This window comes from Triticum urartu, chromosome 2, assembly GCF_003073215.2.
Source record: "Triticum urartu cultivar G1812 chromosome 2, Tu2.1, whole genome shotgun sequence".
NCBI lineage: Eukaryota > Viridiplantae > Streptophyta > Magnoliopsida > Poales > Poaceae > Triticum > Triticum urartu.
This window is the reverse complement of record NC_053023.1, coordinates 111,490,935-111,562,812: the sequence shown is the minus strand read 5'-3', so window position 1 is coordinate 111,562,812 and position 71,878 is coordinate 111,490,935. Positions and strand designations below refer to the sequence as shown.

Below are 71,878 nucleotides of genomic sequence, written 5' to 3'. Positions count from 1 at the left end.
TTTAATGTTTCTAACAATACATGTGTTTTGGCGAATTGAGTGTAGTTCAGATGGTTAGGTTCGTTGTGGTAGAACCATCCTGCCAAGGTTCAAGTCCTAGACTTGGCACAGATGCTCGCATTTTTCTGAATTTATTTCAGACTTCTCAGCGATATTCGTTCAGTGCGAGGAGACATTCCTGTCGACTATAAAGACGTCTGTGATGACTTCATCATTCCCAAGATGTTGTCAATGCGCATTTATAGAGATTAATGTATGTGCATGTTTGTGGGCATTAGCGTTTGCGCCGTGTTAGAAAAATAATACATGAGTTCTACTGGTGGATACATTAGTTTTAGCGATGACACGTATAACAATTGTTGAGACTAAAGAGAAATAAGGTTAAAAAATAGTTTGTGCCTTGCATTTAAAATGAGTTTTTGTCTTCTCAATTTCGGAAAATATTCTCTCTTAGTCACATGTTCATGAAATTCAATTGTAATTGCCACATAATTCTAGTAGACAAATATTGGTTGTTAAAGATAATGTGCAAAGCATATTTTCTCTTAGTCACGTGTTTATAAAATTTGGTTTTAACTACCAGATTATTTTAGTAGCCGAATATTAGATGCTAAAGATAAATGTGAAGAGCATTTTTTTTTCTCTTAGTCACATGTTTATAAAATTTAATTTTAACCACCACATAGTTTTAGTAGCCAAATATTAGTTGCTAAAGATAATGTGAAGAGCATATTTTCTCTTAGTCGCGTGTTTATAAAATTTAACTTTAATTACCACACAATTTTAGTAGCCAAATATTAGTTGTTTTTCGTAGCCGAATATTAGTTGCCAAGATAATGCGAAGAGCATATTTTCTCTCAGTCACGTGTTTATAAAATTTAACTTTAATTACCACATAATTTTAGTAGCCAAATATTAGTTGTTTTTCATAGCCGGATATTAGTTGCCAAATATAACGTGAAGAGCATCTTTTCTCTTAGTCAAGTGTTTATAAAATTTAATTTTAAATAGCACATAATTTAGTAGCCAAATATTCCCTCTGTACCACAATATTTGTCGCTGGGGAACTTTGTACTGGTTTCCCCAACGACAAGTATTTCGGTACAGAGGGAGTTTTAGTTGCTAAAAATAATGTCGTCTTTTCTCTTAGTCCTTTTTTTGCGGCAAAGAGGAGTTTTATTCCAAAATTATAGGATTACAATCTACTGGCAAGAGATCCTCGATACATGGAGGGCCTCTCTGAAGCCAAACAGCAGTACACGATTCTGTACGGCTGTAATTAGCCAGACAATCTGCTATCCTATTTTGATCCCTACAAATCTTCTGGGGAATAAACTCCCTCTCCTTCATCAGGGCCTTGATCTCAGCTACCAAGTGCCCATAAGCTGAACGTGAGAGATTCTCATTTGATAAGATGGACAAAGCCTCAATTGAATCTGACTGGACGATCACTTACAGTTTTGTGTGTTGGAGAGCTAAAGCCATGCCTTGCATAAGCGCATGGATCTCTGCTTCAAGAGCATTATTGCATCTGAATAAAACCCTATAAGCAGCAAAGATGACCGAACCGTCACGACGTCGTAGCACCATACCAGTCGCAGCCGAGCCATCATGAACAGAAAAGGAACCATCCACCGAGAGCGCCGCCTGGCCCACTGGAGGAGGAGGCCATGGCACACACTGGCCGCTACCCATAGGTTCCGAAGTCCGGACCTCCAATAGGGTCATTTTACCTTTGATAATCTCTTCAGTGCTATATCTCTGAGCAAGGTCTAAAGACTTTAGATAACTGACCAAGAAATCAACACTTATTTCCAACGGAGGAACTACCTTGCCATGTGCTATATCTGACTTGAAACTCCAAATACGCCAAATAAGCAAAATAACCATGTCACGAACTTGATCAGAACATCCAGATAAAACATGTAACAGCCACTCCTCGCCATTGTCTATCAGTTGGTCTGTCGTCGGTAGCGGCCAGAACTCATGCATAGCCTCCCAAAGGGCCCTTGCATGGCCGCATGTAATTAAAGCATGGAAGGAACTCTCCACCTCAAGGCCACACACAGGACATGTTCCACGATTTGAGAGATGTCTAGTCACTTTGCATTTATTTGTTGCTAAGGCCCCAGCCGTAACCTTCCAGGCAGTGACCCGCATCTTGAGCGGAACTTTCGCTCGCCAGATACATGACCATAGAGAACGCTCACCATCCGGGCAGGTACTGGAAGCACCACCTGCAAAATTATCCTCGTGTCCATGTGTAGCCAGCCGGTAAGCACTCTTCACACTAAATCTCCCATTCTTTTCAGGGGCCCAGGCAAGGAAATCATGACGATTCCTAGGTGAAGTCCGAATTTTCAAAATATGATGTATGTCCATAGGCCAAAAATGCTCCTCAAGTCGCTCCATATTCCATGCACCATTATTATCAAGAAAATCAGAAACACGATTAAACCTATAGTTTCTCTTAGGCGTAACCGGCCGGTAATCATGGACACGCGAAATCCATGGATCACGCCATGCTTTAACCGCAGCACCGTCACCCACTCTCCATACAATACCCTTCTTAACCAGATCCAGGCCATAAACAATACCTTTCCATACTGCCGATGAGTTCGCCGGAAACACAGTATCAAGAATATTACCGTTTGGATAATACTTGGCCTTTAGAAGGCAGGCACACAAACTATCAGGGGAATCAATTAAACGCCAAGCCTGTTTAGCCAACATAGCTTGGTTAAATGCTCTCATGTCTCTGAACCCCATGCCGCCTTTTGATTTCGGCAGAGTCATTTTGTCCCACTTTAACCACGACATCTTCTTCTTGCCATTCTCAACACCCCACCAATATTGACGCATCAGTCGGGTTAGCTCATCACATACTGACGCCGGTAATCGAAAAACACTCATGACATAACTGGGTATAGCTTGCGCCACTGACTTAATCAAAATCTCCTTATTACCAGAAGACATATATTGTTCACTCCAATCCACCAACCTCTTCCTCATATTAGACTGAAGTGTCTCAAATCTCCCTTTATGCATTCTTCCTTCTGGAACCGGCAAGCCTAGATATTTTGGCTCAAGTACTTCTGTCGTTATTTCCAACAACCTCTTTACTTCCTCCGTGACCGTCGGTGCACAATTATCAGAAAATAGGATGGAACACTTCGATGGATTAATAAGTTGTCTAGTAGAAGCTGCATAAGTGCTCAACAAACCTTTGACAATCGCTGCATGTTTGTAACGCCCTTGATGCGGCTATATCTCCCACGTGTCGAGGCACGACTTAGAGGCATAACCGCATTGAAAGCAATGTCGCAAGTTAGGCAATCATCACAACATCCATGTAGTACATAATAAGGGAATAAGTAACATAGTTGGCTTACACTCGCCACGTCACACAAAATGCATAAATAACATTACATCATTCAAACACTCATGGCCCGACTACGGCACCAAAATAAAAGATAACCCAACATGCGACACGGTCCCGATCACCCCGACTGGGCACCACTACTGATCATCAGGAAAAGAAACATAGTATCGTTGAGAGTCCTCGTCGAACTCCCACTTGAGCTCGAACGCGTCACCTGGAGCGGAATCATCAGGCCCTGCAAGCTGGTTTTGGAAGTATCTATGAGCCACGGGGACTCAGCAATCTCGCACCCTCGCGATCAAGACTATTTAAGCTTATGGATAGGGTAAAGGTATGAGGTGGAGTTGCAGCAAGCGACTAGCATATATGGTGGCTAACATACGCAAATGAGAGCGAGAAGAGAAGGCAAAGCACGAACGAGAAACTATGATCAAGAAGTGATCCTAGAACAACCTACGTCAAGCATAACTCCAACACCGTGTTCACTTCCCGGACTCCGCCGGAAAGAGACCATCACGGTTACACACGCGGTTGATGCATTTTAATTAAGGTCAACTTCAGGTTTTCTACAACCGGACATTAACAAATTCCCAACTGCCCATAACCGCGGGCACGGCTTTCGAAAGTTCAATCCCTGCAGGGGGGTCCCAACTTAGCCCATGACAAGCTCTCACGGTCAACGAAGGAATAGGCCTCCTCCCGAGACGTTCCGATCAGACTCGGTACCTCGGTTCTTCAAGACACTTCGACAGGTTAAAACAAGACCAGCAACACCGCCCGAATGTGCCGACAAATCCCGATAGGAGCTGCACATATCTCGTTCTCAGGGCACACTCAGATGAGACATCCTACGAGTAAAACCAAACCTCAAGTTGCCCCGAGGTGGCCCCGCAGTCTACTCGGTCGGACCAACACTCAGAGGAGCACTGGCCCGGGGGGTTTAAATAAGATGACCCTCGGGCTCCGGAAACCCAAGGGAAAAAGAGGCTAGGTGGCAAATGGTAAAACCAAGGTTGGGCATTGCTGGAGAAGCTTTATTCAAGGCGAACTATCAAGGGGTTCCCATTATAACCCAACCGCGTAAGGAACGCAAAATCCGGGAACATAACACCGATATGACGGAAACTAGGGCGGCAAGAGTGCAACAAAACACTAGGAGAGAGGCCGAGCCTTCCACCCTTTACCAAGTATATAGATGCATTAAGATATCATGGCAATAAAATGATATCCCAACAAGTAAATAATGTTCCAACAAGGAACGCCTCCAATCTTCACCTGCAACTAGCAACGCTATAAGAGGGGCTGAGCAAAGCGGTAACATAGCCAATCAACGGTTTGCTAGGACATGGTGGGCTAGAGGTTTGACATGGCAATTTGGGAGGCTTGAAAGCAAGTGGTAGGCATCGTAGCATTGGCATAGCAAAAGAGCGAGCAAACTAGCATAGCAAAGATAGTAGTGATTTCGAGGGTATGATCATCTTGCCTTCACAGTTGTCAGAGTTGACTGGATCCTCGAAAGCAAACTCAACGGGCTCTTCGTTAGCGAACTCGTCTCCCGGCTCTACCCAAACAAGACAAACAAACAACAAGGACACAATCAACCACGTGCACAACTCAAACAATATGATGCAAAGATGGTATGCTATGCGGGATGCGATGCGGGATGCATATGCAAGATGTGACAAGTAATGCATGAACCTGGCCTCAACTTGTAAATCCAAGTGTGCCACTGGAAAGATGAGATGAAATCGCTTGAAAACGATATAAAGAACGCCGGGATCGGAGTTACGGTTTGGAAATGGCAAGCAATTCAAATATGGACACGGTCTGTGATTTACAGCAAGTGACCATCTAAATGCAATGAGATGAACATGCTACAGCACTCAAACATGGCAACAAAATACATGGCAGGGATCCATTCATGATGCTTAACAAAAGACTAACACTGAGCTACGGCCAATTCATCCATTAATAGGTTCAAACAAGCATGGCAAAAATGCATATGGTAAACAGATTTCAGACTTAGTGAATTTAACACTTGTCTGGAATTTCAGATCAGATAGCACTCTTTGGAGCATCAAAACTATATGCTACAGGACCTGAACATGGCAAAGTAAAGCATGGCATGGAGCTACTCAAAGAGCTTAACAAAAGTCCCTTAGTGACCTTGAGCCAAAAGGGATCAGAAAATACATTTGCAAGCATGTGAACATAGCAAAAGCATAATCAGTTCTTAGACTTAGTGAAAACTGGGACATACTGAAAATAGATATCAAGTAGGCATGTTTACGAGCTCGTTGCACTCACCACAGAGCAAGTCATGAAAAGCTAAGCATACATCTATCAAGAACACACAAAATGCAAGCTAGACATGGCAAGAACAATAGCATAGCATGCACGGATCAACTACAACATCGTCGGCAAAATTGCAAACAAGTTGACAATCTGTCCAGATTCACAAAGTAGCAAAAGTAGAGCTCGATTGACTCAAGCTAGGGTGCTCCATAATTGCAAACAAAGACATGGATGGATAGAGCACAACAATATTAACAAAACATCCTTATTGATCATCCTCAAAAGAGGCACGGATCACTAGGAAACAACATGAACATATGGAGGTGTCCAACTCCTGATACTCTCCACGAAGACGTGTCAGAGCAGCATAAGCAGCATCGTGGACCGCCATATCGATAGTCACTCCAACACCATGAGCAGTGTGCAGCACAGTAGTGGAGTTATACTCCGGAGAGTAGAGGTGGACGATGGCACGGTATTGCTCTTGGTTGAAGTCCTGATACTCCTCATAGACGGTGTACTCAGGGTGCCAGCGATAACCCAGATAGGTCATCATCTCAACCAACACAGCAGGTGATCCTGAGGCACCAATGGCCGTCGTGTGGCGTACGACCTGCCTCGTGCGTTCCATCTGAAAACAAAGATGTTTTCACAGGAGTCAAACGACAATGTGGATAATGTTCAAATACTACTCTAAAGAATAACTAGGGCTTATCCAACTTTGGGGTGAACGTGGTCATGGGATCCTAGTGTTAGAGTTAGTAAAATCGTTTAACCCGAGTAGGAAGAGAGTTCAGTGTCCCAGAGTAAGGATCGAGGAGTAAAAGAGTCTAATACCACCCAGATGGCGATGTGGGCCCGTAAGGCACACAGCCATGTTAGTAAAAGTTTTTGTAATGTCTAGACTCAACTTCGGCCAAGGAGTGTGGAAGGGGGATTCCTACAGGCAGTCGGCTCTGATACCAACTTGTGACGCCCCCGATTTGACCGTACACTAATCATGCACGCAAATGTGTACGATCAAGATCAAGGACTCACGGGAAGATATCACAACACAACTCTACAAATAAAATAAGTCATACAAGCATCATATTACAAGCCAGGGGCCTCAAAGGGCTCGAATACCAGAGCTCGATCAAAGACGAGTCAGCGGAAGCAACAATATCTGAGTACAGACATAAGTTAAACAAGTTTGCCTTAAGAAGGCTAGCACAAACTGGGATACAGGATCAAAAGAGGCGCAGGCCTCCTGCCTGGGATCCTCCTAAACTACTCCTGGTCGCCGTCAGCGGGCAGCACGTAGTAGTAGGCACCTCCGGTGTAGTAGTCGAGTCATCGTCGAAGGTGGCGTCTGGCTCCTGGGCTCTAACATCTGGTTGCAACAACCAGGTAGAAGGGATAGGGGGAAAAGAGGGAGAAAGCAACCGTGAGTACTCATCCAAAGTACTCGCAAGTAAGGAGCTACACTACATATGTATGCATTGGTATCAATGGAATAAGGCTATCATATGTGGACTGAACTGCAGAATGCCGGAATAAGAGGGGGATAGCTAGTCCTTTCGAAGACTACGCTTCTGGCAGCCTCCGTCTTGCAGCATGTAGAAGAGAGTAGACTGAAGTCCTCTAAGTAGCATCGCATAGCATAATCCTAAACCGATGATCCTCCTCGTCGCCCTGTGAGAGAGCGATCACCGGTTGTATCTGGCACTTGGAAGGGTGTGTTTTATTAAGTATCCGGTTCTAGTTGTCATAAGGTTAAGGTACAACTCCAAGTCGTCCTGTTACCGAAGATCACGGCTATTCGAATAGATTACCTTCCCTGCAGGGGTGCACCACATATCCCAACACGCTCGATCCCATTTGGCCGGACACACTTTCCTGGGTCATGCCCGGCCTCGGAAGATCAACACGTCGCAGCCCTACCTAGGCACAACAGAGAGGTCAGCACGCCGGTCTAAATCCTATGGCGCAGGGGTCTGGGCCCATCGCCCATTGCACACCTGCACGTTGCGTACGCGGCCGGAAGCAGAACTAGCCCCCTTAATACAAGAGCAGGCTTACGGTCCAATCCGGCGCGCGCCACTCAGTCGCTGACGTCACGAAGGCTTCGACTGATACCACGACGTCGAGTGCCCATAACTGTCCCCGCGTAGATGGTTAGTGCGTATAGGCCAGTAGCCAGACTCAGATCAAATACCAAGATCTCGTTAAACGTGTTAAGATCCACGAACACCGACCAGGGCCAGGCCCACCTCTCTCCTAGGTGGTCACAACCTGCCCTGTCGCTTCGCCACAAAGATCCACACAGAGGGCCGTTGGGACAAAGGTCCTTTCAGCCCAATCCGTGAATCACTCGCGGGTGCTCCACAAGCTGCCCCGACTTTAGTCACCACATGTATCATGTATAAAGTATATAGTATATACCCGTGATCACCTCCCGAGTGATCACGGCCCGATAATATAGCATGGCAGACGGACAAGAATGTATGGCCACTTGATGATAATCTAGCAACCTATACTAAGCATTAGGATTGCAGGTAAAGGTAACAATAGTAGTAGCAAGGACAGGCTATGCATCAGAATAGGATTAACGGAAAGCAGTAACATGCTACACTACTCTAATGCAAGCAGTAGAGAAAAAGAGTAGGCGATATCTGGTGATCAAAGGGGGGGCTTGCCTGGTTGCTCTGGCAAGAGAGAGGGGTCGTCAACTCCGTAGCCGTACTGGGTAGCAGCGGCGTCGGTCTCGATGTCTTAGCGAGAGAAGAGGGGAAGAAACAATTAAATATAATGCAAACAAAATGCATGACGATGCATGACATGACAAAAGCGGAAGCGTGATGCTAGGTGTACCCTAACGCGGTACGAGGTGGTACCGGTGAAGGGGGGAAACATCCGGGAAAGTATTCCCGGTGTTTCACATATTCGGACAGATGGGTCGGAGGGGGAGAGTTGCATGTTCGCTATGCTAGGGATGCGTGACGGACGAACGGGCTGCGTATCCGGATTCGTCTCGTCGTTCTGAGCAACTTTCATGTACAAAGTTTTTCCATCCGAGCTACGGTTCATTTTATATTAATTTTAAAAGATTGAAATCGTTTTTAGAATTTATTTAATTATTTAAATCAACATTATCCAGAATAGTAAATGATGACGTCAGCATGACATCATGCTGACGTCAGCAGTCAATTGTGCAGTTGACTAGGTCAACTATGGTTGGGGCCCACATGTCATTGGTTGTTTAGTTAATGGTTAGGTTAATCTAATCAGGTTTAATTAGTTTAAGTAGTTATTAGGGTAATCAAACTTAATTAGATTAATTAAACATGATTAATTGACTTAATTAACTTATTAATTAATTACTAATTTTATTTATTTTAACACATTTTTTTATATACATTCTGGGCTGGGCCCCGACTGTCAATGGGCCAAAGGCCATAGCGGGTTCGGGCGTTGCGGCCGAACAAGTGCCACGGGCGCTAGGACCCGGTTGGGCGAGGGAGGACGCTCGAGGGAGCGAGCAGGGGCAACACGCCCGAGCGCGCACGGCGGCGTGCCGGGCGGGGCGAGGCGGACCATGCGAGGCCATGGTGAGGCGCCAGGGCGCGGTTGCGGGCGCACCCGTGCGGGGCCAAGCCCGTGCACATGCGGCGCGGGTGCGGGACGATGCGTGCAGCGGCAAGGCGACGGGCGAGCCGGCGCGGTGGTGCCCGTGCGGGGATAGAGGGGAGAGGGAGCCGGAGCAGGACGAGGAGATGCGACGCGACGGGCGTGCAGCGCGTGAAGTGAGCACGGTGAGAGCGAGGCTCGGACGGGCATGGCGGTGGATCTGCCAGGGAGGAAGAGGGGAAGGGAAGGGGGCTCACAAGGCCCTGTAGTTGAGCGAGGCGTGCTCGATGAGGAGGACGAGGAGGCGACGACGACGGTGGGCGGCTCCAGCGAAGCAATGGCGGGACGAGGCGGCGATGGTGTACGGCGGCGGCGTCCGGCGAGGAGGGGGACGAGGACGAGCGACGGAGACGGACGGGAAGGCAACACCGACGACGGCGGGTGGCTGGCCGGCCCCGGCTGGGGTTCCGGGCGGCGGCGACGGCGAATGCCCCTGATCCCGATCTGGATCGGGGAGGGGCAGAAGGGGAGTGAAACGAGTGGGGGGGAAGTGGGGCGACAGCTAGGGTTTCGGTCGGGTGGGGGGTTAAGGGAGTGTGTGGGGGGGCCGGCTGGGCCGTGGGGTGGGCCGACCCGTTCGGGCGGCTGAGGCCAGCTGGGCCACTTGGCCCAGTGAGAGGGGGGGTGCTTTGCCTTTTTTCTGTTTTGTTTTTATCTATTTGCATTTCTATTTTAAAACATTTTAAATTATTTAGACATTTTATAAAATGTGTTTGCTGCACCATAATTACCTTTGTAATATTTGGCAACCACCGAACATTTTTGTTTCAATTTTTGAAAACTTTTATTGTCGACATTATTTTTAAATTTGAATTTGACGTGGTTTGAACTAACGGAGTTTAGCAACAGTAATTGGGATGACGTGGCATGATTAGCGTGGGATTACTGTAGCAGGATTATCCGGGCGTTACAAATCTCCTCCACTACAAGAAATCTTGTCCCGAGATTTAGGAGGTAGAAGGAAACAGTGCGGGGTATTCATCATGAAGACGATCCTCGCGTTCCCAGGTGGCTTCGTCTTCAGAGTGATTCGACCACTGGACCTTGAGGAACTTGATCGTCTTCTGACGTGTGCGGCGTTCAGCTTGGTCGAGAATGCGGACCGGATGCTCTTTATAGGAGAGGTCTTGTTGCAATTCAAGTACTTCATGATCCACTGCTCGGATTGGGTCCTTGAAGCAGCGTCGGAGTTGTGACACGTGGAACACATCGTGAACCTGAGAAAGGTTCGGCGGAAGCTCCAGTTGATATGCCACCTTTCCACGCCTTTCGAGAATAGTGAAAGGACCAATATAGCGGGGAGCTAGCTTTCCTTTGATCCCGAAGCGGTGTGCACCCTTCATTGGTGTAACTCGAAGATAAGCCTTTTCGCCAGGTTGATAGACCATGTCTTGGTGATGACGGTCATACTGACTTTTCTGACGTGACTGAGCAGTCTTGAGATTCTCGCGAATAATGCGAACTTGTTCTTCGGCTTGTTGGATAATATCCGGACCGAAGAGTGGACGTTCCCCAATTTCTGACCAGTTCAGAGGGGTTCGACACTTTCGTCCATATAGCACTTCGAAGGGGGACATCTTTAGACTAGCTTGATAGCTATTATTATAAGAGAACTCGACATATGGAAGAGATTCCTCCCATTTCTTGCCGAATGAGATTAAACAAGCTCGAAGCATGTCTTCGAGAACTTGGTTGTCACGTTCAACCTGTCCTTGCGACTGAGGATGAAACGCAGTACTGAACGACAGATGAGTTCCCATAGCTTCTTGGAAACTCGCCCAAAACCTTGAAGTGAATAAGCTGCCACGGTCTGAACTGATAACCAGTGGGATACCGTGAAGTGAAACAATTCTGGCCATGTAGAGAGTAGCAAGCTGACTAGCAGTGATTGTCTCTTTGACCGCCAGAAAATGGGCAACTTTGGAAAGCCGGTCAATGACGACAAGAATAACATCATTACCTTTTTGCGATTTGGGAAATCCAGTGACGAAGTCCATTTCAACATGGTCCCATTTCCATTCAGGAATAGAGATAGGTTGCAGAGTTCCAACAGGCCTTTGATGCTCAGCTTTGATACGACGGCAAACGTCACACTCCGCAACATAACGAGCAATGTCCTGCTTCATATTAGACCACCAGAATCTTTGGCGAATATCCTGATACATCTTCGTACTACCAGGATGGATGGACAGAGGCGTATCATGAGCTTCTTGCATAACCCTTTTAGTCTTATCCAGGTTTTTCTTCGAACATGGTACCACTAGGCGGCCTTTGAAATACAAGGCGCCATCGTCGGCGATAGTGAAGAATGAGGGCTTTCCTTCTGCTAGATGGCGTTTAATCTTATGGACTTCAGAGTCATAACCTTGAATAGTCTTTATACCAGCTACGAGATCTGGTACAACAGCTAGGGTATTTAGAGAACCCTTAGTAACAACAAGAAGATTCATCTTGCGGAACTCCGGGGGAGGGGGAGCGAGTGCTCCAGGAGGAACAATATGGAGGTTCAGCTTTCTAAATTCTTCGACAAGCGAGGGCTGAACTTTGTGAACCTGGAGGTGGTTGCAGTAAGACTTGCGGCTCAGGGCATCAGCCATTACATTAGCCTTGCCGGGGGTATATGATATATCCACGTCAAAGTCTGCAACAGTCTCCATCCATCTTTGCTGACGGAGGTTCAGGTCTGGCTGAGTAAACAGATACTTCAGACTTTGGTGATTGGTGAAGATCTCGCAACGATTACCGAGAAGGTAGTGTCGCCACTGCTTCAGTGCATGAATGATAGCAGCAAGCTCGAGGTCGTGAACTAGGTAGTTTTCTTCGTGAGGGCGCAGTTGACGAGAGGCATAAGCAATCACTCTGCGCTCTTGCATTAGGACACAACCTAATCCTTGACGGGAAGCGTCGCAGTAAATGACGAAGTCCTTCTTAGTATCAGGTGGAGCAAGCACGGGGGCAGAAGTCAACTTGTCTTTGAGCACCTGGAAACTTTCCTGACACTTGTCTGCCCATTCGAACTTGACACCCTTATGCAACAGATTAGTCAGAGGCCTGGCAATCTTGGAGAAGTTCTCGACGAATCGACGGCAATAGCTGGCGAGGCCGAGAAAATTTTTGGACTTGCTTCACATTCTTCGGAGGAGTCCAATCGAGAATAGCCTGAACTCGTTCAGGGTTGACGGCAATACCATTCTTGGAGATGACAGGCCCAAGATAGGTTACTTCGGGGAGCCAGAATTCACACTTGGAATACTTAGCATACAGTTGATGCTCTCGAAGTTTTTCCAGCACAAGACGAAGATGTGCAGCATGTTCTTCTTCGTTCTTGGAAAATACAAGGATATCGTCCAAATAAACCATGACGAACTTGTCGAGGTAATCCATGAATATATAGTTCATCAGACGAGAGAAGGTGGCTGGAGCATTCGTTAAGCCGAATGACATGACGGTGTACTCGTATGATCCATACCGAGTCACGAAGGCGGTTTTTGGGATGTCCTCTTCACGAACACGGATCTGGTGGTAACCCAATCTCAAGTCGAGTTTGGAGAACACTGATGAGCCAGCCAGTTGATCATAAAGATCATTGATCCGAGGAAGAGGGTATTTATTCTGAATGGTAGCTTGGTTTATAGGACGGTAGTCTTGGACTAATCGGTTTGTCCCATCCTTCTTCTTAACAAAGAGAGAAGGTGCTCCCCAAGGAGAGCAACTTGGGCGAATGAAACCTTTGACAAGAGATTTGTCGATTTCCTCCTTAAGCTCAATGAGTTCATGCGGCGGCATCTTATAGGGTCGTTTAGCTATAGGGGTGGTGCCAGGTTTCAAGTCGATGATGAACTCGACAGCTCTAGCAGGGGGAATCCCTGGAAGTTCTTCTGGGAAGACGTCTTGGAATTCATGAATGACGGGAATGTTTTCAATGCCCTCGAGTGGTGCAGCGTTCAACGCATTCAAGGCATAAAGTCGTGCCTCGGCGTTCTGAACTAGATGAGCTTGGTAAGCTATTATTTCGTCAGAAGGGTGTAGCAGATGGACGACCTTAGTGGCGCAAACTATAGAAGCAGTATGCGCTTTCAACCAATCCATTCCCAGAATGAGGTAGATGTTAGACGATTTCAGGATAATGGGAGAGGCATAGAATTCCAGCCCTTCGATTTCCACGGGGACATCGATGCCAACCAGTGAGGTTTGACATTGTCCCACGGGGGTTTTTACCAATACCGAAGTGTTCATCTCCTCACATCTAACGTCATGCTTGTATGCAAAATCTTCTGACATGAATGAATGCGATGCTCCTGAATCGAATAAAACAGATGCAGGTACTGAGTTTACGAGGAGTGTACCCATCACGGTAGCAGGCTGGTCTAGAACTTCATTGAGATCAATGTGGTTGGCATGAACACGACCATAAGACTTGGCATTGTTGTTGCGAGGCTGGTTGCTTCCACGGCCAGCTGTGGGGAGGGCCAGTTGATTCTGGTTCTGATTGCAATCCCTAGCACGGTGACCTGGCTGACCACACTTGTAGCAGAGACCATTATTGGGAGTGGGAACAGGAGCTTGTGGTGGTGGAGCTGGAAGTATTGGCTGCCTAGTCGGAGGAGCAGGCAGACGAGGTGCAACATAGGTCTGCCTTGGGACAGGTGCATTCGGCTGGTACATGCTGTTGGGAATCCATATCTTGCGCTTCTGCGAAGACGGGCCCGAAGATGAGCCCGTGTCACGGTTGCGCCTGTGAGAGCTCTGGTATTCCTGCAGACCAGTTTCGACATTGATGGCTTTGTTCACCAGAGTGGCGAAATCAGCAAAGTCATGCACTAGAAGTGCGAGCTTGATGTCAGCTTGAAGGCCATCATGGAACTTCTCCTGTCTGCGTGCATCAGTTGCAATGTCCTCTTCAGCATAGCGGGACAAGTCCAGAAACTCCCGCTGGTAAGCTTCCACAGTTTTGTTGCCTTGGGTGAGGTTGCGGAACTCACGTTTCTTCCGGTCCATGACTCCCTGAGGAATGAAGCGAGCACGGAAGGCAGCTTGGAAGTCTGGCCAGGTGATGATTGTTCCAGCTGGCAGAGTACGCCTGTGGCTGTCCCACCATTGAGCTGCGGGTCCTTTCAGGAAGAAGGAAGCAAAGGTGACATAGCTGGCAGGGGCTACATCAGCAGACTCCATCTCATAGGTGATGTCACGGAGCCAGTCATCAGCATCCAGAGGCTGAGTCGAGCTGCGGTACACGGTTGGGTTGAGGCGCATGAAATCCTGTAGAGTCACTTGGGTTGGCTGCTGGTTCATATTGGGGCGAGGAAACTGAGCCATTATATTCTCCATGAACTGACGATTCAGCTCAAACTGTTGCATCATCCCAGCCATGTACTCAGGCGGTGGTGGGGCGTTGCCACCACGACCACGACCACCTGGTCTAACCATCCTGCTAATATTTAACAGGGGTAGTTCAGCATTGAGTAATTTGCAAAAACAAGAATCATTCATGATGAAACATGCACAACGAAAGCAACACGATAGATACTACATAGTAGTCGGCATATCTTACAAAAGAGATCATGCATAGAGTTCGTTACACAGTGTTCAGTACATAGGCTAAGACATCATAGGCGGCACACAGGCTCGCGCGAATGCATCTAACACTAATAAGCAAGTCTACGTCAGTCCCATGCGGTACTGCGGAGGTAGGTGTAGCCCGACAACTGGTAGTGACGCGAAGGGAAGACCTCCACGTGAGTAGCCTGGGGTCCGCGGATACTCTGGTGCAGAACCCGATGCGCAGGTGGCAGGAGAGGGCCCAATGTAGGAGAGTAGCCTCCCACATCTGGCCAGCCGACGCCCTGGGGCATCACGGTCCGGGCAGGGTAGATCGCAGAACGCGACAGATCACCAGAGCGGACAGAGGGGTGCAACAGCGTCAGAGCACGATACAGGTGCTGACGGGTGGTGTAACACTCGTGGCGAAGAGCTCGGTTAGCTCTATCCAGCCCATCAGCATGCAGAACCAGGTTCTGATGGTAGAAGGGCTCTCGGGTGACAGTGGAGTAGGCAGCAGTGTAGTATCGCTCCGCACCAACATCGGATGCGATAGCAATGTGCCTGAAGGGGGAGGTGTCCAACTCCTGATACTCTCCACGAAGACGTGTCAGAGCAGCATAAGCAGCATAGTGGACCGCCATATCGATAGTCACTCCAACACCATGAGCAGTGTGCAGCACAGTAGTGGAGTTATACTCCCGAGAGTAGAGGTGGACGATGGCACGGTACTGCTCTTGGTTGAAGTCCTGATACTCCTCATAGACGGTGTACTCAGGGTGCCAGCGATAACCCAGATAGGTCATCATCTCAACCAACACAGCAGGTGATCCTGAGGCACCAATGGCCGTCGTGTGGCGCACGACCTGCCTCGTGGGTTCCATCTGAAAACAAAGATGTTTTCACAGGAGTCAAACGACAATGTGGATAATGTTCAAATACTACTCTAAAGAATAACTAGGGCTTATCCAACTTTGGGGTGAACGTGGTCACGGGATCCTAGTGTTAGAGTTAGTAAAATCGTTTAACCCGAGTAGAAGAGAGTTCAGTGTCCCAGAGTAAGGATCGAGGAGTAAAAGAGTCTAATACCACCCAGATGGCGATGTGGGCCCGTAAGGCACACAGCCATGTTAGTAAAAGTTTTTGTAATGTCTAGACTCAACTTCGGCCAAGGAGTGTGGAAGGGGGATTCCTACAGGCAGTCGGCTCTGATACCAACTTGTGACGCCCCCGATTTGACCGTACACTAATCATGCACGCAAATGTGTACGATCAAGATCAAGGACTCACGGGAAGATATCACAACACAACTCTACAAATAAAATAAGTCATACAAGCATCATATTACAAGCCAGGGGCCTCAAAGGCTCGAATACCAGAGCTCGATCAAAGACGAGTCAGCGGAAGCAACAATATCTGAGTACAGACATAAGTTAAACAAGTTTGCCTTAAGAAGGCTAGCACAAACTGGGATACAGATCAAAAGAGGCGCAGGCCTCCTGCCTGGGATCCTCCTAAACTACTCCTGGTCGCCGTCAGCGGGCAGCACGTAGTAGTAGGCACCTCCGGTGTAGTAGGAGTCATCGTCGAAGGTGGCGTCTGGCTCCTGGGCTCCAACATCTGGTTGCAACAACCAGGTAGAAGGGATAGGGGGAAAAGAGGGAGAAAGCAACCGTGAGTACTCATCCAAAGTACTCGCAAGTAAGGAGCTACACTACATATGTATGCATTGGTATCAATTGGAATAAGGCTATCATATGTGGACTGAACTGCAGAATGCCGGAATAAGAGGGGGATAGCTAGTCCTTTCGAAGACTATGCTTCTGGCAGCCTCCGTCTTGCAGCATGTAGAAGAGAGTAGACTGAAGTCCTCTAAGTAGCATCGCATAGCATAATCCTAACCGATGATCCTCCCCTCGTCGCCCTGTGAGAGAGCGATCACCGGTTGTATCTGGCACTTGGAAGGGTGTGTTTTATTAAGTATCCGGTTCTAGTTGTCATAAGGTTAAGGTACAACTCCAAGTCGTCCTGTTACCGAAGATCACGGCTATTCGAATAGATTAACTTCCCTGCAGGGGTGCACCACATATCCCAACACGCTCGATCCCATTTGGCCGGACACACTTTCCTGGGTCATGCCCGGCCTCGGAAGATCAACACGTCGCAGCCCTACCTAGGCACAACAGAGAGGTCAGCACGCCGGTCTAAATCCTATGGCGCAGGGGTCTGGGCCCATCGCCCATTGCACACCTGCACGTTGCGTACGCGGCCGGAAGCAGAACTAGCCCCCTTAATACAAGAGCAGGCTTACGGTCCAATCCGGCGCGCGCCACTCAGTCGCTGACGTCACGAAGGCTTCGACTGATACCACGATGTCGAGTGCCCATAACTGTCCCCGCGTAGATGGTTAGTGCGTATAGGCCAGTAGCCAGACTCAGATCAAATACCAAGATCTCGTTAAACGTGTTAAGATCCACGAACACCGACCAGGGCCAGGCCCACCTCTCTCCTAGGTGGTCACAACCTGCCCTGTCGCTTCGCCACAAAGATCCACACAGAGGGCCGTTGGGACAAAGGTCCTTTCAGCCCCCAATCCGTGAATCACTCGCGGGTGCTCCACAAGCTGCCCCGACTTTAGTCACCACATGTATCATGTATAAAGTATATAGTATATACCCGTGATCACCTCCCGAGTGATCACGGCCCGATAATATAGCATGGCAGACGGACAAGAATGTATGGCCATTGATGATAATCTAGCAACCTATACTAAGCATTAGGATTGCAGGTAAAGGTAACAATAGTAGTAGCAAGGACAGGCTATGCATCAGAATAGAATTAACGGAAAGCAGTAACATGCTACACTACTCTAATGCAAGCAGTAGAGAAAAGAGTAGGCTATATCTGGTGATCAAAGGGGGGGCTTGCCTGGTTGCTCTGGCAAGAGAGAGGGGTCGTCAACTCCGTAGTCGTACTGGGTAGCAGCGGCGTCGGTCTCGATGTCTAGCGAGAGAAGAGGGGGAAGAAACAATAAATATAATGCAAACAAATGCATGACGATGCATGACATGACAAAGCGTGATGCTAGGTGTACCCTAACGCGGTACGAGGTGGTACCGGTGAAGGGGGGAAACATCCGGGAAAGTATTCCCGGTGTTTCACATATTCGGACAGATGGGTCGGAGGGGGAGAGTTGCATGTTCGCTATGCTAGGGATGCGTGACGGACGAACGGGCTGCGTATCCGGATTCGTCTCGTCGTTCTGAGCAACTTTCATGTACAAAGTTTTTCCATCCGAGCTACGGTTCATTTTATATTAATTTTAAAAGATTGAAATCGTTTTTAGGATTTATTTAATTATTTAAATCAAAATTATCCAGAATAGTAAATCGTATCAGCTAAGTTTTTCCATGCTGACGTCAGCAGTCAATTGTGCAGTTCACTGGGTCAACTGCGGTTGGGGCCCACATGTCATTGGCTGTTTAGTTAATGGTTAGGTTAATCTAATCAGGTTTAATTAGTTTAAGTAGTTATTAGGGTAATCAAACTTAATTAGATTAATTAAACATGATTAATTGACTTAATTAACTTATTAATTAATTACTAATTTTATGTATTTTAACACATTTTTTTTATATACATTCTGGGCTGGGCCTCGACTGTCAATGGGCCAAAGGCCATAGCGGGTTCGGGCGTTGTGGCCGAACAAGCGCCACGGGCGCTAGGACCCGGTTGGGCGAGGGAGGACGCTCGAGGGAGCGAGCAGGGGCGACGCGCCCGAGCGCGCACGGCGGCGTGCCGGGCGGGGCGAGGCGGACCATGCGAGGCCATGGTGAGGCGCCAGGGCGCGGTTGCGGGCGCACCCGTGCGGGGCCAAGCCCGTGCACATGCGGCGCGGGTGCGGGACGATGCGTGCAGCGGCAAGGCGACGGGCGAGCCGGCGCGGTGGTGCCCGTGCGGGGATAGAGGGGAGAGGGAGCCGGCGCAGGACGAGGAGATGCGACGCGACGGGCGTGCAGCGCGTGAAGTGAGCACGGTGAGAGCGAGGCTCGGACGGGCATGGCGGTGGATCTGCCAGGGAGGAAGAGGGGAAGGGAAGGGGGCTCACAAGGCCCTGTAGTTGAGCGAGGCGTGCTCGATGAGGAGGACGAGGAGGCGACGACGACGGTGGGCGGCTCCAGCGAAGCAATGGCGGGACGAGGCGGCGATGGTGTACGGCGGCGGCGTCCGGCGAGGAGGGGGACGAGGACGAGCGACGAAGACGGACGGGAAGGCAGCACCGATGACGGCGGGTGGCTGGCCGGCCCCGGCGGGGGTTCCGGGCGGCGGCGACGGCGAATGCCCCCGATCCCGATCTGGATCGGGGAGGGGCAGAAGGGGAGTGAAACGAGTGGGGGGGAAGTGGGGCAACGGCTAGGGTTTCGGTGGGGGGGGGGTTTAAGGGGGTGGGGGGGGGGCCGGCTGGGCCGTGGGGTGGGCCGGCCCGTTCGGGCGGCTGAGGCCAGCTGGGCCACTTGGCCCAGTGAGAGGGGGGTTGCTTTGCCCTTTTTTCTGTTTTGTTTTTATCTATTTGCATTTCTATTTTAAAACATTTTAAATTATTTAGACATTTTATAAAATGTGTTTGCTGCACCATAATTACCTTTGTAATATTTGGCAACCACCGAACATTTTTGTTTCAATTTTTGAAAACTTTTATTGTCGACATTAATTTTAAATTTGAATTTGACGTGGTTTGAACTAACGGAGTTTAGCAACAGTAATCGGGATGATGTGGCATGATTAGCGTGGGAATACTGTAGCAAGATTATCCGGGCGTTACAGCCGGCGTCGAGGGGCGGTGAGCCCAAGCCGGAGCAGATCCTGCGCGCGGGGTGGCGCGGAGAGGCGCAGTGGCGGCGGCGGAGTTCCTGCGATGGAGCGGCGGGCGGCGGTGTGGTGGCAGGGAGCACCGGCGATGCGGCCGGCGAAGCCCCGGCGAGCAGGCGCGGGCGACGGCGCGCTAAGGCGCGGGCCGAACGGGCGGACGGCGGCGGCGCGGGCTCGCGCGGGCCCGATCCGGATCCCGCGAGCCGCGCGGTGGAGGAGAGAGAGACGGTGACAGGTGGCGCGCCGCGGTTGGGCGAGGCGGCGGCGAGGCAGACGTGGCGCGATGTGATTCGCGGGAGTGAGGTGGCGGCTGGACGTGTCCGGCGGGCGCGGACATGTCCGGCGGCGCGAGGAGGAAGATGCTAGGGTTTCGCCCGTGAATTTGGAAGGGTTGCACATATATATAGGTAGAGGGAGCTAGGAGAGTCCAAATGAGGTACGATTTTCGGCCACGCGATCGTGATCGAACGACCGAGAGGATGGAGGGGTTTTAGGTGGGTTTGGGGCCACTTTGGAAGGGTGTTGGGCTGCAACACACACGAGGCCTTTTCGGTCTCTCGGTTAACCGTTGGGGTATCAAACGAAGTCCAAATGGTACGAAACTTGACAGGCGGTCTACCGGTAGTAAACCAAGGCCGCTTGGCAAGTCTCGGTCCAATCCGGAAATGTTTAATCCCCACACATGAAAGAAAGGTAGAAATGACCACCGGAGAAGAACGAAGCGCCGGAATGCAAAATGGACAACGGGGAAAATGTTCGGATGCATGAGACGAACATGTATGCAAAAGAAATGCACATGATGACATGATATGAAATGCATGACACGCAAGCAATGACAACACAACAACAGCGAATAACTGGACGACATCTGGCACATCGGTCTCGCGGCGTTACACTGTTGTACGAAAGCCTTAAAGAATAACAAAGAATCATCTGCAAACAACAAATGTGAAATAACCGGCGCCCTTCGACAGATCTGGATTCCTTCGAACCCACCCTCCAGTTTTGCTCTGGTGATCAGGGCAGATAAAGCATCAGCAACAAACAAGAACAAAAAAGGTGATAGAGGATCACCTTGACGGAGCCCACGAGTCGGTCTGAAGGACTCCAATAACTTCCCATTAAACTTGACCGAATATTTCACCGATGTGACACAAGCCATTATACGCGTAATCCATGATGCAGAGAAACCCTACTTGGCTAAGGCTTTTTCCAAAAAATCCCAATCAACACAATCATAAGCTTTTGATAAGTCTAGCTTGTATGCACAATAAGCAGGATCATTATTCTTTAGAGACTGAATAAAATCGATGCACTCGAAAGCAATAATAGAATTATCGAAGATAAGACGCCCTGTAACAAAGGCACTTTGATTTTCTGAAATAAGCTCCACAAGAAAGGGTCGTAATCGGTTCACCATGCACTTTGACACAATCTTATAAACCACGTTGCAAAGACTTATTGGTCTAGAATCCTTAAGTTCCTTGAGGTGTGGAACCTTTGGGATTAAGACAATAGCGGTGTCATTTACGCCCTCCGGCATAATTCCAGTTACAAAAAAATCCAAAACAGCGGCAATAATTTCAGATTTAAGGACTGCCCAGTTGCGCTGATAAAACCGTGCAGGAAACCCGTCCGTACCTGGTGCCTTAAGAGGACTTATTTAAAATAATGCATCAGAGATCTCCTTTTTAGAAAAAAGAGCACACAAGGCAGTATTCATCTCCTCGGTCACCTTGGGAGTAATACTGTCCAATAACACCTGAGCATGCCATGCGCTCCATATCAGAAGGACCATCACTCCAAGTCCCATCATTCTTGCGTAGACATAAAATTTAATTTAATTACCACGTAATTTTAGAGTGGCCAAATATTAGTTGCTGAAGATAGCGTTAGGATCATCGGTTGTATAACGTGTCATGCACGTTGTCATCTCTGGATGCCATGGAGATTTTTGGGAAGGCGTTTGATGGATCGATCCTTATCTATACAACTTAAATAAATGCCCTAAACATTTGGACCAACTTTCTACCATATCATCGTCCATATCTATATCTGACCCCGTACGTGGCTTACAAGACGATGATTGCTCCAGCGTGTTTTCTAAAAAACGTAAACTTTGTGTTAACAAAAAACCAGTAAACTTGTACTCTTATGCTTAGCAAGGCGCAAGGCCAAGCCGATCCGTTGGGAAAGAAGTGTTTTGTCAAGAAATCGTAGCATCCTGGAGTGGGAAAAAAAAGAGATAAGTAACTTGGTGTTTATCCTGAAATTGGCTTCCAAAACACTGGTGCACGGTGCTTTTTACTTGAGGGGCAGCCGGGCAGCCAGCACTGTTTGGGCAGTTCCACGAACATGAGTAGCATATGACCAAAGCGTCCCGCGAAGCACACTGTACCTTTGTCCCACCTAACGTAGAAGCCAGGGACGAAGCCAGTAGTAAGGCCAACTCTATCGCGTGACCCATTTTTACTCCAAATCATCCGTTTGTGTTCGTTTGGGATAAAACAGACAAATCGAACGACCCAACGCATGAGAGCATATGGACGTTTCGTCTGGTTCGTGTCCGCTTTTGCCTCATTTTCAGACCAAAGTTGCTCTCGGTTTGGGACCAAAGTGGACAGAAAGCGGACGTATTCGCGTCCTCGTCGTCCGTCTGTGTCCGCCCTCGACCCCACCTGTCATACTCTCCTTTTCTGCAGCAAACGAGGGAGGACGAAGGAGAGGCAGCAGCGAGGCGGGGCGGGGCGAGGCGAGGCAGGGAGGGCCAGCGGGCGAGCAGGCGCGCACGCGGGCGGAGCGGCGAGCGGGCGGCCATGGCGCGCGGGGGGCGCGCGCCCGCGCGCCCGCCCCCGCGGGGCGCGGCTGCGGGCGGCCTGGTGCAGGTGCGGGGCCGCCATGGCGCGGGCGGCGAGGCGCGGCTGCGGGCGGCCATGGCGCGGGCGCACGGCGGTGGGCGGCGTGCGCGGGCACGGGGCGCGGCCGCGGGCGGCCTGGCGCGGGCGCGGGGCGCGGCGGCACGGGCGACGGCGAGCTTGGACGGACGAGGCGCGCGCGGGCGCAGTGGGAGCGAGGGCACAAGGACGGTGACGCGTCGGGCGCGACGGCGGGCATGCGGCGCGACGGGAGCGAGGGCGTGCATGAGCAGGAGCGGCCGCGGCGACGAGCCCGCTATGCCTGCTACGTGTTGGAAGAAATGACGAGGACCGACAGCTGATGAAATGGGGTAAAAATGGGATAACAGCGCTGCGTGCAGCGAGTTTGTCCGGCCTCTATCCGGCGTTTTCTCTTCCTATTTCTACTTCATACGGATAAAATCCAGACAAAATGGGGTGAGTTTTAGGATCGTACCGTGGAGTTGGCCTAAGCGACTGAGACATCGCGATGGTGGTGTGCCCCACCCCGGTACCGTGGGCCGTCAAAGACAGCGATCATGGTGTGCCCCACCCGGTACCGAGGGTGTCGAGTGTCCAAGACAGCAACCACGATGGTGGTGTGTCCCACCCGGGAGTACTCCCCACCCGGTACCGACGGCGTCGACGTGGCGCGAGGCTCTTCCGCCGCGGCGGTCTGGACGCACCAACCACCACCCGTGCCACGACTCACGCACGACTGACTGAGTGAGCGGGTGAGCTTGGTTGGTGCCGCGTATGGCTCGTCACCTGGACACACGCCTCTGCGTAGCCGCCACCACAAGCCCAACTCGCGGCACTGCACGGCGCGGCGGTGTGTGCAGGCGACCGCGGGAGAAGGCGGCGAGCCGGGGTCGGGGGTGGTGCGTCGCGGGGCAAAATTTCGTGTTTTGATCTTTTTTTCATAAAAGTAATTTTAACGGACCAATCCAGACGGACGGCGTTTTTGTCCGTTTTTTATCCGTTTGGATTGACCGAACGCCAGCCGTCTGTCCTTTTTAGTTTTGAGTCGGTAGTGCGCCGAACGGACCAACCCATTTCATGACCGCGCGCATTTAACATTATGCCGTCGCCTTGGTTTTGGCGTTCCAACGCGCGGGAAAGGTTCGCGCGCGGGGGGAAGGGGCCTAGCGCGCACTGGTTTTGGTGTTCCAGCGCGCGGGAAAGGTTCGCGCGCGCCGCGGCCGGCGCTCGCTATAAAGAAGGCGCTCCCTTCACACTCTGTCGGCCGCCCACTCTCGCCGCCTCTGCGCCACCATGTCGATCCGCCGCCTGGGCGCTTCGGATTTTCGCGAAGTCCGTGAGCGCCGCTCCGGCGCCTTCTCCGTCGAGATCTCGTTTCGCGAGAAACGTCTCGTCCTCGGCACCTTTGACACCGCAGAGGAGGCGGTCCGCGCGCACGACGCGACGGCGTGGCGCCTCCTGAGGCCTCGTCGGGATATGAATTTTCCCAACGTGTCGAGCCAGCGGGCGCAAAGGATCTGGCACCTCTCCTGCGGCTTTTCACCGATGAGGATCGTCGTATCCACCGGAGGCGGCAACGTCGCCTCACCATCGTAGAGAAGGATGTGGAAGCCTTGGTGGTATGGCCCGGAGGCTTCCCGCAGGACATCGTCGACGAGCGCCAGTTCTACAAGCAATTGAGATTGGAGAGTGGCGCGAGGAGGAGGGAGCGAGCCGCCTATCGGGAGGACAAGCGTTCGCGGAAGCAGGCAGCTCAATTGAAACTGAAGCTACGAGAAACGGCGGGTTGGGACTTTAAAGACGAGGCGTATGCTGATGCCTACATTCAGATATCGGAGGAGGACATTACCGAGTCGGAGTCAGAAATCGACGAGTAGTGGTCTTTTCTTTTTATCCGTGTACGCTAGAATTAACTATGTATCCATTTTTATCTGAAAAAATGGCCGGCGACGTAGTAGGCGGGCGAGGATGTGAATCAAATGTGCCACTGACCAGCGGGCCCGGTGAGGAACCGACCAGCGAGCCCGGTGAGGAAAGAGGGCGAACGCGCGCGCATCCATCTTGTGTCCGCGCCGACGCAAATCGGGTTCAAAATGGGCCGGGAATGGATCGGCAGGCGGACGAAAGCGGACACGCGTCCGTTTGGGTCGGCGCGTTGGACCGGCTTTTTTGTCCGCGCCGACCCAAACGGACGGCCGCGTACGAAATGGGTCGCCTTAGTGGAGTTGCTCTAAGTTCATCGAGATCTGACCTCAATTTACAAAAAATTTGAGATCTGACCATTTTGCTACTGTCAGGGTTCATGACGATAAGGTGTAACAGACTGCCGGTAGCTTGTATAACCCTATCGTTAATATGCCCGGCGATAGGTATAAATATGCACTGTGTTTCATATTTAAAAAAAAATCTATAGAGGATGCAACCCTACTGCCAAATAGACTGTTACACCCTACCGTTGTGAACCTTAATGATAAAAAAAAAGTCTGATCTCGAAGTTTTTTAAACTGGGGTCAGATCTCGATGAACTTGCAGAAAAGGGTCAAAACCATGAAATTTTGCCCGTCGCGGGATCGCCTATCACGAATCGCCGGCACGGGTAACACGAGGGGACAGGCGGCACGTTCCGCATGCTCCACCACACGCCGCACGAATGGCTGCATGCGCGACTCGCGTACTCCTATTCTACGTTCAGGATGCACTGTACACATAAACTCATCTCGTTTTTCTGACATTTGTTCACCATGATACTGCTATTTTCAGATAAACAATTTGCCACGCTGCATGATGCCTGTGGTCGACGCAGTGGCTCGGGGCCAAAGATATTCGAAGGCAGACCAACCTCTCGACCCTTCTCGTGTCTACAGTACAGAGGAGCCGAATCAGCGGCGACTCCGGCGTGCTCGTTCTTCCGCCGGCCCTCCTGAGCGTTTCCCTCGCCCCCAGCGGCCCCCAGGGCGGCTGGAGGTTAGGGAAACCTTGGATCTGGGCGCGGCATGTATATAGGTGCGGGGCGTCGTCCCCAGGTTCGGTTTTCGGCGCCGATGTATTGACGGAGCAATCGTCGGTGCACCATCGAAATAATGTCCCCCAGCTCTGGCTCCGGCTCGTCGGCGTTGTGGCAGATGCTGGCGAGGGGCTTGTGGGGTCCTGCCTTTTGGCGCGATGGTGGTCTGGCTCGTCGGCCTTCTCCAGCGGTGCCGGCTCTTCGCGCAAGGACAAGGGCGGCTTAGTCTGTCAAGGCTGGTGGCTTGTGGGAGGGGGATCCGGTCATCTCTTTCGAGCTGATTTGGCATCGTCCCCGGATCCGGTGCAGGAGCAGCTTGGGGAGCGTCCCCGGCATGGGGATCGCTTCCGGCCGATGTCTGATTTGGTTTTAGATCCGATTTGCTGGAATCGGTGGATGATGCGGTTCATCAACGCCTATGTGGCAAGGAGCTTCTCCTGCTCCAGGTTTGCTCAAGATTTGGCGTCTGCTCCAGTGATTCATCGTCAACAGGGATTTGGGGCGCGGAGCATGGAAGGTCTCCATGGACTATTTTCCCTATGTATGGGGCTTTGTTTTCTGGCTGCGACAACACCGCCTGTATCCTTTGTGTCTTTCTGTATCTGTATTCGTACGTGTATTCGCATGGCTGTGCTGTTTTCCTACTCGTATGAATACAAGTAACGTATGCCTTTGGGTGTACGGTTTCAAAAAAGAAAGATATTCGAAGGCACGATGAACACGACGCATGGAAGCCCATGCCCTGCATCCGTGGGACCGTAGATAAATGCCTACTGTCATTTATTGTCCACACTGATGAGCAAAAGACGTACTGGCGGCTACTGCTCCCTGTCTCATAATATAAGAGCGTTTGTAACACTACATCATCAATGAGCCAACCTCAACGATATGATGGTGGATGATATAATGTTACTCGCATCGGTGTGGAGTGTCAGCTTTCAGTTTCGTGCCGAGACATAGACGTACACCTGATGGCCGTGAAGGTAATCGTAGGTGAGAAGGGGCCCCAACAATCTGCTAGGTTTTTTTTGGCCATAACAACCCGTCATCAAAATTTTGATTGAAACACCGATTTATGATGGGATGAAAATTCTTGTTCTGACCTTTCGCTTCACGTGTTCTAAACATTAAAAAAATTATTATGAAAAACAAGTGTTTCACTCCCCTTTCTAATCACTGAAATTCGAACTGTCCGCTAGCTACTCGTTTGTTTGGGTTATAGCCTTTCCTTAGGAATTTACTATCCAAATTGAATCTATTCATTTGGTCAGGCAACAACAGTGATAAACTTGTGGCGTTATCTTGTTGAAAGCTTTGTCTTCTTGCTATTGAGCTGGTCTTCATTGTCTGATCTCGGCAAGCAGGATGGATATTCTTCCCCATGTCGTTTCTGATCGGATCTGGTGACGATGTCGCAACGACAATATTCCTTCTTGAAGGTGTAGCTACGAAAAATAGTCAACATAGTCATACGTGTTAATTTCATATCTTATTATGATTTGGTCGTGGTTGCTTTTATTATGCATCATGCTTGATAAAAAATAATTAAGAATAGTTTTATGCGCCACGTTGATGCGAAGGCTCGGGTTTCAACCTCTTTTGGAAAACAATGATCAAGCATTACAGTAATTGTTATTTCTTGGATAAAAGACATTTCGATTAATTGATATTTTTAGGTGAATCTGGTGATACAACCATATTGAAAGAACTTTTATCGGTCCATGCCGCACACCGCCGCCACGTCTGAGACGGACAAAAAGAAAAGATAGCTTTACAATAATTTTGATAATATGTCGAGGACCAATAGCTTGCCTAATTCTACTCGGTTAGAGCCCATCTACAGTCGAACACCTCAAACCCCCTCAAACGTCAGGTGGCGGCCCAGTCACGCACCGACCAGTCAAGAAAATGCAACCCAGACAGACGCTTCAAATCGGTCTCAAACATCTGGGCTGGCCGGCAATCCTCATATCTAGCCCAAATATGGGGCATGTATGGACTATGGGGGTGGCCCGGGCGCGTCTGCCACGTCGGAGTCGGTCCACCCAACCCCACATATATTCGTCCCCATCTACTCCCCGAACCAAACCATAGCCACTGCACTTCACTCCACCCCCAAACTCCCGCCTGACGATCTTCAGCCTTCCCCCGGCATGGTGGGCAGGAGATCTGACTCTGACCACTCTAGATCTGTCGACTGGGGTGTCGTCCCATGCGGGGTGGAGGAGGCAATGGCCGTCCTCATTGCCCTTCGCCGTTCCCAGGAGGACTACGCCCGACCGACGGTAGGACATGTCCGGCGCGAATCCATTGCATCGACACAACGAGCGCTCGAATCCTCCAGGGGTGGATCATCGCGGTCCCTTAATTAGCTTCCCCATCTCCAGCAGGCCGGAGTATGAGAGTTACCGGGACCGGTGTGCCCGCCGTGGGAAGGAGAAGATGAGGGTGGCCAAGGTCCGCCGCGCTGCCAACATGGCGGCTGCAGATGTGCCGGCGCGCGCTGCCGCGGAGGTAGCCATCCGTGCTCGCGTCGTAAAGAAGCTGCAGCGGAGGAACACATGCGCCCTCGCCCAAGAGCTGAATCGAGCGGTCCATGCCATGGCCGGATTGCCTCCCAAAGAGGAGAAGGAGGACAACAACGGGTCGGACAACTCTGGCGACGAGCAGATACGGCTTGATCCATATTGCATTTTTTGTCTACTACTTCCACGAGAAGAACGACAAGGGCGTCGGCAAGGACAAGGGCAGCCGTAGTCCATGAATGATCTTCTTCGTAGCCAGTATGTAGGTAGAATATGTTAATTTTTGGTAGTTCGATGGTATGTCCTGGTGTACTAGCCGGACCATGTGTGTTGCATGGTTTACGTAGCGTTGCATGTCTATGTATGAATTTAGATTTTTTAATTGAGGTGTCTGGTTGTGTGATTTTTTTAGGTGTGTCTGTCCGGACAGTGCCCGCGGACGTTTAGATGCCTAAATTAGGGCTGTAGGTGCTCTTAATTAATAATTAAGTTTGTCATGGCTCGACATAAAAAAGAATAAGAAAATGAGCAGCAGCATCTTTTGTTCTCTGAATCCCAACGAGCAGGTCGTCGTAATAGAAGAACACTAAATAAAGCGAAAGCACAAAGCAGCAAACAATAGTAAGCCGAAAACAATAGCTGCACAGGGACAAACAAACAGCAGACACATACATACAGGTCGTACCCTTTTTTTTTAACATACCGTAGGCGAGTACGACAATGTAAAAAACGACTCATTTAAATCGTTCTCCGCATCAACGCTTTACACGTGCGGCGAATGTCAAAAACTAGTTTATTTAGCAGCAGCTTCCTCTTCAACAAAAATAATTAGCAGCAGCACACAACACAGCCAATTTAGTTTGACTGCTCTCTGCTGACGCTAATCCCAACTCCAGTGCCACTAACCTCTGCTAGGACTAACCAATCATCATGGGTAGTACTCTCTCCGTCTGAAAATACTTGTCATAACAAATCTCGTCGCACCATCAGACACAAGGAAATAATCAGCTACTAGTAGTAAGAAAAGAAACTATGAACAGACAAATTACCGTGGGCTGAACTTCCACAAGCTCCCACGGTAATCTTTCAGCCCGACGGTTTCCTCTCGCCGCAACCAGCAGGCAAAGTTCAGCTCAACTTTTACCCGGACCAACGCAGCTCCGGTCCCCGCACGTCAGGCCAGGCCAGCAGCAAAGCTGCCGATCTACGACGGTATGTGGTTAGTGTCCGTGAATCGGCAGCGCAATGGTGCAGCAGGCTGCGAGGAAGGTGCGTAAAATCAGCCACGATGCAGCCCACATGTTTGAACTGAATTAGTACGACCTGACCCCATGTCCAGATGCATCTGTCGATATGCTTTCCGCTGCTAGAATATGCCGTCGACGTCTGAGGCCTTGTTCGCTAGCCAGAGCCACCTACCCCACCACCCTCGTCTCGCCTCCAACCTCTTTCGTCTGTTGGAGGAAGAGGGCTCGTCAATGGTACCGGCGTTGGTCAAGTATAGATGGCGATGTTTCATCACGCCTCAGGATTTTAAGCTAATGAACTGTTAATGCAAGCAATCAATCAATTAGGTTCACATGTTTGATAGTGAAGGCAGCTAGTTAAGGGGATAACTCCTTTGCTCAGTGCTCCACTAACTACTCACCTACATATTGTAATGTGCAGTTGTGGTGGTGCATATACTGAAATGAAATTAGGGCAACTCCACCGGTGGTTCACCAAAATGAATACACCAAATGTCTGCGGATGCGTTCGGATGTGTCCCCGGCCAATAGATGGAGGACCGGCCATCTAATCCCGTGCACCAAACTTTTTTTGTGCTAGTTCAAACGGACAATTCAAAAAGACAAATGAAATCCATGCAAATTAGACGATATTTGTTAATATTTGTGACATTTACAATCAAAAGGATGGAATTTAACAAAATTCAACCAAACATAAGGAAATTTAAACTGAACCTAAATTAAGTTAAGCAAGGTACCAGACGGTGACCTTATAGTCGTAGGCATGGCCTCCGAGGCCACCGGTACCTTCGTCGTTGCCGCCGCCGTCATCCTTCCTTCGCAGCAACCCTCATTGACCGCCACTCGGCTGCCTTCGTCTGGCGCGACAGACTCGGCTCGGCTGCACACCCGCCTGACAGTGACGGTCGACCGCAAACACACTCTTCCACTTGCCACTCGGCTCGGCGAGGGCACGTGCGGTGTGCTCGGATTCCTCTAGCCCCACTTTGAGGAGTTGGTCACTGATCCCTCGCAGATGGCGGGCAGACGTGTGCACGGTAGTTCTGGACCGATCCTCGACCCAAGCGAACGTGAGGTCCAGGTCGGCATCTACCTGAGGTGGGAGACGCTCTTGACAATAAAGGCCCACCTGTCAAGGAAAGAGAGAGTGGAGGGATGTGAGTGAAAGGGTGTGGGGCAACCTAGCCCGACCGTTTTAGATCATACCACTTCGTTGTTTTACATGCAGAGATATGCTAGGCTCACGATAGTGTTTTCATAGTACTAGGTCAGATTAGGCCCAATAGGCTAGGATTATATTTCCTCGTTTTGTTGTTTCCTATGTTATTATTTACTAAAATTATTTTGATATTTAAAATATAAAACCGTCTCCTAAAAATCCAGAAACTTGCACATATACTGATAAAATATAGAGAATATATTTCCCTCTCCATATGAAATTTTCAAATAGTTTTTTAATCTTTTAAGGACATTATAATTTCCATAAAAATAGTATTATGGTTTTATAAATACCCAAAATGATTTCCGAATAAGAAAATATTTACATGCGCACTATTAGATACTCCCTCCGTCCCAAAATTCTTGTCTTAGATTTGTCTAAATACGGATGTATCTAATACTAAAACGTGACTTGATACATCCGTATCTAGACAAATGTAAGACAAGAATTTTGGGACGGAGGGAGTATTTTTCAATGTTATCTTATGGAGAAGTCATATTATCTCCTCTCATTTTGTTACATGGTTAATTCAAAAATAATACTATTTAAATGGCATCTAAATGCAAATAAATCAAATAAACTCCATTTTTTCAATTGTCCACTTGGAGATTTATCTCTTTTCTGTAATTTGAATAGGAGCCATATCCAATTTAAAATCCAAATACCATATTTGAGAAAGTCATTTTATTGTTTTCTACCTTATTTACTGCAATCATTTTGATATTTAAAATATCAAACCATCTCCTAAAAATCCAGAAACTTGCACATATACTGATAAAATATAGAGTCTATTTCTCCATCCATATAAATTTTACAAATAGTTTTTTAAACCTTTCAAGGATGCTATAAATTTCTTAAAATAGTATTAGGGTCTTATAAATACTCAAAATTATGTTCAAATAACAAAATATTTATATGCTTACTATTAAATATTTTCAATGTTATTTTATGGAGAATTCATACTATCTCCTCTCATTTTTTATATGGTTAATTGGAAAAATATCTAAATGGCATCTAATTGCAAAATAGTCAAATAAACTCCATTTTTTTCAATTTTCCCTTTTGTGTGTCATTTTATACCATATTTGAGAAAGTCATATTATTCTAACTCATTTAAATATGGTTAATTTTTAGATATTAAATCCTTTTGAGCTTAAATAAATTCCCAAACCAAGAATTAATATTGTTGGATAGTTACGCCATTCCAATTTGGATGACATGGTTTGGAAAAGTTTTCACCAAGACTCAAAAAGTTTCTATTTATTCTGAAAATCAAAGCAAATCATTCAATATTACCTATTTATTTATTTAACATTCCAAAATTTGAAATCTTTTGGGATGTTACACTTAGGATCTGAATTTGAAAGGGTGGACGGCCCAAATGTGGGCACACCGAAAGCGTAAACACGCGGGGCGTGTCCACTTAACCTAACGTCTGGGCCTAGTAAGTGAAAAATAGTGATCCAATGGGTGGGTTTCCACGCAACCGGGTATGGCGGAACCCCCGCCCAAACTCCGGGCAGCCGCCGCGACGTCATGGCCGGAGCTGCTCGCGCCATTCGACCTCTCTCGCCTCCGAAGCACGCTCTCCTCCCGCCCGCTCACCCCGCACCGTCTCGGGCGCCTCCTCGCGCTGCCGCTGTCCCCGGCCACCTCCCTCCTCCTCCTCCAGTGGTACGCCGCCTCCCACCCCGTCCTCTCGTCGCACCCCCTCCGGCCCTTGCTCGCCGCCGCTGACGCAGACCCAGAGCGCGCGCTCTCCCTCCTTGAATCCCTCCCCTCCTCTCGCCACCCCCCTCTCCGGGAGACCCTCCTCATACCGCTCCTGCGCTCCTTGCGCCCTGGCCGCGCCCTCCACCTGCTCGACCAGTTGCCCAGCCGATTCGCCGTCTCGCCGTCCTTCCGCTCGTACAACACCGTCCTCGCGGCACTGGCCAGGGCGAACTGCCACGCCGATGTGCTCACGCTCTACCGCCGGATGGTCCACCGGGACCGCATCCCACCCACCACCTTCACCTTCGGTGTCGCTGCGCGCGCGCTCTGCTGCCTCGGGCGCGCTGATGAGGCGCTCGCGATGCTCCGCAGCATGGCGCGGCATGGGTGCGTGCCCGATGTGATGCTCTATCAGACGGTCATCCACGCTCTGTGTGCCCAGGGTGAGGTCGCCGAGGCTACCACGCTCCTCGACGAGATGTTCCTCATGGGGTGCTCTGCTGATGTCAACACGTTCAATGACATTGTGCACGGGCTATGCATGCTTGGGCGTCTCCGTGATGCTGCGAGGCTTGTGGACAGGATGATGATAAGAGGCTGCGTGCCAAACACCATGACATACGGGTTCCTTATCCAGGGCCTGTGCCGAGCAAGGCAGGTGGATGAGGCACGCACAATGCTCGGGAGGGTGCCAGAGTTGAATGTCGTGTTATTTAACACGGTGATTGGCGGGTGTCTTTTGGATGGGAAGCTAACAGAGGCGATGGAGCTGTATGAGATAATGGGATCAAAAGGCTGCCCACCAGATGCACACACTTACAGTATATTGATACATGGGCTTTGCAAGCTTGGGAGGCTTGGTTCGGCCATGCGGTTGCTTAGAGAGATGGAGGATAAGGGTTGTGCTCCAAACATAGTAACCTACACGATCTTGCTGCATGGTTTTTGCAGGAATGGCATGTGGGATGACATGAGAGCAACGCTGAAGGTAATGTTGGCAAATGGCTTGAGTCTGAATTTGCAAGGATACAATGGAATGATTTATGCTGTATGTAAGGAAGGCAGGATGGATGACGCGATGTCACTCATGCAAGAGATGAAGAGTGAAGGTTGCAAGCCTGATATCTGCACATATAATACAATAATTTATCATCTCTGCAACAATGGCCAGATCGAGGAGGCTGTGTATCTATTTGAAAATTTGGTTGACGAGGGTGTTGTTGCGAATAGAATAACTTATAATACACTCATTCATGCACTGTTGTGCAAAGGAAGTTTGCAGGATGCCATACGGCTTGCAAATGAAATGGTACTTCATGGTTGTTCACTTGATGTTGTTAGCTATAATGGTCTGATTAAAGCCCTGTGCAAAGATGGGAATGTGGATCGGAGCATGGTGTTGCTCGCGGAAATGATAGAAAAGGGAATTAAGCCAAATAACATTTCATACAACCTCTTGATTAGTGAGCTCTGCAAGACAAGAAGGGTGCGTGATGCACTAGAGCTCTCGAAGGAGATGTTAAACCAAGGGCTTAGTCCTGACATTGTCACATACAACACACTCATAAATGGATTGTGCAAAATGGGATGGATGCATGCTGCGCTGAATCTCCTAGAGAAGTTACATTCTGAAAATGTGCATGCAGATACTATTACATACAATATCCTCATTAGTTGGCACTGCAAAGCGAGATTGCTTGATGACGCTAATATGCTTCTAAACAGAGCAGTGACTGTTGGGATAACACCTAACGAGCGCACTTGGGGAATTATGGTGCAAAATTTTGTCAGACAGCCACTCAATTTTTTATCCGACGAGGTTGAAGGGCATTAATTTTCTTTTTGCCGTGTACTGTATGTTGGTTGTCATGGCTTTTGGAGTTTACTACAACTACAGATGTTGTAAAGATCAGAATGGGCAGCTCATGGTGTCCATCATAATGTTCACCATGCTTGACCTGGTATGTATGTTTCCTGTTGTAATTAGAAGTTTGTACCTTGTATCCATTGGCCTTTAGCATCACTTGGTTATTTTGTTGTACCACTAGTAAGCGTGCACGTGCAATGCATGTCTCGCTAGAAATCAATATTTGAATATATGAAGTTTACATTTTCAATTTACATATGGCGATATGTAATCTTATGTGTGCAGTGATTTACTGTACATTGCACGTACACTGCGAATTTAAATCTTGATGGGATATAGTACTTAACAGACTTGCCTAAAGCATATTGAGATTAAATCCGCCACCAGCATTCACAAGTCAAGAATCTTAATGAACACCCGTAACATTTCCCCCTTGTTGAGCCAATAAAATACCTATTTCAATCCAGACACCTCTATGGGGCATATCAGATCATCACAATGAGCAAAAGATGTACAGATAAGGTAGAATAAATCATTATATATTTCTCATAATATTACGACATCTACGGTTCACCATCATTTAGGTATTTAACTGTTGAGACTATCGCCGGTGTTGCCTGAAACACCACCTCCATAGCTCAGTATTCTCCTTGACACCGATCTGCCGGCCTAATCCTCTTCTTCCGCGTTGTTTAGCTCATAGAATACCGTTCCTCATTCCAGGCTACATGTTGGTTCTGATCAAAAGCAGTAATTAGAAAACAAATAATGTGAGCTCAAATACATGCTATAGAAAATATATTTCAGTTGCAGCTTATACAAAGAATATAGTAAGCGTGCACATGCAATGCACGTCTTGACTAATGTTACAACCAGATTTTCAAATTCACATGGATATAAAAGATACTCTGATAGCACTAAAAACATATTACAAAGCGACCTATAATTTAAATGATTTTCAAGCAACGCTATAATTTAGCATCATATGCATACAGTGAAGACACCTAATTATCTCAGTATGTCTTAATATACTAATCAATTCTTGTACAACATCAAGGATGCATGTTGTCTGTGGCTTCATTGTCAATGCAGTTGAGTATATGCACCAAAATCACTTTCTTACCTCACAACTATCCTCTTTGAGAACTATAGGTCGTTATCTTGAGAGTTTTCATGAGGTAGAATTCAAAAAGTTGCAATATTAAATACTCACCTTGCAAATTGGCTGGTTCAATTCTTTCTCGTTCCATGAGTGCATAAAACCAGAAGCAAAATAACTAGAGAGACATGCTACATTGGAAACTAACTGAAATCATGCACAGCTGATTTGCATGCTTGCTTGTCTGTGGCACATCTGCTTAAAAAACGTGGCTTGTCTCAACAGACAAAAATGAGATCAAATATATCTTGGGATAAGTAAATAATTCAAGTCCGCATATGCTATAAAGGAACGAATCCGATCTATCTAAATTTTAACCTTAAAGGCTGCCAGCCAACCCGCCTCCATGGCGCTCCTCTTGATCGGGCGATTTCTGTCCGTTGGATCTGAGTAGATTTCCACCTTGGCTCCCCTTGGCCATCCGATTTTGACAACTATTTTCACTTTTTTACGTGAGTATGACTGGTGAGCCTCTTCTTAGGTGGGGTCACATGAAGATGGGTGGGTGCTGCGATGTGAGGGTCTGATTGGTTATTCCTCCTGGAAAGCCCGTTGAGCACAACCGCACGAACCCTAGCCCCCAATCCACAACCGCCACACTCCTCCACCCTAAGTCATTCTCCCTTGTGAGCCTCCGCTCCAACTCCTCCCTCCCTCGTCTCTGCCTCTTCTCCGCTCCGAGCTCCTCTGACGCTTCCCAAGGTCATCGTCTGATGCCGCCCCTACCGATGAGATCCATTGCCTCTCGTCATCACCGCCTCCATTTCCCCATCCATCCGCACCCCGCTCGGCTACGGCGTCCACGATTTGTGGTGTCACGGGGCAGATGTGTGGTAGTGCGCGAAGAGAGGCTGGCCGCCGGCCGGCGCGGTGAGGATGTGTAAGTGGCGGGAGAAGGGGGAACGGCGTGGCGAGGACCACCGTGGCATCTTGTGCTGCTTGCTAGAAGCTGCAAGCCCTCATGTGATCTTGCTCGTCGTCTTCCCATGCACAACATCCAGGTAGGCAATTAGCAACTCCACTTTTTATATATTTTTGGACTGTTCGATGGATTAATCTCGATTTGAGATGTTAATTGTGAATTTGTTCTTATGCTCATGAATATTTTGCAAATGGAAGAGGGGATTGTAAATCTGTCTTGTCTTGTAAAAGAATCATGTTCTCACCTGAATTGATAATGTGCTGCTTGTGTAGGTCCATCAATTTGTTAATCCAAGATTTGGCTCAGGAGAGTGCAGCATATGCAGGTTAGTATAATTTCTGGTCTACCTGTCCATGAATCTGATGTCACTGAGTTTCTAAAAATTTCTGGATGGCTTGCTTAATTTCCATCATTAATCATAGTGAATGGTCTCCTTGCAAACAGGTAGACACGAAGACGGCGAGTCGGTGACCATGGTTGCTCTGTTGAGTTCAGGGGAGCAAATCAACCGAGGAACTCTGATCTTATGATTTTTAGAATGGTTTATGTGTAAGCCACAAATTTTCGTGCATCAAACTGTAAATCTTAACGAGGATATGTGTGCTATTTGTTAACCACATCATATTGAAGTTGGTAACTCAACATACCCACTGCATATTAGTACCCTAGTGAATGCCTGAAAATATTATCCATTCACCAAAAATATCACTGCGACTGAATACATGTTTCTGTACTAAGTATAGTTGTTTTCATGTCATCTAGATCGTACCAAATATAGTAACAATCAAATCTGCAATTCTGGGCAAGGTTAAATGCTACTCCCCCCATTCCATAATATAAGACCGTGTGCCACAGGTATATTATGGGATGGAGGGAGTATTAAAAAACTAGTCTTGGTTTAGTATGGCAGTAATTGTTGGTCACAGCCATTAAAATGATTTATTAGTTCTATCAGGTTATTTAAACTGCGGCAAGGAATGAACATTACAGCTTATCTGCGTCATGACCCTCTCTGATTTTCGTTGATGTTGTTTCATTCCTTGTCCAAGTAATGCTTGTAAGTCTTTTGTCTGAATTGAAATATTACGTCATATCTGTATATTTTACCCCGCATCATCTTCAAAAAGATGTTTCTTTTCCGCAGCCCAGAGAGAGCATTATTGTGGACGCCGGTGAGCATCCTTCTTCCTTCTGAATTGTGTCTAATTGCCTCTGGTCATAAACAGCAAGCCACTGATGGAGGAGCCGTCCAGTTCATGCTGCGATTATTCAAGCTTTCCGTACTAAGAAAGCACTGACTGCCAGGAAAAGGAAGTGGACCGTGTGCCACAGGTATGGTTTAGCAGTTTGTCATGTGGTTCCTTCTTTGCAGTGTGTCGCTTCTTGTTTTTCGATGGTGTTCTGAATGCAGTTCTGCTTTGCACCAGAGCTCTTATTGACCAGTTAACTATTAGGATGATGTCATGATGATGCCTACCCTGCATCCGTGCATCGGGCCTTCTGCTCCATGGATCGGAAATGAGATCCTTCTGTGTTACGTTTCCTAAGATTATTTGCTACTTTATAGCACTGTATTTCCATTGTGGCTGGATCAGGCACTATCTGATACCATGTAATACATGCCTTGAAGCATCAACCTTTATGACATTTCGAGAATGGCAGAAACTCCCTTGTTAGATTTGCCAAGAAAGTATGCTACCATGTACTCCCTCCGTCCCATAATGTAAGACGTCTAGGATTGTGTGCTACCTACCCCCATTATAGGAACGTCTTACATTATGGGACGGAGGGAGTAGTATAGTATTTGCAGTTACTATGTGTGCCGTCTAGGATTGTGTGCTACTTACCCCCATTGTTTGTGTGAATACCTTGTTTCTGTATACATGCGTTGCAGGACATAGGTCCGCTTTTCACGCAAAAGGGCGCACCTGACCACCCAGGAGGCGCACAAAGGCACGCTGAAGCGAAATCATTCTCTTGTCGGCCCTGTAGCTTAGCAGATGTGTGCAGGTTTGCCTGTAATCTATATTTTGGTATTTCATTTAGCTAAGTTCAGCAAACACTTGTTTGTTTTCTTACATAACGACCGAAGCAAAATTATTCTCTCGCAGACTCTGTAGGCTACTGTTTAACTGTTATTGTTGTGGGAGCCATTGGCTATTTATGCATAAGATGGAAGGTGAAGTCGGATTTTTGTGACGGGAATTGGATTTTTTCCAGATGGCTTGCTCTTCGTGATGTGGTTGGTACTAATGAACTGATGGCAGGCATCAAGGTTGCATCTTAGCCACATTTCCCTTTCTATAGTTGCCATTTAGTTGATTAACATACATTGTACTATTTCAGTCAAGCATACTCTGGGTCAATAAATATTGAATCAGCTACTTTTTATATCCCTGGACTATAGTTATTAGATGCATCAGATGCCGTGCATGTCCCCATCTTTTCCCATGGTGCAGTGAAAGGTTTTGCATTTAGTTGTAGTTCAGTACAGTAAAATGGTGTCCAGTTTTTTTGTCCTTCAAAAAATTAAATGATACTCCCTTTAGGACTGTTTGAGCTTGAGCACTATACAATGTGGATATGCTGATCGTTTCTTATGTTTTTAACATCTGTAGACAATGTGATGTCAATTCTGTATTCAATCCTTCACTTGAGTGAATTACTTGTATCGGGGGCTGCACTTTATTCTAGACAAAGAATGTGCAAATTATCAAGTGAAAATGAGTCATCAGATGTACTGTTGAAGGATGGATAACATGACAAGCGATCAAGTTCATGAAAGGAGTGGTCAATGTTGGTGCATATCTATATTTCTTTGATATCTGTTGATACTTATTAGGTTGGAAGTGCAAATTCTTGTGTGCTTTCTACAGACTGGGGAGCAATGTTGTTTTACTGGCATATTTTTATGATTTCAAAAAATGTTATAGACGATGGCCAATGCTGTTATGGGGTGCTTTTGAACCATGATTTCATTGTGTCATTCTTTGGTTCTGGTTATGAAGTGCATATTCAGATCATCCATTTGTAGTCAATTCAGAGCCATAATTGTCCATCAAAACCACTGAATGGAATGGATTCATAGGAATGCATGCATATATGTCAGGACCCGAGCTGTTTATCTCTGAAGAAACCGACACCTTTAATCTGTTTCAGATAAGTTTGAATTGATACCAGTTGGCGCGAAGCACTACGGGCCGTCCATCTATCATCCAACACCCTTCGCTCCTGCATACCGCTTCGCAGGAGAAGAACAGCAATACGGTGTTGATCCTTCATTGGACAGCTGAGGAGCACCTGCGAGTCGCTGTTTACTTTCCGGCAAAGGTCTACAGAGCCTTCGAGGGCATTCTGTTTTGTAAGGGGTAAACCCTAGCCGCTAGTGTTCCTGGTTGGCCCTTAGGTGAATCCGATCTCACACCAAATCTCTCGCAATCGAGCTCAAGTTTCCGTAAGTTTTGTTGATTCAGCGAGTGCTTGACTGAATTTAGTTCTTCAGACCACTCGGGTCTGACGTAGGAGTATATTGCTTAGAGTAACATGATAATGCAAATTAGTTTTAATATTATGGGAACATAAAACAAGGAAACATGTCATTTTGCACTATCATTGATCTTAGAAATATATATATTCCAGTTTTTGTAGATTACAGTTGCGTAGTATTTGTCCTTTTCACTTGCTTCTTTATGCTAGTACATATTTTTGTGCTCCTAAACTGAAAATTTGGTCTTGGCATTGCACTTTGCTTTAGATGCGGCAAATTTTACTTCAGAAAAAGTGACGAGCAGGAAGTTAAGGAACACTTTTCGCAAAAAAAAAAACTAGTTAAGGAACAATAAACCCACAAGACAAGTACATTACACCCTATGATAGTTGATAAGATTCGTGAAGCTCAATGGTTTTTTATGGAAAAATAGAAGCGTCTAGAGTATAGCAGAAAAATAAGCAAGATTCACATTGGAAAGTTTTTCCTGTCGCATTGCGTCTAGAGTATACCAGGGAAATTAATTAATTTTGCCAGTTCTACGACCATTTGTGTTCTGCAATATATAAATTCGCGGATTCACATTGGAATTGTTGGGTTTGTTTCATCACAACCCAGAAAGAAGGAAAGATTCGGCTAAGTTTGGCTCTCTACAAGACTGCAGGAGTTTAGAATAAGTAGCTCTATACCTCAGCTTCTGCACCAAGGGGTGGTGGCGCAGTTGGCTAGCGCGTAGGTCTCATAGCTAAACGTGAGTGATCCTGAGGTCGAGAGTTCGAGCCTCTCTCACCCCATTCTTTTTTTTGAGGCATGTTTCATCTTTTTTTTGAGGCGTTTCGTATTTTTTCCTTTTTTTTGAGGCATGTTTCATCTTTTTTCCAGCAGGGCAGAATTAGGCGTGCAAACAAGACAGGGCCCACAATACTGGGCCTTTTTCAGTTTTCTGTCCTCGTTTGTTCGAGCCTCTCTCACCCCATTCTTTTTTTTGAGGCATGTTTCATCTTTTTTTTGAGGCGTTTCGTATTTTTTCCTTTTTTTTGAGGCATGTTTCATCTTTTTTCCAGCAGGGCAGAATTAGGCGTGCAAATAAGACAGGGCCCACAATACTGGGCCTTTTTCAGTTTTCTGTCCTCGTTTGTTCGAGCCTCTCTCACCCCATTCTTTTTTTTGAGGCATGTTTCATCTTTTTTCCAGCAGGGCAGAATTAGGCGTGCAAATAAGACAGGGCCCACAATACTGGGCCTTTTTCAGTTTTCTGTCCTCGTTTGTTCGAGCCTCTCTCACCCCATTCTTTTTTTTGAGGCATGTTTCATCTTTTTTCCAGCAGGGCAGAATTAGGCGTGCAAATAAGACAGGGCCCACAATACTGGGCCTTTTTCAGTTTTCTGTCCTCGTTTGTTCGAGCCTCTCTCACCCCATTCTTTTTTTTGAGGCATGTTTCATCTTTTTTCCAGCAGGGCAGAATTAGGCGTGCAAATAAGACAGGGCCCACAATACTGGGCCTTTTTTCAGTTTTCTGTCCTCGTTTTTTGCTTTATTTTTGTAATTTTCTTTATACTTTAAACACTCTTCAAAATCACATTTGAAAAATGTTTCATCTTTTTTTTGCGTTTCGTATTTTTTCCTTTTTTTTGAGGCATGTTTCATCTTTTTTCCAGCAGGGCAGAATTAGGCGTGCAAACAAGACAGGGCCCACAATACTGGGCCTTTTTCAGTTTTCTGTCCTCGTTTTTTGCTTTATTTTTGTAATTTTCTTTATACTTTAAACACTCTTCAAAATCACATTTGAAAAATATTACCCCATTCTTTTGCGTTTCGTATTTTTTCCTTTTTTTTTGAGGCATGTTTCATCTTTTTTCCAGCAGGGCAGAATTAGGCGTGCAAACAAGACAGGGCCCACAATACTGGGCCTTTTTCAGTTTTCTGTCCTCGTTTTTTGCTTTATTTTTGTAATTTTCTTTATACTTTAAACACTCTTCAAAATCACATTTGAAAAATATTGAAAAATTATTAAAAAATGTTGAATAAGTATTTGAATTTTTTTTCAATAAGTATTAAAAATGTTGAAAACGTAGTTGACAAATGATGAAGAAGTATTAAAAATTATTGAATGAGTATTTGAAATTTTTGGAACAAGTTTTTTAAAATGTTGAATAAGTATTAAAAATGTTGAACAAGTATTTAAAATATTAAATAAGTTTAAAAAACATTGAATGAGTATTTGAAAAATGTTGAACAAGTATTTGAACAATGTTGAATAAGTATTAAAATGTTGAACGAGTATTTTGAAAAATGTTGAAGAAGCGTTCAGACAATGTTGAACATGTATACAAATATTTTTGATCACTTATTAAAAAATGTTTTTGAAATATACGAAAATTTAGAGGAAAAACGAAAACAAACATAAGAAAGAACAAAAACAAAAAATGGAGAAGAAAAAAGAAACCAAAAAAAAAGTGGAGAAGAAAAAAAAGAAAACCAAACAAAAATAGAATAATGAAAAAAGAACATAATAACCAAATAAAAACAAAATGCAAAAATAAATGAAAGAAAAATGGAAAAGAAAAAGAAAAGAGGGAAAAATCCCGAAGAAAACGGCTGGAGTAGCCCCAATTATGATGCGCCCCTACTTTTTTTCATTGAATGAACTTGGGTGGAGTGGTTAGTGCGGCGTGCGTTCTTCTTGGAGACCCGGGTTTGATCCCTCTTTCTCGCATTTCTCTGCCTTTTTTACAACTGTGCGCGCGTGAATGGGCCGGCCCAATACGACGCAGGGGTGGGGAAACGCCGCTTCAGCGAGAGCTGCTACTGGTTGTATCGCTTAAGGCGATAAACAGTCACCGCGCGTTTCTCTGCCTTTTTTACGACTGTGCGTGCGTGAATGGGCCGTCCCAATACGACGCGAGGCGGGAAAACGCTTCAGCGAGAGCATCTCTTATTAAGGCGATAAATAGTCGCCGCGTGTTTCTCTTGCTCTTTCACTCAGTTCGTTCGCAACGGGATACTCGGATCGCAAGCTAACAGAGAGTGGAAGTATCACTAAAAAAAATAAAAATGGCACTGGTCGTAACGGAAGCCACAGGGAAAACGATGCGACATTTCATCATCTCAACGGTAGCACAACGTGCTCTGGCAGGCATGCCAGTTCACATAACCGATGATTACACTGCTCAAGGCAACATACATCAGGTATTTTTCCACCGAGAACGGTGAAAACGCTGCGATCCCCCCTCTTCCTCCCCTCTTCCAGTGTCAGTTTTGACCGCAATGCCGATGCCCAGCGAAGAAGACACCATCCGCCGCTTCGATGAGAGCCACGCCTACTACACCTGCGAGACGAAGCGAAGGAGGATGAGATGACACGACACGACACGACATGAAGGACATCGAGAATGCTACGATGTCACAGGAGATGGTTCACATAGACATGGTGGAAAGATGTCCTGAAAGCTGAGGCGCCTACCCTTTCGTCGTTTGAAGCTTCGGGGATCGGCTCTTGGAAAAACTCGATGATGCTCTTGCACACCTCTGCAGGCTTCTCGAGATTGACTGCGTGCCCAGCGTTGTGTATGACTGCCAACCGAGAGTTCCCATCCAGATGCCTGCCAATTTGTTCACATGCTGGCAGAGGTGGTTAGTTTCGAGTTTCAAGGGATGCCGGCACCGCAAACTCGTGTGGTCGAAATGTTTGTCAAAAGGTCTTCTAACCTCTTCAATCTGTGAGCCAATTCCATCGGGAACACCTTATCTTGCTCCCCCCAAATTATCAGCGTCTTCTGCATTAAGCCGGAGCGCCAAAGCAGTACAATGTTAAACAGACCACATAAACAAGTCTCATAGGATTGTATATATCAACTCATGACCATCACAAGCATGCGCTAGTAGGCCTTCCGGCCTTCAACTATGAGAGCAGAATTTTGCAAGAAACTACCTGAGAGCAGAATTTTGCAAGAAACTACCTGACGTAGTTTTGGAAGAGTCGAAATTTGCCTCCCACTAATCAAAGCGTGTAGTAGCTCAGTCTTCTCCTGGATATGGTCTGAGCCCATCACCTGATGCAGTAGACAAAGGAAAGGGTCCACAATTTAGATGGGAAAATACAAATTCTTTGTTAAGGTAAATACTCTGAAGAAGCAAACGCCCTTTTCGAGATAATCTTGGAACATTATTTAACACTTCAATTTGTGATCTAATGTAAGAGGAAGAGAGCACCGAAAGCACAGATCATTTCATGATTGAAACTGAATAAGAACAGGAGCAATGCTTGTCACATCACTCGTAGCATATTCCAACCCCCATGATGTTCTAAAGGATTGTGAGCACCAGTTTTTTAATTTCAAAAGCTCACTTAAGCATATGAGATTCTTATCACAAACTGAGATCACATTTTTTTAAACGGTTGGATTGCTAACATTTCTAGGACCAAAACCTGCTTTTGAGTTCTGATCTGAATCTTAGATACTAATGTATTCCAAAAGAATACCAATTTTAATGGCTGTAGTGTTCTATGAGTAAGTGGGAGCATTGTTCCAAAAGGCTCAAAGCTCATCTCCATAATTTGGCTTGTCTTTTCTCTTTCACTTTCCACACCCTTTAGATCCAGCAGTTCAGTACTTTCACAAACTACATACGTGCATGAACCATGAACCATCCTTTTAATGGGTGACTGCTAAAGTTAAAGCACTTTTTTCCAACCAATAATATTTTTGTTGTCTCAAACAATGTAGTCCACCTGGTATTTACCACACACCACCATTGAGAAGACAATCGTTGTTTTTCTTCTTTTCAAACTCATATTAGCCAACATTCTTGAGAAGCAAATGATATTGTCAATATAAACCAGTCAAAGGAACCGCAACGAAAAGGGTATATTATTATCTCAATGTTATCACTTGCCAACGAATATTTTATTTTTAATATATCCAATTCCATCCTTTTGTGTTACTATTTTGAAGGAAATGTCACACCTATCTGAGAAACAACTGATTGAATCTGAACTGCAACTCCAACCGATTTCCAGCATGCAAGTTAGTAAAGTCATTATCCTTGGCATTTAGTGCTGTAACAGTCAATTTATTTGTAGGACGTCAAACACTGAAGGAACATACTATGCGAATTAATTCATTGTGCCAACTATACACTACAAATATGAAGGTAAGTATAGAAATACTACATGGGTGAGCAAAGAAATCATGTATGTAGTCACTAATTTACTATGGGCCCTCCACATGCAACTGTCTGGGTGACCATGCCTCTGAGTCAACAGCATCATATAGCATATGTAAAACATATGCACCAGGACAAACAAAAACAGTGATGTGCTACTAAGCCGCTGACACGTGTGAACATTTTGAGGCTTTGCCGGCTCCAGCAAATCTATGGCGCTCATTACATCAGCCACGTAGTGGATTCAGTGAGTTGCTTTCAACCACAACAAACAGACAACAGTGCAAAAAATATCCCCTCCCCTCCATATGTCACCTCAGTACACCTCTCTCTCGAAGCATCCTGACAAATTTTGTGCAAAAACTGGATGGCAAACAACTGCACAAATGTTACCACTTTACTTAGGTTTTAATTTGTGGCAATGTTTGATTTGCAGATCAAATTGGCTCGAGAACGGAGATGGATGTGCAATCACAAACTCACAATCAGTAATCAACCAATTAAACTAACATGAATAGTATGTGCCTATTAGGATCCTGCATTTCAAGTGTAGACCATTCTGACAGAGGCTTCAAGTGTAGACCACTTCAACAAACTAAGTTGCCTGTTGGATGTTCAGGTTCCACATATTAAGTCAAGTTGCCTGCACCACCACGTGCAAAGTACAATCTTCGATGTGAAAAATGAAACACAATTCAGACCCAACTGCTGCCCAATATCACATAAGGGAACATCATTCTCTAGTCTAGAGGTGCCTTGATGTTCCCTCTCCTGTGATTTTATAATCTTATATCTGACGTTCTATACTAGCGCAGTTCGATAAATAAATATATTATAAATTTCAAACCAATTCAACCAAAAATTGATGGGAGCGGCAATTAACCTTAATGTAGTCCCAAAGGAAGCACGACGGCATGATGATCGGCGGTCGCACGAATGTGAGCCTGACCAGGCGCCGCACCTCCTCCGGCCGCCGTGGCACCAGCAGCGCTGCCGCCTCATCGACCGCGGCCACCGGGAACAGACCCTCCGCGAGGTCCTTCTCCTCCAGGCAAACGCCGGCGCACACCAGAGTCACCCTCTCCACCGCGTCCGGGTACATCGCCGCCATCCTGTACCCCACGAACCCTCCATAACTCACCCCAACCAGCCCAAACTTGGTCACCCCGATCGCCTCCAGCGCCGTCTTGATCGACCACGCCTGACACAAGCAGAGAGGTGTCAAGGATGCAGGGGTTGACGACTGACAGATCGGGCCCGGGCCTCGGCGAGACGGACCTGGAATGTGTCGGAGCGATCGGGGAGGCGGGTGGAGGAGTTGCCGAAGAAGACGAGGTCGGGGACGATGGGGTCGAAGCCGGCGGCGATGAGGGGGCGGAGGTAGGGGTACCACTGCCACGTGGCGGAGGCGCCGAAGCCGTGGAGGAGGACCAGGGGGTTGCGTGGCGGCCTGGCGGGGACCCACATGTGGACGGTGGTGACGGGGTCCGCCGAGTCGGAGATGGAGACCGGGCGCGCCGAGTCGGGGAGCTGGATGGAGACCGGGCGGAGGCCGGCGGCGAGGAAGCGGCGGTTGAAGCAGCGGTCCCGCGCCGCCGCGAAGCTGAAGAAGCGGCTGACCTTGCCGGCGATGGACTGCGGCGGGGGAGGCATTGCTGGCGACCGCCGGAGATCGCCGGCGCGGGGGTCTCCGGCGATCGCCGGCGAGTGTGGAGGATCCGGGCGGAGAGGGGCTGGCGCGGGGGGGAGGGGGAGCGGCGGTGGGGGAGGCCAAGACGAGGGCGAGCGAGGTTAAATTTGGGTTTTTGCTAAGTTTGGGGTTTTGGTTTGCTTGGTTGCGGCGGTGGGACGATTGGAGAACCATCAACTTTGCTTTCTTTTTCATAGCGGGGAGGGATTAAAAGGGTGAAGCGGATGCTAAATTTCGGAGCGTCACGGGCGGGGGTAGAACCGTGAGGCTGAGCTGAACATGTCGGCCCACTCTGGTGCTGGTGCCTGCCCGATGCAGCGAGACTAGTATAGCATTTCGCCCTGCCCGACGCGATGCGTTGCGTATGACTCTTCTGCCGAGCGGTCTCGAATCCTGGGATGCATATGCCTTTCTGCTTTGTGCTTTCTCCCAGCCCCCAACGTGTGGGCTTAATCGAATCCAATGGAGGCGATTGCATTTTTTGTGGCGAAGGTTTCACCCGTGAAATGCCTCTTGATTCATAAGGCTAGTCATAGTGGGAGCAACTTAGATAATAACATAGCGCACTTCAATTTTTTTTCCTTATGTGGCATTTAGTTAATGAGGAGAGAGGTGTTTAGAGTAACATAATATGTTACTGTAACATAGCGCTTCCCGAGAAAAGATGAGTCTATAAACTAATAAATGAAGCCATTTATGACACCATTACTATGTTACTTTGCACTATGGAGGTAGTAATTTAGACTAGTATTATATGCATGACACTAGTATAAGTTACTCCCCACTACGACCAGCCTAAAAGCAACTCCAATGTGGCGACCCATTCCGTCTGCTTGCGTCCGTTTAGGTCGGCGCGGTGCGCGTCCGCTTGGTGTCCACTTGGCAATCCATTTTCGACCCAATTTTGAGCCGGATTTGCATCGGCGCGGACACGAGACGGACACGCGCGCCTACTCCTCTTCCCGGGCCCGTCGGTCGGTGGCGGTCACCACCATTTCCCCCCATTTCGCTCAAAAACACTCCCGCCCGCGTGCGCTCCCGCCCCACACCCGCCATGGACGACGACCTCGACCTCGCCGCCGTCGCCGGCCTCACCTCCCTCGCCTCGTCCGACATGACCGCCCCCTCTGGCAAAGGCAAGCCTCGTGCCCCGCGCAAGGCCGCCGCCGGGCTCAAGCCAAAGAAGGCGTTGACGCCCGAACAACGGGCAAGGGAGTCGGCCAAGAGAAAAAGCCGGAGGCATGCCGCAGACGTGAGGGATGAAGCCGTCGCGGCTGCCGCCGTCGACGCCGCCGTGCAGCAGGAGGTCACCAACGCCCGCGTCGCGGCGGCAACGAGGGAGGCGCTCCACATGCTAGGGTTAAATCCTAGCCAGCACGGGCTCGTCAACGCCGCCGTCGCCGCGGCCAGCACCGGCTCATCGGCGTTCCCTCGGATGGTGTTGCCCGACTCGCCCCGCGTCGGCTTGCAACCCGATGCCCGCCTTCCACGTGTACCCACATGCCTCCCGCCTCTCCGAGGAGTGCTCGCCCGACGTGAGTGTCGTCGCGCCTTACACGCCCGCGCCCGGTGGCCGGTGGCTCGTCATCCAGAGGTGCGAGGAAACGCGCGAGGCAGATGCCGGCCGGCGTGCTCCCGGACGCCCGCAACCTGTTCGAGGGAATGTTGTCCACCGTCGACGAGGACTACATGCAGAACCTCATCTTTGAGGCGGTGCGTCGGCCGCTGGCTACGATCCCGACGAGACACAAAGCCAGGACGGCCACGGGGCGTTCACACCGGCCGCTGGTTATGATCCCGATCAGGCGGCCTTCATGCGTGATCAGGTCGACATGGACCTGGACGGCTTCCCACTCGACCACGAGTTCCCGAAGGACTAAGTGCAAGAGGAAGAGGATGAGTGCGACATCGAAGTGGAGCCTTTGTTCGAGGATGAGCTTGCCAACCAAGCCGCCCATCCTAAGCCAAAGCGCAAGAGCAAGCACACGAAGGCATACACGGCTGCCGAGGACAAGCTTCTTTGCGAGTGTTGTTGAGACATTGGACAAGACCCCAAGACAAGCATCGAATAAAAGCATTCAACCTTTTGGATTCGTGTCCACCAGGAGTTTCATGAGCGCAATAAGTTCCTGCCTTACCAAATTGTGAGCACGCGCGGGTGGGTGTCCATTTCCAAGCGATGGAGGGTAATCCAACAAGAGTGCAACAAGTTTTGTGCCACTCTTGAGAGCGTCAAGGCCCGCCCCGTGAGCAGCATCGGCATGCAAGACATGATATGCTAGCAAGCTGCCCTCTTTTGTGTCATCAAGTTCATGCTTGCGTGTTCATTTGCATACCATTTGCCCATATGCTTGCATGGAAACATTTTGGAGGCATTTCAAGTTTTGGAGGCATTCAAGGCCCAACACAATGGCAAGTGCTTCAACCTCTCCCATCGATTTTGGGTCATCAAGGACGAGGAGAAGTTCAAGGCGCAATATACTGCCCTCAAGTCGCGTGGGAGGAAGCAAGCCGTGGAGGAGGTTGGGGACGGCGAGCCGGCACGGCCGCGAGGGAAGACCAACTCCAAGAAGGAGGACAAGCGGGATGCGACATCCAACGCCTTGATCGCAAGCGTGGAGGGCATGATGAACAAGAAGGACTCAAGGAAGGAGGAGCGCCGGCGTTTCAAAGAAGAGCAAATGAACGCTTTCATGGAGATCCAAAGGAGGAGGCTTGAGATGGACGCGGAGAAGCAAGCCAAGATGCTTGAGCTGGAGGCGGAGAAGTAAGCCAAGATGCTAGAGATCGAGGCCGCCAACGCCAAGACCAAGGCAAAAGAAATAGCTCTCGCGAGCATGATGCCCGGGGTGGAGATCATGAAGGTGGATCTCAACACCGTGTCGCCGAGGAAGAGGCCATGGTTCGAGAAGATGCAGGCTGACATGCTCAAGTTCGCCGACGGGTGATCTCGTGGCCGCGAGCGCCTTCCTTTTTTGTATGCCGGCTTGTGTGCTGGCATGACCACGGGGCCGCGATGGCGTGGTCGAACTCAAGTCCCACCCCTTTTTTGTGCGCTGGCATGTGTGCCGGCCGCTGGCGAGTGCACCAGCGTGAACTGTGTGGTGATATTTTTTGAAGTCGTCAATGTATGCCGGCGCTGGCATGGTGCCGGCATGAGACATGGTCGTTGACACGATCTATGCGCCGCGGGACTTTTAAAATTTGAGTGCGGAATGAAAATGGGTCGGCGCGTTGGGCAGGCGGCCGACCCAAATGCTAAACAGGGCGGATGTCAGGCGGGCGGCCGACCCAAACGAACAAAAAGTGGACAAAATCGTCGTCCGTTTGGGTCGGCCTGTTGGAGTTGCTCTAAATTCGCAGGTGATATTGAAGGAAATATGCCCTAGAGGCAATAATAAAGTTGTTATATATATATATATTTCCTTATATCATGATAAATGCTTATTATTCATGCTAGAATTGTATTAACCGGAAACTTAGTACATGTGTGAATACATAGACAAACAGAGTGTCACTAGTATGCCTCTACTTGACTAGATCGTTAATCAAAGATGGTTAAGTTTCCTAGCCATGGACAAGAGTTGTCATTTGATGAATGGGATCACATCATTAGAGAATGATGTGATTGACTTGACCCATCCGTTAGCTTAGCACTATGATCGTTTAGTTTATTGCTATTGCTTTCTCCATGACTTATACATGTTCCTATGACTATGAGATTATGCAACTCCCGAATACCGAAGGAACACTTAGTGTGCTATCAAACGTCACAACGTAACCGGGTGACTATAAAGATGCTCTACAGGTGTCTTCGATGGTGTTTGTTGAGTTGGCATAGATCGAGATTAGGATTTGTCACTCCGATTGTCGGAGAGGTATCTCTGGGCCCTCTCGGTAATGCACATTGCTATAAGCCTTGCAAGAAATGTGACTAATTAGTTAGTTGCGGGATGTTGCATTACAGAACGAGTAAAGAGACCTGCCAGTAACGAGATTGGACTAGGTATTGAGATACCGACGATCGAATCTCGGGCAAGTAACATATCGATGACAAAGGGAACAACGTATGTTGTTATGCGGTTTGACCAATAAAGATCTTCGTAGAATATGTAGGAACCAATATGAGCATCCAGGTTCCGCTATTGGTTATTGACCGAAAGTGAGTCTCGGTCATGTCTACATAGTTCTCGAACCCGTAGGGTCCGCACGCTTAACGTTCGATGACGATCGGTATTATGAGTTTATGTGTTTTGATGTACCGAAGGTAGTTCGGAGTCCCGGATGTGATCACAGACATGACGAGGAGTCTCAAAATGCTTGAGACATAAAGATCAATATATTGAAAGGCTATGTTTGGACATCGAAATGGTTCCGTATGAGTTCGGGCATTTACCGGAGTACCGTCGGGTTACCGGAACCCCCCGGGGAGCCAATGGGCCTTATTGGGCCTTAGTGGAAGAGAGGAGGAGGTGGCCAGGTGGAGGGCGCGCCCCCAAGCCCAATCCGAATTGGGTGGGGGGCTGGCCCCCCTTTCCATCCCTCTCTCTCCCACTTCCTTCTTCTCGTACTCCAACTAGGGAATGGGAGGGACCTACTCCTACTGGGAGTAGGACCCCCCTTGGGCGCGCCATAGAGAGGGCCGACCCTCCCCTCCTCCACTCCTTTATATACGGGGGAGGGGGCATCCCATAGACACACAAGTTGATTGTTTAGCCGTGTGCGGTGCCCCCCTCCACAGAATTCCACCTCGGTCATATCGTTGTAGTGCTTAGGCGAAGCCCTGCGTCGGTAACTTCATCATCACTGTCATCACACCGTCGTGCTGACGAAACTCTCCCTCGGCCTCAATTAGATCAAGAGTACGAGGGACATCACCGAGCTGAACGTGTGCAGATCGCAGAGGTGCCGTGCATTCGGTACTTGATCGGTTGGATTGCGAAGACATTCGACTACATCAACCACATTTCATAACGCTTCCGCTTTCGGTCTACGGGGGTACGTAGACATACTCTTCCCCTCTCGTTGCTATGCATCTCCTAGATAGATCTTGCGTGATCGTAGGATTTTTTTGAAATACTACGTTCCCCAACATTGGCATCCGAGCCAGGTCTATGCGTAGATGTTATATGCACGAGTAGAACACAAAGGAGTTGTGGGCGTGAGTATATACATATTTCTTGCCGTCACTAGTTGATTCTTGATTCAGCGGTATTGTTGGATGAAGCGGCTTAGACCAACATCACACATACGCTTACGCGAGACTGGTTCTACCGACGTGCTTCGCACATAGGTGGCTAGTGGGTGTCTGTTTCTCCAACTTTAGTTGAATCGGATTCAATGAACAGGGTTCTTTCTGAAGATCAAAAAGCAATCACTATACCGCGTTGTGGTTTTTGATGCGTAGGTAAGAACGGTTCTTGCTAAACCCGTAGCAGCCACGTAAAACTTGCAACACCAAAGTAGAGGACGTCTAACTTGTTTTTGCAGGGCATGTTGTGATGTGATATGGTCAAGACATGATTATATAAATTGTTGTATGAGATGATCATGTTTTGTAACACAGTTATCGGCAACTGGCAGGAGCCATATGGTTGTCGCTTTATTGTATGAAATGCAATCGCCATGTAATTGCTTTACTTTATCACTAAGCGGTAGCGATAGTCGTAGAAGCAATAGTTGGCGAGACGACAACGATGCTACGATGGAGATCAAGGTGTCAAGCCGGTGACGATGGTGATCATGACGGTGCTTTGGAGATGGAGATCAAAGGCACAAGATGATGATGGCCATATCATATCACTTATATTGATTGCATGTGATGTTTATCCTTTATGCATCTTATTTTTCTTAGTACGGCGGTAGCATTATAAGATGATCTCTCACTAAATTTCAAGGTATAAGTGTTCTCCCTGAGTATGCATCGTTGCTACAGTTCTTTGTGCCGAGACACCACATGATGATTGGGTGTGATGAGCTCTATGTTCACATACAATGGGTGCAAGCCAGTTTTGCACAAGCAGAATACTCGGGTTAAACTTGACAGCCTAGCATATGCAGATATGGCCTCGGAACACTGAGACCGAAAGGTCAAGCGTGAATCATATAGTAGATATGATCAACATAGTGATGTTCACCATTGAAAACTACTCCATCTCACGTGATGATCAGACATGGTTTAGTTGATATGGATCACGTGATCACTTAGATGATTAGAGGGATGTCTATCTAAGTGGGATTTCTTAAGTAATATAATTAAATGAACTTTAATTTATCATGAACTTAGTACCTGATATTATTTTGCATGTCTATAGATAAATGGCCAGTGTTGTTGTTCCATTGAATTTTAATGCGTTTATAGAGAAAGCTTAGTTGAAATATGATGGTAGCAATTACCCGGACTGGGTCCGTAACTTGAGGATTATCCTCGTTGCTGCATAGAAGAATTACGTCGTGGAAGCACCGCTGGGTGACAAGCCTGATGCAGATGCTGCTGACAACGTTAAGAATGTCTGGCAGAGCAAAGCCGATGACTACTCGATAGTTTAGTGTGCCATGCTTTACGGCTTAGAACTGGGACTTCGACGACGTTTTGAACGTCATGGAGCATATGAGATGTTCCAGGAGTTGAAGTTAATATTTCAAGCAAATGCCCGGATTGAGAGATATGAAGTCTCCAATAAGTTCTACAGCTGCAAGATGGAGGAGAATAGTTCTGTCAGTGAACATATACTCAGAATGTCTAGCTACCACAACCACTTGACTCAACTGGGAGTTAATCTTCCTGATGATAGTGTCATTGACATAGTTCTTCAATCACTGCCACCAAGCTACAAGAGCTTTGTGATGAACTATAATATGCCAGGGATGGATAAGACAATTCCTGAGCTATTCGCAATGCTAAAGGCTGCGGAGGTAGAAATCAAGAAGGAGCATCAAGTGTTGATAGTCAACAAGACCACCAGTTTCAAGAAGAAGGGCAAAGGGAAGAAGGGGAACTTCAAGAAGATTAGCAAGCAAGTTGCTGCTCAAGTGAAGAAGCCCAAGTCCGGACCTAAGCCTGAGACTGAGTGCTTCTACTGCAAAGGGACTGGTCACTGGAAATGGAACTGCCCTAAGTATTTGGCGGATAAGAAGGACGGAAAAGTGAAAGGTATATTTGATATACATGTTATTGATGTGTACCTTACTAATGCTCGCCGTAGCGCCTGAGTATTTGATAATGGTTCTGTTGCTAATATTTGCAACTCAAAACAGGGGCTACAGATTAAGCGAAGATTGGCTAAGGACGAGGTGACGATGCACGTGGGAAATGGTTCCAAAGTCGATGTGATCGCCGTCGGCACGCTACCTCTACATCTACCTTCGGGATTAGTTCTAGACCTGAACAATTGCTATTTGATGCCAGCGTTGAGCATGAACATTATATCTGGATCTTGTTTGATGCGAGACGGTTATTCATTTAAATTAGAGAATAATGGTTGTTCTATTTATATGAGTAATATCTTTTATGGTCATGCACCCTTGATGAGTGGTCTATTTTTACTAAATCTTGATAGTAGTGATACACATGTTCATAGTATTGAAGCCAAAAGATATAAGTTTAATAATGATAGTGCAACTTATTTTTGGCACTGTCGTTTAGGTCATATTGGTGTAAAGCGCATGAAGAAACTCCATGCCGATGGACTTTTGGAATCACTTGATTATGAATCACTTGATGCTTGCGAACCATGCCTCATGGGCAAGATGCCTAAGATTCCGTTCTCCGGAACAATGAAGCGAGCAATAGACTTGTTGGAAATAATACATACTGATGTATGCGGTCCGATGAGTGTTGATGCTCGCGGTGGGTATCATTATTTTCTGACCTTCATAGATGATTTGAGCAGATATGGGTATGTCTACTTGATGAAACATAAGTCTGAAACATTTGAAAAGTTCAAAGAATTTCAGAGTGAAGTGGAAAATCATCGTAACAAGAAAATTAAGATCATGGAGGAGAATATTTGATTTACGAGTTTGGTCTTCATATGAAACAATGCGGAATAGTTTCGCAACTCACGCCACCTGGAACACCACAGCGTAATGGTGTGTCCGAACATCGTAACCACACTTTATTAGATATGGTGCGATCTATGATGTCTCTTACTGATTTACCACTATCGTTTTGGGGTTATGTTTTAGAGACGGCTGCATTCACGTTAAATAGGGCACCATCAAAATCCGTTGAGATGACACCTTATGAACTGTGGTTTGGCAAGAAACCCAAGTTGTCGTTTCTTAAAGTTTGGGGCTGCGATGCTTATGTGAAAAAGCTTCAACCTGATAAGCTCGAACCCAAATCGGAGAAATATGTCTTTATAGGATACCCAAAGGTGACTGTTGGGTACACCTTCTATCACAGATCCGAAGGCAAGATATTAGTTGCTAAGAATGGATCCTTTCTAGAGAAGGAGTTTCTCCCGAAATAAGTGAGCGGGAGGAAAGTAGAACTTGACGAGGTAACTGTACCTACTCCCTTATTGGAAAGTAGTTCATCATAGAAATCAGTTCCAGTGATTCCTACACCAGTAGGTGAGGAAGCTAATGATGATGATCATGAAACTTTTGATCAAGTTACTACCGAACCTCGTAGGTCAACTAGAGTAAGATCTAAACCAGAGTGGTATGGTAATCCTGTTCTGGAGGTCATGTTACTTGACCATGACGAACCTACGAACTATGAGGAAGCGATAATGAGCCCAGATTCCGCAAAATGGCTTGAGGCCATGAAATATGAGATGGGATCCATGTATGAGAACAAAGTGTGGACTTTGGTTGACTTGCTCGATGATCGGCAAGCCATAGAGAATAAATGGATCTTCAAGAAGAAGACTGACGCTAATGGTAATGTTACTGTCTACAAAGCTCAACTTGTTGCGAAAGGTGATAAGTTCAAGGAGTTGACTATGATGAGACCTTCCCACCCGTAGCGATGCTTAAGTCTGTCCGAATCATGTTAGCAATTGCCGCATTTTATGATTATGAAATTTGGCAAATGGATGTCAAAACTGCATTCCTTAATGGATATCTTAAAGAAGAGTTGTATATGATGCAACTAGAAGGTTTTGTCGATCCAAAATGTGCTAACAAAGTGTGCAAGCTCCAGCGATCCATTTATGGACTGGTGCAAGCCTCTCGGAGTTGGAATATATGCTTTGATAGTGTGATCAAAGCATATGGTTTTATACAGACTTTTGGAGAAGCCTGTATTTACAAGAAAGTGAGTGGGAGCTTTGTAGCATTTCTGATATTATATGTGGATGACATATTGCTGATCGGAAATGATACTGAATTTCTGCATAGCATAAAAGGATACTTGAATAAGAATTTTTCAATGAAAGACCTCGGTGAAGCTACTTATATATTGGGCATCAAGATCTATAGAGATAGATCAAGACGCTTAATTGGACTTTCATAAAGCACATACCTTGATAAAGTTTTGAAGAAGTTCAAAATGGATCAAGCAAAGAAAGGGTTCTTGCATGTGTTACAAGGTGTGATGTTGAGTCAGACTCAATGCCCGACCACTGCAGAAGATAGAGAGAAAATGAAAGTCATTCCCTATGCTTCAGCCATAGGTTCTATCATGTATGCAATGCTGTGTACCAGACTTGATGTGTGCCTTGCTATTAGTTTAGCAGGGAGGTACCAAAGTAATCCAGGAGTGGATCACTGGACAGCGGTCAAGAACATCCTGAAATACTGAACATGACTAAGGATATGTTTCTCGTTTATGGAGGTGGCAAAGAGCTCGTTGTAAACGGTTACATCGATGCAAGCTTGACACTGATCCAGATGACTCTAAGTCACAAACCGGATACGTATTTTTATTGAATGGTGGAGCCGTCAGTTGGTGCAGTTCCAAGCAGAGCGTCGTGGCGGGATCTACGTGTGAAGCGGAGTACATAGTTGCTTCGGAAGCAGCAAATGAAGGAGTTTGGATGAAGGAGTTCATATCCGATCTAGGTGTCATACCTAGGGCATCGGGTCCAATGAAAATCTTTTGTGACAATACTGGTGCAATTGCCTTTGCAAAGGAATCCAAATTTCACAAGAGAACCAAGCACATCAAGAGACGCTTCAATTCCATCCGCGATCAAGTCAAGGAGGGAGACATAGAGATTTGCAAGATACATACAGATCTGAATGTTGCAGACCCGTTGACTAAGCCTCTCTCACGAGCAAAACATGTTCAACACCAAGACTCCATGGGTGTTAGAATCATTACAATGTAATCTAGATTATTGACTCTAGTGCAAGTGGGAGACTGAAGGAAATATGCCCTAGAGGCAATAATAAAGTTGTTATTTATATTCCCTTATATCATGATAAATGTTTATAATTCATGCTAGAATTGTATTAACCAGAAACTTACTACATGTGTGAATACATAGACAAACAGAGTGTCACTAGTATGCCTCTACTTGACTAGCTCGTTAATTAAAGATCATTAAGTTTCCTAGCCATGGACAAAGAGTTGTCATTTGATGAACGAGATCACATCATTAGAGAATGATGTGATTGACTTGCCCCATCCGTTAGCTTAGAACTTTGATCGTTTAGTTTACTGCCATTGCTTTCTCCATAACTTATACATGTTCCTATGACTATGATATTATGCAACTCCCGAATACCGGAGGAACACTTAGTGTGCTATCAAACGTCACAACGTAACTGGGTGACCATAAAGATGCTCTACAAGTGTATCCGATGGTATTTGTTGAGTTGACATAGATCGAGATTAGGATTTGTCACTCCGTGTATCGGAGAGGTATCTCTGGGCCCTCTCTGTAATGCACATTACTATAAGCCTTGCAAGCAATGTGACTAATGAGTTAGTTACAGGATGTTGCATTATGGAACGAGTAAAGAGACTTGCTGGTAACGAGATTAAACTAGGTATTGAGATACCGACGATCGAATCTCGGGCAAGTAACATACAGATGACAAAGGGAACAATGTATATTGTTATGCGGTTTGACCGATAAAGATCTTCGTAGAATATGTAGGAACCAATATAAGAATCCAGGTTCCGCTATTGGTTATTGACTGGAGATGAGTCTCGGTCATGTCTACATAGTTCTCGAACCCGTAGGGTCCGCACGCTTAACGTTCGGTGACGATCGGTATTATGAGTTTATGTGTTTTGATGTACCGAAGGTAGTTTGGAGTCCCGGATATGATCACGGACATGACAAGGAGTCTCGAAATGGTCAAGACATAAAGATCGATATATTGGAAGGCTATGTTTGGACATCGGAATGGTTCCGCATGAGTTCGGGCATTTACCGGAGTACCGGGGGGTTACCGAAAACCCGCGGGGAGTGTATGGGCCTTAATGGGCCTTAGTAGGAGAGAGAGGAGGAGGTGGCCTAGGAGGGCCCCCCAAGCCCAATCCAAATTGGGGTGGGGGGGCGGCCCCCCTTTCCTTCTCACTCTCTCCCCCTTCCTTCTCTCCTACTCCAACAAGGGAAAGGGGGAATCCTACTCCCACCGGGAGTAGGACTCCCCCCTTAGGGCGCGCCATAGAGGGCAGGCCCTCCCCCTCCTCCACTCCTTTATATACGGGGGAGGGGGCACCCCATAGACACACGAGTTTATTGTTTAGCCGTGTGCGGTGCCCCCCTCCACAGATTTTCACCTCAATCATATCGTTGTAGAGCTTAGGCGAAGCCCTGCGTTGGTAAATTCATCATCACCGTCATCACGCCGTCGTGATGACAAAGCTATCCCTCGACACTTAGCTGGATCTAGAGTTTGTGGGACGTCACCAAGCTGAACGTGTGCAGATCGCGGAGGTGTCGTACCTTCGGTGCTAGGATCGGTCGGATCGTGAAGACGTATGACTACATCAACCACGTTGTCATAACGCTTCCTCTTACGGTGTATGAGGGTACGTGGACAACACTCTCCCCTCTCGTTGCTATGCATCACCTAGATGGATCTTGCGTGTGCGTAGTATTTTTTTTGAAATTACTGCGTTCCCCAACAGCAAAAAGTGCCCAAATAAGTACAAGAAGTCAGGACAGGACTCCAAGTTTGTCAATGTCATTCTAAGCAACAATGATGGGGCATCTGGGTACGGTAATCTGTTTATCATACTTTCAGTTTGTTAGTCCACCGATTGGTGGGTTGACATTGGGGCCAATATTCATGTGTGTGCTGACGTGTCTTTGTTTTCTTGTAGCATATAAATACGAAATCCACATGGATGCTCAGCTTGATTTTAGTGGAACTGCACAAAATGTTCAGATGGTTCATGTCCTCCATAATATTTCATCATGCACAATACATCAAATGGTTCTCTAATCATTCGTTGTCACCTTGAGCCACCAGATTATCAGGTGACAAACTGATGACAAACCCTGCCCGTTCCATAATCATAGGCATTACATATTTTGAATGGGAAAAGCTTGTCAAAGTTTAATCATTGATGTTAGCAAGAAGACATTAGTTTACTATATTGGAATTGGAAAACCTTGTCAAATTATGCTCATTGATGTTAGCCAGAAGACATGCATTTGATATTTTTGAGTGGGACACCCTTTGTTGTGAGGAACTTTGATCTTTTTTCCTATTCATGTCTTCAGTTCAGAAATATTTACTCTGCTGAGATGCATAGTCACATGAATGTTGACTTATGTAAGTGTCATGGAATTGTCACGACAGATGTCCTAGTGTGAGGACTTAGTCGTGGAGCCATCGCGATGAGGTTAGATTAAAGGGGTTAATCAGGACAAAGGACACAAGGAGTTTATACTGGTTCGGCCCCTTGCGGTGAAGGTAAAAGCCTAATCCAGTTGGAGGTGGTATTGCTAGGGTTTCGATGAGCAGGGAGCAAATACGCTTGACCTGGCTCTCGATCTGTTATTTCTTGTCCTAAGCAGCCGCTGGGTCATCCCCTTATATACACGGGTTGACGCCCTGTGGCCTACAGAGTCCCTGCCGGCTCATACAACGTATCCGGCTCGGTGACCTTTCTTACATGCCTTACAATACAAGTCTATATACATGGCGGTTTATACCCGTGGGCCTTAAGCCGCCTTCGGGTTTTGGGCCCTCTACTAAGTCAATATATGAACCGCCATTGTTAATATGCTCTTGGGCTTCATTGAGATGAACCGCCGTAGGGATGACCCGGCCCCTCCTGAGCGGGTCATACCTGATAGTCATATCCCCAACATTAGGCCCCAGGTTGATTTGAACTTGTTCACGTCAATCTTCAATACTTAGAAAAATCCTTCCTCCTCTTACTGTGAAATATTGTAACCCGCCATGACATCATCTCCAAAATTTGTGATAACCCTCCATGATGTCACATGCGATTAATGCTACACAAAGTCCAAATCTTAATAAATCTCTTTCTTTACTAACCCTCCAAAAATCGAGGCGCCCATGCCGACACATATCCATTTTACTGTTCCTCGATTCCCGCGCCTGCCATTTGTACTTCCAAGCCTATAAATAGGGCCACGGAGTCACCTTTCATTCTTCTCCTTCTCCTTATCGCTTTCTTCCTCCTCGCAATGCACCAACCTGCCTGAGCCCCGCCGCCGTCGACCTTCGTCTCCGACCTCAACTCCGGCCACTGCATCACCCTGAACGGACCAGAAAACCACGGCGCCACTCCGCTGTCCTATCAGCATCAGTAAGCCCTCCTTTCTTTCGTCATAGATATGTTATTAGGTTTCATCGGTGTTCGTCGCCGCCCTTCTTTATCCTTGCTTAGATCCACGGATTAGATCCAAAAACCACATAAATCTTGCGCGGTAGTAGTTTTAGCACCTGTTTTTGATCTAGAATATATCCTCATCGCGACAGATCTCCTCTAGGGCACCTCTGCTTTTCTACTGCCGCCTCTGTAGGTTTCGAATTTATTCCCTTTTATGAATAGCGGTAGATCCGAATTTACAGCTTCAACCTGTGGAACCTGTTTGTCCCAACACTTAGCAAATTTTACTCTTGGTAGCTCTTGAATTTCTTAATCATGGCGGCTTATTCTGCCGGCTTATCGTTACTTCATATATCATTAGCCCTCGCTCAAGCCGCCATTCTGAACATGCACTGCAATTGTTAACTTGTAATCCCTCCAACTAACTTGAGTCGGTAAATTATTTCGTTTCTTTTGGTTGCCCTTTCACCATGCCACCAAAGACAATTACGACCTGTAACTGGGTTCCCTCCATCATCACTGAGAGCCCTTTGAAGGATTTTGTCACTGTTGGATATTTGCCAGAGAAAAGTGTCATGCATTACCGTGCTCCTGACCCGGGCGAAGAGAGACCTCAGCCAAAGGACAATGAAGTTATTGTCTTCACTGATCATATGAACCGGGGCTTCTCACCCCAGCTCTAAGTTCTTTAGGGATGTCCTGCACTTCTTCAAACTCCATCCGCAAGTCATTGGACCCAACTCTATATCAAACATCTGTAACTTTCAAGTTTTCTGTGAGGTATATCTTCAAGAAGAGCCTAGCGTTGAGCTTTTCAGGGAATACTTCTACCTGAACCGGAAAAATGAGTTCACCAACGGGCCCAGCTTGGAACTTGGTGGAATTTCAATTCAGCGCAGAAGAGATGCCATCTTCCCTCAAGCAGCTCTGCCGAGTCACCCCAAGGACTGGAATCAAACATGGTTCTACTACAAAGATATCTCGCCGTCTGATGAAAATCCATTGTTGGGTTATCGTGCGAAACGTCTCGACTCAAGTTATCAACTCCCTGATAAACTTACCGCCGCCGAACGCAAGAAACTTGTTCCTACCATTAGAAAAGTCCAAGCCTTGCTAGGAAACGGTTTAATCGGAGTCGATTTAATCCGCTGCTGGGTCGCATGGTAGATCACGCCCTTAAGCCGCCGACCCGGCTTAATGTGTACTTATACTGGAGGAACAGACGATCCCTTACGCCATAGCTCTCTGCTTCTAACTGAAGAGGGCATCATTGAAATGGCAACAACACTTGTAAATAGCAAATTTGAATACTGCAGCAAAGTGGGCTTGAATCCTTTCTGCAAGCTTAACCCGCCGCTAGATGTAAGTCTCTTGATTTCTTTTACCTTACTTCATCACCCAAACATTGCGTGAACTCAAATATATTATTCTTCCGCAGGCTAAATCTGACTTCTGGAAAGCAAAATATGACCATGAGGCTGCCAAGAAGGCTAGGGCTGCCGCGAAAGCCGCAAAGAAGACCATTAGGAGATCTAGGTAGAAACCAAGCGCCTCTGATCTGCTTAAGTTGGACGAAACCTCTGAGTCGGAGGTAGCCCTTGACTCTCTTGACTTGTTTTTCAACCACCTTATTGACACTGACTTTTGCCAGGATGACACGGGAGCCAGCCAAGCAGTCGAAGAAGAGGTAACTATTATTTCCTCTGACTCAGAACCTTTACCAAGACAGAAACTTCGGTGGTAACCCGGAAAGTGAGGTTTTCACACCCCTTGGATTATTTAGATCCTCATTTTCTTTTGAAATGACAGCAACATGAGAGCCGCCGCCAGACCGGACCAGTGGAGGTGAAGATTTATCCTCCGGTTTACCAAACACCCATCGAAAATGCCAAAATGAGGTTCTTTTTAACCTTAACTCTTTATTTACCGACGGGTTTATTTCGTTAACCACTCAACTCCTTTGATTCTATTTTTGCAGGAGATTTCCCGTTCTTCCTCTGGTGATTCATCACAGACTCAACTGCCGGCTTTCAAGACCTCCCCTGGGTAAGAATAATTATCTTTCTTCTGTACCTTTATATCTTCATCATCATGCAGACTTGTCCAAATTCTTTTTAGTGGTCAAGCAAAGCCCAACAAGAAAGCGAAGGTGACCAAACCAGCCGAGGATCCGAAAGCCGCTGAACCGGACCAGCTAACCTTTGCACCAGAAAACTCTGAACAACCAGAAGATCCTGCTCCCAACACTCAACCTGAAATGGTTGAGTTGTCTGTTAATGAAACCAATATTGACCTGCCAACGACTGAACCATCAAGCTCAGTTAACCCGCCAGAGACTCATACTGATGACGTTTTAATCACTGGCACCGGATTTACTGAGCCGGGGAATCCAACTGTACTAGCAAGACATTCTGCCAAACAAGAAGTCATGGAAAGACGGAAAGTGAGGTTCGATGTCTCCCACTATGCTCAATTGAGTAATAGTGAAGTATTATCTGGTTATCTCAGTCAAGTACACTCCAGCCGTGACTTAGAAATTGAGATGGTCAAACAAATGCACCAGAAGTATGAGGTACGTCCTCCAGCTTATATAAGTTATATATCCTGCCAGCCCCCAAGTCTTCTGATTATGATAAGATTGAATAATCTATAGACTTAAAGAACTTACAAGCTTCTGTCCTAGACTCTCTCCAAGTTTGGTTTACAACTAAACCAGATGCTAATAGTAGCATAATTTTGTATTTGTAGTCCCCAAGGGCCGGTTTAATCAATATGAATGAGCCGGTCCTATTGATCACTGTAAAAGAACGGAACTGGACTGTATAGCCCCCGTGAGTCGGTTGAGACTGTTGACAGCTCACCCGGCTCATCTTTAGGAAGAGACAAGCAATATGCATTAGCCCCCAAGTGCCAAGTGTTGTTGCTTGCAAAGCACTTGGGACTTTAGAAAAGCCATTTCCGTTGAAAAATTGCGTTTGACAGACATTAGCCCCCAAGTGCCAAGTGGTTTCGCTTGCAAAGTGCCTGGGACTTAACTGTTGTAATCCGCCTTGAAATATGTTTGATAAATCTGTGCTACCTGCAGGCTGCTACCATTGAACTGGAAACTCAACTGAATGAGGCCAAGACCCGGCTAGCGACTCAGAAAACTGAGACCCAGAAGGCTAAATCAAAATTCCAGTTTAGTGTGTCTGAATCAGAAAAATTGAAGACCAGCTTTACTTTGAATAAAGAGGCTTGGGCTAAGGAAAAGACTGCCCTGATATAGTGTGCTGAGAAAGCAGAGGCGGTTCTTGAGGAAGTACCACTGAACTCACCGGTTTAAAACACAATGTGTCTCAGATGGTTTCTGCTATCTTCGGTAAGTCACCTTGCTATTTATCCGAAGTGAATATTTGTCGTCATAATATAAGCCGCCATTTGACCAATTTTTAACTTACTCAGGTCCCAGGAGCAGCAACCTTAGCCAAGACATACTGGTGAAGCTCTAGGCGGTCTATACTCTTATTGAGCAACTATACACCGGAGCTCAGTGGACTCTTGCTACTATCTCCCCAACCAATCAAGGGCCAAACATGTTAAGTGATGTTTTGAAGAAACTATCCATCTTGCTCACCAGGTTTCAAGAAATCAAACGGTCTTGTGCTAGAGCCAGAGCTATAACAGCCTTGATCCGTGCCAAAGCATGGGTGTCGGCGTTCTGGGAACGGGGTCCCCAGACTTGCCTGCCTGCGGCCCACAGCATGGCTGAGCTAGTAGGCCCGTATGACCCATCTTCATCGACAAGGCATTCAAGACCCTCGCGAGGGGCCAAACCTCGCCAGGCGGACGATGCAAGACCTCCTCAGGAGCGGCCTCGCCAGGCAGGCTCACGAGGGGCGGAGCGATTAAGGCAAGGCAAACCTCGCGAGGTTCTCGTGACGTGAGCCATGAAGATCGAGACCAGGCGGGCGCCAACGCACGCAACGTCCTTGTTTCCTCTTTGGTGCTAAGGGGGCAAGCACAGGCGCGGAGTACCGAGGCATCAAGGAAAGGTTTCCATATCAGTGTAACGAGACCAAGACCAGAAGGACGGCAAGACGGAGGTCACCATGGAGCCCAAGACGGTGTCACCACCAGAGTCTTTTGCAGGCGAAGACTACTTTTGTCAGGATAAGCTGTACTAGCTGTCCCCTTTCAAATTGGCCGTTGTTGGCTCCCTTCCCTCTCAATATTCGGGGAGAGGACCAGGGCCCATATAAGTAGAACTAGCCACCATAGTAGGGGGATGACAAAAAGAAGAGAGAGAGAACTCATTCAGAGGCATCCCCACCCACACAAGTTCACCAAGCACAAGAACACCTCAACCTCAGGAGGCTGTTCTTCCCCCTGTACTGTTCATCATTAGCCCAAAAGGCAATCCACCACCACCACACTGGAGTAGGTTATTACACCACAACGGTGGCCCGAACCAGTATAAATCTTGTGTCTTTCTGTGTTGTGAGTTCGTCGAGTTCGTCCGCGAGATCTTAGAGAATTAGGGTGTGGATAGATAGAGAGAAAACCTTCGCGCACACCCCAGTGTTCGAACATTGAGGGTTTTGCCGGAACCCATGATCCGACATTTGGCTCGCCAGGTAGGGGTGCGCCGGAGTCTATTTCCCACCAATCGACCTGTCGACACTCCGTGGCCCCGATGTCCGGTGACCCAAGGGCCGACTCCGACCGATGGGAAGCCTGGCCAGCCCGGGCGACGCCACCTGCCCATGAAGACCTCAACCCCGCGCTCCAGGCGGTGCGAGCGCCGCCTAACGCTGTGGGGCGCAGGCGGCGCAGCCAGGCGTCATCCACCCTCACTCCACGACAAGCGCGAGCCGCTGCAAGGGCCGCAAGCCACGCCGCAGCAACAACACCACACACCCGGCGGGAGCAGGCAAACATGCGGGCCGCGCTCACGGTGGCGTGGGAGTTGCTTCGGTGCCGGATGATGGAGAGCGGCCACGACACACTGCTGGAACGTGTCGCTGAGCTGCTAGATGCGGCGGCATCAGGAGCGCCGCCTTTCTGCTATCTGCTCCCTTCCCGAGCCGCTACTGGACCTCACGACGGGCCTCGCCGCAACCACGCGCACTTGGGTACGCCTGGGGGCTTCATCGACACCAGGACGGCCGGCGGAGCCGGGGGCCCCGTTGCCCCCACGCCGCCTCTGATGAGCGTGGGCACGAGCGTTGCCCCCGATGGCCCCAGCGAGGTGTCGCGCTATCATCCTCATGACGCCGTGCTGGACCGGGCGACGTGGAGTGTGGGGCACTACGGCGAGGTGTTTGGGGTGACAGCCCCAGAAGCCTATGTGCCCCGCATGATGGACCAGGAGTACACGCCGGAGGACGACCCTGGCTTGTTTCTCGGGCCAGGTTGGGAGGAGGAGGCATTAGGAGCTGAAGCCTTCCAGGAGCCGCCGGAGAGCCCTGCCAACCGCGCCATCGACAACAGATACATGGTACCACTAATCCCTCAGGAGCAAGCTTACGCTAACCATGGGTCACAGGAGAATCAGATCACCACAGCGGTTGGCGGCCCCAGCTCGGTGACCTCCCTCCCGCCGGGAGGATCGCGCTGGGGGCAGCAGGAGAGAAGCCGGGAGCCAGATCCCTTGCCGCGTCGCACGGAGCAAGGTCCCCCCGGAGGTAGGCCCTCTTCTGGGGAGGTGCTGAAAAGCCTACCCCTGGTAGAGGACCCGTGGTCGCCGAGGGTGCTGCTGGCGTCCCCTTTCCCCCTTTGTGTCGTCCTGGCTGCCGGTCGGCTCAAAGTTGGTCGAGGGCGGCACAAGGCGGGCCCCTCGCCCGGCGATATGAAGCAAGGCCCAGTGCCTGTGAAGTAAGGCCCAGTGCCCGTGAAGCAAGGCCTCGTGCCTGTGAAGAAAGGCCCAGTGCCTGTGAAGAAGGCCCGGTGCCTGTGAAGAATCGCCGCCCGTGACACTCTCACGTAATAATGAGTGATAACCCACAAGTATAGGGGATCGCAACAGTTTTCGATAAGTAAGAGTGTCGAACCCAATGAGGAGCTAAAGGTAGAACAAATATTCCCTCAAGTTCTATCGACCACCGATACAACTCTACGCACGCTTGACGTTCGCTTTACCTAGAACAAGTATGAAACTAGAAGTACTTTGTAGGTGTTGTTGGATAGGTTGGCAAGATAATAAAGAGTACGTAAATAAAAAGTAGGGGCTGTTTAGATAAAGAAACAATAAAGTAAATATAGCGAGTGTGGAAAAGTGGTGGTAGGAGTTGCGAAATTGCCCCTTAAGCAATTGACTACTTTACTAGACCGATAGCAAGTATTATGTGGGAGAGGCCACTGCTAGCATGTCATCCCTGACTTGGAATTCTATGCACTTATGATTGGAACTATTAGCAAGCATCCACAACTACTAATGTTCATTAAGGTAAAACCCAACCATAGCATTAAGCAATGTTGGGGATATCGCTTATCGGGAACTTATCAGTCGACCCAAGATAAGGGGTAAATCGGCCAATTTATCAGCATATCGGCCGATTTATCGCCATATCGTCTCATTTACCGGCCGATTTATCTTATCGGTTGGACAACGATAAGCGATAAATCGGCCGATTTATCGGAATATCGGAAGATATCTTGAACAGTGGCATTAAGATATATTGGTCCCCCTTCAATCCCGTATGCATCAATTTCTATGCTAGGTTGAAGCTTCTGTCACTCTTGCCCTCCAATACATAGTCCTATCAACATACAACTAACCCTAGGGTGTGATCCACGCGCGCAATCATATGATGGGCACCAAAGGACAGCAACATAACCACAAGCAAATTAAATCAATCACAGTAATTCATCAACCACCGATAGGACAACAAAAATTTACTCAGACATCATAGGATGGCAACACATCATTGGATAATAATATGAAGCATAAAGCATCATGTTCAAGTAGAGGGTACAGCGGGTTGCGGGAGAGTGGAACGCTGTAGATAGAGGGGGGAAGGTGATGGAGATGTTGGTGAAGATGGCGGAGGTGTTGGTGTAGATCGCGGTGATGATGATGGCCCCCGGTGGCACTCCGGTGCCACCGGAAGCAAGGGGGAGAGAGCCCCCCCTCCTTCTTCTTCTTCCTTGACCTCCTCCCTAGATGGGAGAAGGGTTTCCCCTCTGGTCCATGGCCTCCATGGCACGGGAGGGGCGAGAGCCCCTCCGAGATTGGATCTGTCTCTCTCTGTTTCTGCGTTCTCAGATTCTTCCCTTTCACCGTTTCTTATATTCCCGGAGATCCGTAACTCCGATTGGGCTAAAATTTTAACACGATCTCTATCCGGATATTAGCTTTCTTGTGGTGAAAGAAGGGCATCAACTGCCTTACGGGGTGGCCACGAGGGTCAGGGGCGCACCTGACACCCTGGGGCGCGCCCCCTACCTCGTGCCCCCCTCGGGCACCGTCTCGCGATGATTCCACTTCCCAAAATTCATAAATATTCCAAAATAAATCTTCGTCAGTTTTTATTCCGTTTGGACTCTGTTTGGTATGGGTTTTCTACGAAACAAAAAACATGCAACAAACAGGAACTGGCACTGGGCACTGGATCAATATGTTAGTCCCAAAAATAGTATAAAAAGTTGCCAAAAAGTATAAGAAAGTTGAATAATATTGGCATGGAACAATCAAAAATTATAAATACGACGAAGATGTATCAGCATCCCCAAGCTTAATTCCTGTTCGTCCTCGAGTAGGTAAATGATAAAAAAGATAATTTTTGATGTGGAATGCTACATAGCATAATCTTGATCATATGTCTAATCATGGCATGAATATTAAGATATGAGTGATTCAAAGCAATAATCTATCTTTTGACATAAAAACAATAATACTTCAAGCCTACTAATAAAGCAATCATGTCTTTTCAAAATAACAAGGCCAAAGAAATTTATCCCTACAAAATCATATAGTCTGGCTATGCTCCATCTTCACCACACAAAATATTCACATCATGCACAACCCCGATGACAAGCCAAGCAATTGTTTCATACTTTTGACGTTCTCAAACCTTTTCAACTTTCACGCAATACATGAGCGTGAGCCATGGACATAGCACTATAGGTGGAATAGAATATGATGGTGGAGAAGACAAAAAGGAGAAGATAGTCTCACATCAACTCGGCGTATCAACGGGCTATGGAGATACCCATCAATAGATATCAATGTGAGTGAGTAGGGATTGCCATGCAACGGATGCACTAGAGCTATAAGTGTATGAAAGCTCCAACTGAAACTAAGTGGGTGTGCATCCAACTTGCTTGCTCATGAAGACCTCGGGCATTTGAGGAAGCCCATCATCGGAATATACAAGACAAGTTCTATAATGAAAATTCCCACTAGTATATGAAAGTGATAACTCAAGAGACTCTCTATATGAAGAACATGGTGCTACTTTGAAGCACAAGTGTGGAAAAAGGATAGTAGCACTGCCCCTTCTCTCTTTTTCTCTCATTTTTTGTTTTTGTTTTTTTGTTTTTTTATTTTTTTGGTGGGCTTCTTTGGCCTCTTTTTTTTTATTTGGGCTTCTTTGGCCTCTTTTATTTTTTTGTAAAGTCCGGAGTCTCATCCCGACTTGTGGGGGAATCATAGTCTCCATCATCCTTTCCTCACTGGGGCAATGCTCTAATATTGATGATCATCACACTTTTATTTACTTACAACTCGATATTACAACTCGATATCTAGAACAAAGATATGACTCTATATGAATGCCTCCGGCGGTGTACCGGGATGTGCAATGATCTAGCGTAGCAATGACATCAAAAAACGGACAAGCCATGAAAACATCATGCTAGCTATCTTACGATCATGCAAAGCAATATGACAATGAATGCTCAAGTCATCTATATGATGATGGTGGAAGTTGCATGGCAATATATCTCGGAATGGCTATGGAAATGCCATGATAGTTAGCTATGGTTGCTGTTTTGAGGAAGATATATGGTGGGTTTATGGTACCGGCGAAAGTTGCGCGGTACTAGAGAGGCTAGCAATGGTGGAAGGGTGAGAGTGCGTATAATCCATGGACTCAACATTAGTCATAAAGAACTCACATACTTATTGCAAAAATCTATTAGTCATCGAAACAAAGTACTACGCGCATGCTCCTATGGGGATAGATTGGTAGGAAAATACCATCGCTCGTCCCCGACCGCCACTCATAAGGAAGACAATCAATAAATAAATCATGCTCCGACTTCATCACATAACGGTTCACCATACGTGCATGCTACGGGAATCACAAACCTCAACACAAGTATTTCTACAATCCACAACTACCCACTAGCATGACTCTAATATCACCATCTTTATATCGCAAAACTATTGCAAGGAATCAAACATATCATATTCAGTGATCTACAAGTTTTATGTAGGATTTTATGACTAACCATGTGAATGACCAGTTCCTGTCATCTCTCTAAATAGATATGAGTGAAGCAAGAGAGTTTAATTCTTTCTACAAAAGATATGCCCACGCTCTAACAAATATAAGTGAAGCAAAAGAGCATTCTACAAATGGCGGTTGTCTAAGTGAAGAGAAACAGGCAATCCAAACTTCAAATGATATAAGTGAAGCACATGAAGCATTCTATAAAGCCATACTCAAAAGATATAAGTGAAGTGCAAAGAGCATTCTATAAATCAACCAAGGACCATCTCATACAAGCATGGTGCATAAAATAAAAGTAAAAACCTAAATGCAAAAGACGCTCCAAGACTTGCACATATCGCATGAACGAAACGAATCTGAAAACATACCGATACTTGTTGAAGAAAGAGGGGATGCCTCCCCAGCATCCCCAAGATTAGACGCTTGAGTCTCCTTGAATATTTACTCGGGGTGCCTCGAGCATCCCCAAGCTTGATCTCTTGCCTCCCTTCCTTCTTCTCACATCGAAACCTTCTCAATCATCGAACACTTCATCCACACAAAACTTCAACAGAAAACTCGGTAAGATCTGTTAGTATAATAAAGCAAATCACTACTCTAGGTACTGTTGCAAACCAATTCATATTTTGTTTTTGCATTGTGTCTACTGTAATATAACTTTTTCATGGCTTAATCCACTGATATAAATTGTTAGGTTCATCAAAACAAGCAAACTATGCATCAAAAACAGAATCTGTCTAAAACAGAACAGTCTGTAGAAATCTGAATATTCACCATACTTATGGTACTTGAAAAATTCTACCAAAATTAGGAAAAATAAAAATTTTGTATAGGAAGACAGTGCAGAAAGAATCAGAACCATTTGACGTTCCAGCTAAAAATGTAAAATCGCGCACTACAGCCAAAGTTTCTGTCCTGCATCGTACAAACCATCAAGCAAATGTAAACATCTTAAAGGAAAACCTTGGCACATTATTTTTATAATACAATGGAATTGTACAAGGGGATAATTATTTTTGTTGAAAAGTTTCTGTAATCAAGATTCACAAAGTTGCCATGAGCATGAACAAAGTTCAAGGAGCTCTCCCACTTCAACAATGCTTGTCTTTCTCACTTTCACTTTCCTTTTTGAAAAAGTTTTGGGTTCCCCTCTTTATTTTTGTTGTTTTTAAACTATATGAAAGCACTCAACAGAAATAAATGAATCCCTAAAACTTCCGGGTTGTCTCCCAGGCAGCGCTTTCTTTAAAGCCATTAAGCCAGGCATATAGTGCTCAAGTAATGGATCCACCCGGATCCCAAGGTATATCAAAGCCAATTTTAATTAACAATGATTTGTAATTTAGGGGTGAGCACAAGGTAACATATATCATGTAATGACAAAGTCTAACTCTCTTCCTATGCATCGACATGTCATAAAAGAACAATTCATGCACACAAAGTAAAGGCCAATGCATAGTATAAACAGTTTCTTGCAATTTTACCATGTTGGAAACATAGAGAGGTGGAGATATAGTTCCTCTCTCATAATAATTGCAAGTAGGAGCAGCAAGCACATGCATATTATATCTATCAAAATCATCATGTGTAATAGTAAAACGCAACCCATCAATGTAATCCTTAATAAGGGCAAACTTCTCCGATATAGTGTAGTTTGGAGAATTCAAAAAGATAATAGGACTATCATGTGTGGGTGCAATAGCAACAATTTCATGTTTAACATAAGGAACCATAGCAAGTTCATCTCCATAAGCATAATTCATATTGGCATCTTGGCCACAAGCATATCAAGCATCATCAAAAAGGGATATTTCAAGAGAATCAATGGGATCATAACAATCATCATAGCAATCGTCCTCCGGTAAGCACGAAGGGAAATTAAACAATGTATGAGTTGAAGAGTTACTATCATTAGAAGGTGGGCACGGATAGCTAATCCGCTCTTCCTCCTTTTGTTCTTCGCTCTCCTCCTCATCTTTTTCATCCAATGAGCTCACAGTTTCATCAATTTCTTCTTCCATAGACTCCTGCAAAATTTTAGTCTCTTCTTGGACAGCGGAGAAGTACTCAATATATGGTTCAACATAGGCATTAGA

The 71,878-nt window shown here is 47.1% G+C and overlaps 2 protein-coding genes and 1 non-coding gene across 8 annotated transcripts; 2 read left to right on the top strand and 1 right to left on the bottom strand.

Moving 5' to 3' along the window:
- Positions 1–32,080: 32,080 nt before the first annotated feature.
- LOC125536198 (pentatricopeptide repeat-containing protein At5g64320, mitochondrial-like) lies at positions 32,081–39,258 on the top strand. 3 transcript variants are annotated; one of them, XM_048699374.1, is made up of 7 exons: positions 32,081–34,298; positions 36,558–36,610; positions 36,730–36,834; positions 37,430–37,617; positions 38,180–38,295; positions 38,397–38,560; positions 38,904–39,258. In XM_048699374.1, exon 1 carries the CDS (start codon positions 32,117–32,119, stop codon positions 34,169–34,171), a length of 2,055 nt encoding a protein of 684 aa, XP_048555331.1. In that variant the 5' UTR covers positions 32,081–32,116; the 3' UTR covers positions 34,172–34,298; positions 36,558–36,610; positions 36,730–36,834; positions 37,430–37,617; positions 38,180–38,295; positions 38,397–38,560; positions 38,904–39,258. The 3 variants fall into 3 exon arrangements, with proteins under 3 accessions (XP_048555331.1, XP_048555330.1, XP_048555329.1); XM_048699373.1 differs by having other exon boundaries at positions 36,730–37,342; positions 38,904–39,217; XM_048699372.1 differs by having other exon boundaries at positions 36,730–37,617; positions 38,904–39,217.
- Positions 39,259–40,478: 1,220 nt separating this feature from the next.
- Positions 40,479–40,566, top strand: TRNAM-CAU. The gene is given in 2 exon segments: positions 40,479–40,516; positions 40,531–40,566. It is a non-coding gene; the product is annotated as a tRNA-Met (tRNA).
- A 2,273-nt stretch (positions 40,567–42,839) lies between these two features.
- Positions 42,840–46,952, bottom strand: LOC125536197 (2-hydroxy-6-oxo-6-phenylhexa-2,4-dienoate hydrolase). 4 transcript variants are annotated; one of them, XR_007294933.1, is made up of 6 exons: positions 46,217–46,951; positions 45,822–46,139; positions 43,704–43,824; positions 43,481–43,548; positions 43,236–43,374; positions 42,840–43,101 (listed from the first exon to the last, which is right to left on the bottom strand). XR_007294933.1 is itself a non-coding variant. In XM_048699369.1 (6 exons), exons 1-6 carry the CDS (start codon positions 46,589–46,591, stop codon positions 43,096–43,098), a joined length of 999 nt encoding a protein of 332 aa, XP_048555326.1. In that variant the 5' UTR covers positions 46,592–46,941; the 3' UTR covers positions 42,840–43,095. The 4 variants fall into 4 exon arrangements, 3 of the variants coding, with proteins under 3 accessions (XP_048555326.1, XP_048555328.1, XP_048555327.1); XM_048699369.1 differs by having other exon boundaries at positions 43,732–43,824; positions 46,217–46,941; XM_048699371.1 differs by lacking the exon at positions 42,840–43,101 and having other exon boundaries at positions 43,254–43,393; positions 46,217–46,952.
- Between the last annotated feature and the right edge of the window lie 24,926 nt (positions 46,953–71,878).

Bases quoted from the DNA above. Each gene is read 5' to 3' on its own strand.
- LOC125536198 (XM_048699374.1), top strand. From the start codon at position 32,117: ATGGCGGAACCCCCGCCCAAACTCCGGGCAGCCGCCGCGACGTCATGG.
- LOC125536197 (XM_048699369.1), bottom strand. From the start codon at position 46,591: ATGCCTCCCCCGCCGCAGTCCATCGCCGGCAAGGTCAGCCGCTTCTTC. The intron at 46,140-46,216 runs GTCCGTCTCGCC...TGCTTGTGTCAG, and splicing joins ATCGCTCCGACACATTCCAG to GCGTGGTCGATCAAGACGGC. The intron at 43,375-43,480 runs GTTAGAAGACCT...ACAAATTGGCAG, and splicing joins TTGGCTCACAGATTGAAGAG to GCATCTGGATGGGAACTCTC.